This window comes from Bombus fervidus, chromosome 4, assembly GCF_041682495.2.
Source record: "Bombus fervidus isolate BK054 chromosome 4, iyBomFerv1, whole genome shotgun sequence".
Lineage (NCBI taxonomy): Eukaryota > Metazoa > Arthropoda > Insecta > Hymenoptera > Apidae > Bombus > Bombus fervidus.
This window is the reverse complement of record NC_091520.1, coordinates 5,381,451-5,453,539: the sequence shown is the minus strand read 5'-3', so window position 1 is coordinate 5,453,539 and position 72,089 is coordinate 5,381,451. Positions and strand designations below refer to the sequence as shown.

The 72,089-nt window shown below is 34.8% G+C and overlaps 2 protein-coding genes across 2 annotated transcripts; both read right to left on the bottom strand.

Moving 5' to 3' along the window:
* Window positions 1-1,085: 1,085 nt before the first annotated feature.
* LOC139986335 (odorant receptor 13a-like) lies at window positions 1,086-6,112 on the bottom strand. Its single transcript, XM_072001576.1, has 6 exons — window positions 5,849-6,112; window positions 4,857-5,202; window positions 3,002-3,232; window positions 1,790-1,903; window positions 1,538-1,693; window positions 1,086-1,272 (listed from the first exon to the last, which is right to left on the bottom strand). Exons 1-6 carry the CDS (start codon window positions 6,103-6,105, stop codon window positions 1,222-1,224), a joined length of 1,155 nt encoding a protein of 384 aa, XP_071857677.1. The 5' UTR covers window positions 6,106-6,112; the 3' UTR covers window positions 1,086-1,221.
* An 18,338-nt stretch (window positions 6,113-24,450) lies between these two features.
* LOC139986575 (uncharacterized) lies at window positions 24,451-62,700 on the bottom strand. The gene is made up of 6 exons (XM_072002002.1): window positions 62,371-62,700; window positions 25,703-26,109; window positions 25,528-25,627; window positions 25,363-25,464; window positions 24,608-24,763; window positions 24,451-24,522 (listed from the first exon to the last, which is right to left on the bottom strand). The coding sequence occupies exons 1-6, from the start codon at window positions 62,650-62,652 to the stop codon at window positions 24,451-24,453; spliced, it is 1,119 nt and encodes a 372-aa protein (XP_071858103.1). The 5' UTR covers window positions 62,653-62,700.
* Between the last annotated feature and the right edge of the window lie 9,389 nt (window positions 62,701-72,089).

The following is a 72,089-nucleotide window of genomic DNA, read 5'->3' as shown; positions in this document are numbered from 1 at the left end:
TTAAACAATTGTTATATGTACATTTCACTAGTCAATTATATTATTAATTATAACACAATAGCTCACGAAAATATTCGAACACCCTTTAAAACAGAACATTTTTTTTCAGAAAATTTCCTTAAAACCGGGTTTTGAAAAATTAGGACGATTAGTTTATGAAAATCGGTTGATGCAAAAATAAGCGAAAAACATCGAAAAATGTAAGGATCCTTAGATTTATGACAGTTTTAAGTGGTAGATAAGTGGAAAGATATGAAAAATTAAGATCTTTATCATTTTTAACCGTTTGTAACTAACCGATTTCGATGAAATTTTCAGCATGTGTAACTGGCATACTTAAATTTGCAAAACATACTATTTAAATTACAGATAAAGCGACCTTTACTATTGTAAAAATGGGAGCAGGAAAATATTCATATCAATATGTAATATTACCACCTCTTTTTTGATTGGCTTTGATTTGCACACTCTTTACGGATTGTAATAGACAGAATGCGCTGTTTATCATGGACTGCTCTATTTATACTTATCGGTTTTCGAACTTCCAGGAATGTTCGAGATCACTCCAAACACTAAAACTCTAAAACACTAAAAAATTTCAGCTTTGTGCCGACTCCTCTACTTGTTATCGCGACTCAACTATCACACCAAGAAACTTCTAATATTCGTGAAAATTCCTCCCACTATTTTCATTGTGACTCTGATCAATTGCCATTTATCAAAATATGGTTCACACGTCATATAGTAAATCTTCTAATATCTAAAAAAGTTTCAAATGATTTGTTCCAATTTTGAAAAACTTATTCCGTTTTAAGGGACGTTCGAACACTTTCGTGTACATTGTATATGGATAATCAATTGAATTATCATAATAGTCCCATTTCAGATATTTATTAATAGTATGTAAAATTAGAACAAAATAATGCAGTAACCGTAAGGGAACGATATATAAAAAAATAATTATACATAAAAAATAAATACTTAGAATATCTTTAAATTTAGATAACAATTGCAATACTACATTTTATGAAAACTATATAATGTAAATAAACTTTGAAGTAAACAAATTTTCCTGTTTACTGCACTTCATTAGTAGTATATGGTTGCTTCAATCTCCAAATTTCGAGTTGATTGTTTCATTGTAGTAAAATAAGTATTATAACAAGAGTATATTATTCCGGCGCACATCAATTTTTTACTATTGCAAATTTTCATCGTGTTTTATTCCATTGCATGTAACACCGAAACATAAGAAGCAGAGGCTTTCAACATCTATAAAACAGAATATAAGAAACATGACAATAAATCATTTTAATAATATCACTGTCTTGATTAATAATTTTAACAAGTTAAATGCAAAAAATATATTGAAGTTGACTGTATATCGAATAAAATAAGTAAAATTATTTTCATAATTGGATAACTAATATTAAAATGTATTTTGTAAACATAGTCATTTGTGCTGTGTTAAAAGATAAAAATTTATTTTCTAGAACATTTGGTTCAATTTTTTATAGAAGCGTAAAAGCATTCTTACATTAGCAAATGTCTCTAAAGAAAGATTCATAAATTTCCCAATTGTGAGATTCAGAGGCTTCTGGGAACGCAATATTAATAATAAAAGCGCGCGAGTTTCATAAATACTTAATCGATACCAGTTGGAATTGTACACAGTCCAACCGATATCCTCGCTCTGTAAAAAAAAGAATGATTTTATACAATAATAGAAAGGAAATCTTTTTACATAATCATAATAACCTTATTATAATCTTTAACATAAATATCTTACTTTTGAACTAAGATATTCGCCCGTATAACAAAGTATAAGTGCTTCAAAATTAACAGCTATGTAATAAGGAAAGCATTTTGCTATTACTGCAGGTGCTTGTCCACTGCTTAAAGACTAAAATGTGAAAGAGAAATATTTAATGATATAATCGCCAAGTAATATGAAAAGTACAGTGGCTCTCGAAAATATTCGACGCTTACCATAGAAAATTTGTATAAATATATTGCTTGCATATCACGAAACTGTTTAAAATACTTAATGTTAGTACTGTAATGAGACACGGTTATCGTGATTATAGTAGCAAAATTTGAAAACAATCCGATAATTATTGCAAATATACACTTAGTGAAAAGTTAGTATAGACTATAAATAGCAGTCTTAAACATATAATTAATGCTAAGTATGATCCCACTAGATGTTGTCGCTTATTAATATAGCGAATAATTTTATTGACTGTTCAAATACTTTTGTGATATTTGCGAAGTGTATAATATCTTGTAGCATTTATATACATTTAATACATTTTCAGATCCGTTTCAATGTTTACCAGTATAATCATGGTAGCCATATATCGTTACAGTACTGATGAGATTTCAATATGTTCTGTATAATACAATACACAAAACATTTTTTAGACCGTGAAACACAACGCGTCGTTATAGAACCACACATGCACATGCACACGACCGTTTCTTGCCCGATAACGGTCAAATGTCACGAAAGAGTTTGGACAGCTTCAAAATTTATAATCCATTTACAATCGCCGAAATAAGAATGGGTCACTTCGCATGCGTGGAGCTGCGGTAAAAATCCGAAATTCAACGAAGCTGTACTCACAGAACGACCCACAAAAAATTAACGAGATTGAGGACTAACGCGAAGCGTTTGAACGCACTCCACAACGAGATTGACACGAAATCGCAATGGCACGATAGACAGTGCCCAGGATGCGGGAGATAAGTGAGAGTAAATCGGAGTCAAGTCTATGACCAATTTCAGATCAAGAATGAGAGTTAGCGAACTTGATATGTTTAGGCCAACGATTAATAATCGAGCAATCAACGAGCAGTTCGTCGCCGATGGAGCGTGGATCTTTTTCGCGAAGTTGAGAAGTAATCCTTAACAAGACTGTTCAAATACTTTCGGGATTCACTGTAAATGAATATAAATTTTCACATTGTATTTTTCAATTTGATGACTGAATTTACTTACGGTTACAAGAAGAAAGCCCACAAAGCAGATCACTACAGTGTTAAAAAAGAATTGTAGCAAAGATATCAAAGTGAATACATTTTCGACATTTTCAAATAAACTTATAATTCTTTGATGTTTGGCTATAAGATTTTTTATGATTGTTATACGTAACTGCTTTTCATTATGACTATTTAAAATTTCTGTTAATCTATCGCAGAGTATATCGATCTGACTGGCTACATGAAGCACCTAAAAATAATGAAACACGCTTTCAGAAATTAGAATTGCCCCAAATTATTATCGTAATTTCTATGATATTTCTTATTGATAAATAATAACGAATAATATAATTATTAGCAGTAACTAATTGATAATGTAACTAATTAATCAGTAATACGTAATATAATACAGTTATATACAGGATGATTCATAAATGCATATCAATATTCCAGAAAGCGAATCTACACATTAGAATAAATAAAATGCCTCGTATGAACGTTGATGTTGGTTTTCAAGTTATGATTACACCAAACGCTCCAAGTGTCTATTTCGTACTACAATACACACTATTGCATAGCTTAGGATCGAGTTTCCCATCCGTATGAAAATATTAGATGTTCTTCGACTAATTTTAAATTCAGTTTGTATTCTTCCGCGCAGGTTGTGCATCGTTGTGCATACGTTGGGTTTGATGCACGATAGATCTTAAATGCTGTCAGAAGAAAAAACCTAATGGATTTAGATCGTTATATTCAAGCAATAATAGCCACGTGGCCTATCCATTACTATGAAAAGGAAATGAGGTGAAAATGTTAAATATAATTTCGCTTGAGTGAATGAATAAAAGTGTTAATCAGAAGACGTCAGATAGCCCACTGATCTTTATATGAAACAACTGGTAGTAAACACAAGCAAACAGAGCAACACTAATAGAGAAGAAATGTTCAAGCCTAGATCCAAATATGATACATTGCTGAGAAACTAAAATTAAAATATTTTTTAAATCAATAATTTTTTGACTCAAGTATCTTAATGCTTTCACGAAGAGAATTAAAAAAATGCATTAAATGGTGCATGAGAAATGTATAGTTTCATTTTGTAAAATGGAAGTAACCTTGAAATCTTTGAAACACTTCTACTTTCGGAGATCATCATTTAAAACCATGTAATTATTCCGAATGTTCTTATAATAATATTATTCTTTCGTTAACTTTTTTGACGTTATGGGTGAGTCCAAGTGCGTGGTATACCTTGCATGTTGTATAAAGCGTATGTGCAGCGTAACAGTTGCCACGATTTTTCAGGCACTCTCGATAATCTGACAAAAAAAATGTTTTGAATAAATATTAATTAGCTTTCGATCGGCTACAAATTGCAATATAAGAAATTTCCAAAAAAATGTTTTTTCAATAGAAAAACTTCGATTAAAGAAGTTCAAAATTCAATTCGTCCTCCCGATCATCAAGCTTGTCAGTCCCTGATTTTTTCTTTTACAGGTCCCATAAGAAGAAGGTATACGTAAACAAACTAAAGATCATTGAGCAGCTGAAGATTTCGAGGCGAAATACGAGGTTAATGGTAGATGAGTATCGAGTGAACAAAGGTTATGGAAAATATTCTTAAAAGAGTTCAGCTATGTGAGGTTGAAAATTGCGGGCATTTATGTCACACAGCTTTTGATACATAACTTAAAAAGATTCTCATAAATTATATTCTATTATTTTCGAAAGAAATACATCTTAAATCAGATATTCTTTAAATTATTAATTTTGTAAGTTCGTTAGCGACTTTCGTATCATGCTAACTGAAATGATTCAAAGAGAAGTAAATATATGAGTAATGTATGAGATTGAAGTAAAAATTAATAACTTACGAATGTTGCAATGAGAGCCATAAACATTCCTGCCATTAGAGTAAATATTGGTTGTATGACAAGTTGTATCGTCACAATGATTTCGTATATTGGTGAAAATGTTGCTTCGAAAGGAAATTCCATTCTCAATAGAAATTTCTTTTCCGTAGAATGTGATGCTTCAATGTTGTCAGGAACGAAAAAGGTGGTCACTGCATATAGAGAGATACTGCATGTAAACACTATAAGCATAACCTTCGCAATGCGATAGGATAAAATAGCTTTCTGCATCATTACTTCCATATTCCATTCAGATTTACAATTATCCCAGTCTTCGGCCATTATGATCAAAATTTTGGAAAAAGTTCTGTATAAAATAATATCCGCAGTCATATAGCTTTTATAGATGCATACACATCAATCATGCAATCATATAGGTACATCGATTGATCTGTGAAGTGGATTTTACACTCGAATCACTATCCTAGTTCAACACTTGTTTTGTATATCAGTTATTATCAATATTGTAAAAAAAATATATATATATATATTCTTTTCATACTGTTTACTTTTCTATTGCATCTTGTAGGATGCATTTTAAGCATTTCATTGAATAATACATTTAAAAATAATACTACTATTTTATGATAATAAGTTTTAAACATGCTATTTGAAAAATATTCTTTATTGTAACAGGTGTCTTTAGTCACTTGAGCTATGAAAACAAATTTTAACTTGTAAATCATTTTATCTATTATAGAATATTTCACATTATCATTTGAACATTTATTAATGAATTGAAATGATTATTTGCGTATGTAACGTTAAAATCGCGTTAAGTAAAACAGTACAATAAATTTTGGATAATGTATGATATTGAAAAATTATAGCTAAAGTGTTAATAAGTTTATTAGTAATAAGTATTAATAATAAGTAAAATAAGTTTGATGAATAGAAGCAAATATAAACTTAAAAGGAATAGATAAAATAAAAATAATCAGAAAGCATCTTACTGTTTGTGGAACCAAACGATAATAAACTTCAGAAGAAGAAGAGTATTTGAAAAAGTAACGCTTAACCCGTCTAATAAGTCTGTTAAATCGGCCGCTTTAACTTGAGTAAGACAATATGAATATTGAAATATTAAAAACGTTGACATCACTGTTGTCCATATGATATATTTGAAAATTCGACATGAAGAATTTGGCCATGCTCCAATCAAACGAAGGGTGATTTCAACTGGATAGCTAATAATGCCCTTTATAGCCATTGACGATAATATTCCCTGTAAATATGAATATTACTTCTTATTACTTACAAATTTGTATAACTCCGCAAGTTCTACTAGTGCCATATATAATCGTTTGGTGCTAATTATTGACAAACATATAAAAAACACTTAAAAGAATCTATTCAATTTGAAAATACGTGACACTATTCCTATTTAAAAAGTTACCTATTTGAAAAGTATCAAATAAATGATAATTTTACACTCTTGAGACTCGTATTAAACTAAGAAATATTTATTATCATTAGAGTGTGCATTTTAATGCAAATTCGTATTTTTGTAAACTTATTAATAAATAATAAGTATAAATATAATATAATATATAATAATATAATAAATAATAAAAATCGGCGGTCTAATTTTCCCACATACACACACCAAAATAATCTTTACATAATATTAAGAAAATGAATAAACACGTCTAAAAAGGGTGTATAAAACTAAGTGTAGAAACCATTGTAGTGTAATCCTACACTTCTGGATCGGTGGAGATCTATAAAAAAAAAAAAGCGCGCAAAATTGACCTTGAGCATAATTTTTAAGATCAACATTTTTTATAGTAACTTATTCCACTGATCACGGAGAACAAAAGTCTCAAAGGAACTATGGGTCGCAAATGACTCCTTCTCGCGGACAAAAATTTTAAAGTTTTAATAATTCTTAAATTGACTTTCTGGCACGATGATGGATTGCTTGGTGGACTGCTGCGATGTATTTACATTTATATTGGCTTTTAATGAGGAAGTACCGTGCTTTTTATAGAACAACAGAAAATTACAGATTAGCTCGTGAAATATATCAGAATACAGGAATAATGGGAGATTTCTGTGTGCAGGAGACATTTTGTGACAATGCGATTTTTAGCGGCTCCGTTTATAATGCGGTGATCAAGAATTAATATTGTAACGTCTGAATGTAAGCCAATCCGGAACCAATTGGCGTAATTAAGAACATGTTAATTGTCGCTTCCGATTGTGCTTGTCTACTAATAGTTGTACATGAAATAGTACGCGATTCTTCATTTATCCAGACATGAAAACTGAAATTAAAGCAAATTTCGAAATGTGGATCCTCGATTGTTGTCCAAGTAGTCCATGTTCGATATTCCTATATTTTTGTATTACTTATGTTTCACTTGAATATTACTATTATTACATTATTTAAGACTGGCGGAACAAAGTTTGGAAAAATGAAATAAAAACATCGTAGAAAAGTCGAGCGATATTGGGTGTTGGGTGTAGTCGATACAGAAGAAATTAACGATTACAGAACGAGCGTAGTTAAAAATTGAGAAGCGAGAGAGCTATAAAGGCTGCGAAGTCAGAAAACAACTACAACGAAAACTGCTTCCATCGCTTCGAAGCAGAACATACTGCAACTATCCCTCACAAGAAGAAATTGCAGAACCAGAGACAACACCAAATGCACAAAACGTATCGAACACTAACCATGGAAACATCAACACCTTTGGTAGCCGAAGTTATGCACAAGAAACTAATCAAGCACCACCCTTAAACAACCAAAACCAAAACAACAACAACAATGACGCTACAGAAATCAAGGAACTGCTCAAGCAATCCAACAGAAACACTGAAATACTAACAAAAATGATAGGCGAACAAAATGCAGTATTCAAACAACAAACACAACAAATTACAGTCATGCTACAACTACTTATAAACATGTTGAGTAAAAAATAGAAATGGACACGCTGAAAATAGCAGCTTAGAACTCCAATGGTCTACAACAACGGGCCCTCGAAACTAAAACATTTCTGTATAACAATAATACTGACATATTACTTGTTTAAGAAACACGTTTCACACCAAAAAGCAACACAAAAATACCATATTACACTAAAAATACCATATGATACCAAACACCCCTCAGGAAAAGCACACGGAGGGGCCGCAGTGATAATAAGTGTTCAAGTAATTACTTTAAGAAAAACTCTACATCTTTACTTTTGTATATCCGTCACCTGGACCCGCTGATACGCAGGAAATAGAATTTAGGGAAACAAAAAATATTCTAAATAAGGAGAGGTCCATATTATTGTGCACTTGAATATAAATTATGTTTTGATAATTTCCTTTGCTATAAATATATGAATGTGCTCTCTGTCGCTTCTATTGTATCGAAACACATAACACAAACAAAATAAGTTAAATGTCTAGAACTCCTCCTAGACTCACAACATACATGGAAGCAATATATTAAATCAATTATAGACAAAAAGAAGACAGATGTACTGGCTAACTAGTCGAAATCCTAAACTCAGCATAGAAAATAAACTAAAAATTTACAAAACGATAATAAAACCAATTTGGACGTACGGAATACCACTATAGGAGGTAGCAGCAATGAGCCATATAAATAAACTAGGCTCGATACAATCGAAAATACTCAGAACAATAATCAACGCCCCATGGTATGTCAGACACGAGGATATACGCAAGGACCTAAAGATACCAACGGTCAAGAAAGAAATCGGCAGAGACGCAAAAAACTATAAGGAAAGAATGGCAACACATCCTAACCAGCTGGCTACTGAAACGAGTAAAACCAATAGAAAAGGAAGACTAAAAAGAAAACATCCCACTGACATCACTAAAGAGATGAAATAAACAAACTCGAAGATGGTATCCTGTTGGGAGTAGCCATCCATATCTTATTTAGCAATAAAGTTAGAAAAATTTACCAAATGTCCAGCTGACAAATTGTAAAGTAGAAATTAAATAAAAAGAAAAAATCTTATATGTTCCTATAACTGGTAGTGTATGCTAGAGCAGAATATGGTTCTCCATAAAAAATAAGACATAAAAATTTTTCTTTATATAAGATTTCGTATTTGAAAAAAGCGATTTAGAAAATGTTCCAAGAATGCAGCATTTAATTGCTACGTTTTGCACAATATCTTATGTATTAAAAAAACAAATTCAATTTGAATAATATTTGAAACATTACATAACAGATAACTTGCAGTACATGTGTGTGCGTGTGCGTGCGTGTGTGTGTCTGTGTGCGTGAAAAAAGCTATAACTACCTTTGAAAGCTTTTATCATTCGAAAGAAGGTACCTTTTATGTATCTATATATATGAAAATATCTTCCTAGTTATTACAACAAATCACAGTCAAGCGATCACTGCATACTGAGAAACATTTTGTTGGAAGTAAAAGCAAAACTTATAAGTACTAAAACAATCTTCAGAAATGTTTATCGATCGAACGTAATTACCTACAGCGTATTATAAAGGAACTAATGCCTGCGTAATATGTAGTAATAACAGCGATTACCGGCTGAATAAGAAGAAAAGAAATACAGAGGGAACAGTCTTCTGTACATCGATTTGCCATAAACATCATTATGCACTATTTATATTAAAAATGCAAGCACTTGCCCTTCATCTTCCAATGAAAACAGATATAAACTTATTTTCTTGGAAAGAAGAAATAAAAAGTCGGAATCATATTTCTTATTGTGAATCTACAGTAATATTGAGTTTTTGTTACATTCTTATTTTTTTAGTAAATTTCATATTTATAAAAGAATTTGAGTTAATAACTATACACATTGCCATCACTTATGTTTCGCTGGAGCTTAAATTAATTTTAATTTTTAACATAAATATTTGTCAGTAACATATTAAAGATTAAACATAAAGATTTACAATTATTCTTATTTCAACATTCAGTTTAATGTTTTTCTTATTTTCATTATATTTTATATTTTATTATTACACTAAGTTGGTCTAACAAAATATAATAACATAAAATAAAAATAATGTCTCTAGTATGCAATTTTCTTGGAATGTTCTTATAATCATGTTCTATGTAGTTATGTTCATGGTATAGTTAGTGACATCTATCCGCGAGGCTTGCCGATGATATAATATTCGTAGAGAGTAGAGAAATTGAGCCCGTGTGGATAGGACGTGTATAAAGAGCAATCGTTACTCTTTTACAATTTATATTATTTCCGTTATATACTTTAATTAATAATAGATTTAGCGTTAAACAGATACTACATTTTCTTAGAAGTGGGATACAACCGCAGAATGATTACAGTGTGTACCGAATAATAACCGAGACTAAGAATTTACGATTTGCACACATGTGGCCGTTAATACGACGTCGATACACGAGAGTCGAGCTGTAACATACTCTCGAGGTGACAGTGGACGAGGTTTTGACGGATTTAACATGAATGACGATTTGAAAGGTAGCGTTTTCTGTAAAAAGGTACATGTTGCTAGTGGTGATTCGAAAATCGGCAAACGAGAAAACTTATCAAATTGTAATAAGTTGATTACCGCATTCTGATGTGGAGGAGGCGATGGTCATGGAATCGGTGGAGCGTCTCTTTCGCGATGAGTCGCAGATGTTGCCGAATCTTAACCCGATCGAAAACGATACACCGATCGAACAATGGCTGGACAAGATGGCGAAGTACGGAGAACTGTACTTATAGGACGAAATTGCTATGAAACATCATGCGTTGTGGAGGCTTACGGGCCAGAAAGTGAAGGCACAGATTGCTACGAGAGTCAGATTGCTAAGCAGTCATAGAAAGATTGGAAGAAGACACTCCAAGAAAAATTTCTATCACAAGACAGTCTCATGTTGCAGACAAAAAATGTGATCAACCATCGCCGTCGAGTTTTCTTTCGATTGCCGAAGCGTACACACGTGTGTCTAGTGCCTAGTGATATTCACAATTAGTGACGACCCTCCGTCGAATCTGAGTTGAAACAGAAATAAACCAAGTGTTTTCTAAACTTACTCGTGGAAAATCCAACACTTCTAATCTCTAATTCAAATCATAGCCTCTCGACTAGTTATTTCAATTTGAATTAACTAGCTCGAAGATAGCCCAAGTAACCAGATCAGGCCCTCACGAACAAAACTACAACCGCACCGTTCTACCTACTCCGTGGCAAAAGGATAATATATCCCACCTTTCAAACCACACCAACAGCATCAAAAAACGTAAGCTTGATTCAGTCAAAAAAAATGTAAAGATTAGTCAGAACGAACCGACAACAAGACACATTACCACTCACAACAGATTTGCAATATTAGATTCTACAGACAATTCTATGGACGTAGTTGAAACATCAACAATTCAACACACACAAAAAAATCCTCCTCCCCCACCAATCTTCATTGATGATGTTATCGGCATTCAAACAATGATAAAGACCATCGAAAAAGATATTAACAAACAGGATTATATACTAAAAATGAAAAACAATCAGGTTAAAATCCTGCCGGACAATCCAGACTCCTACAGAAAACTAACAAAGTTACTAAAAACTCTGAACGCAAACTTCAACATATATCAACTAAAACAAGAAATACCTTTTCGTGTGGTACTACGCAACATCCATCACTCAGCTAACTTAGATGAACTGAAACTTGAACTCTTAAATCATGGCCATGAAGTAACCAATATTAGCAATATAAGACATAGAATCACAAAAAACCCGCTATCCTTATTCTTTATCGACCTAAAGCAAAAACCAAATAACAAGGAAGCCTATAGTATCAATCGTTTAATAAATTCGGTAGTAAAAATTGAACCATCCTTTTATAAAGAAAAAGATAGTTCAATGCAAAAGGTGCCAAAGGTACGGCCACACGTAGAAATATCGCAACCACAATCACCGCTGCGTGGACAAGAAATTTATCCTAGGGCAGTCAGTCTTTCTTCCAAAATCTTACCGCACACGTCTTAACCGCTAACGGATAAAATCGCGAATTCATCGAACATCGATACATATCAAAATCAATCTCTCGGCGTTCTATCCATCAAATCGATCCATTTTCGGATTAATCAATTACTGTGCTTTCCGACACGACGAAGTCAAACAATTTCTGTCGACGCAATAATTATTGTAGGCTAGTGAAAATAAATATATATATATATATTCTATAACTGTGGATTCCAGTTATATTAAAAACTAATCACCCCTATTATCCTAAAAGAAATAAGGGGATCGCCCTGCTCGTGGTGTCGATTCGTACAATCGTAGCGGGAATTTACGACTCCCGTTGACGCGCTACATCAAACGATCGCGTCTCCCCGCGACTGGACGAAAATACAACTCCCTTCACCGATAAAAATTACCTGAAAATAAATAGATATAAAATAATATAACTTTTACCATACCTAACATCCCAGTTGAAAGGCCCACGTCGGTACCGGAATTATCATCAAGATCAGCATGAAACACTATGAGCTTCCATCATTCCAGAAGGATTATCTCCAAGATACAAACGTAGCAATGGAAAATTAGCATGGTCCAATCACCCCATCAGCAGTATATTGTCCTCCTAGACATTCTATTTCCACAGAAAACTTTTATAAATTCCTCGAAGACCCGGGCAATAGATTTATACCTGGAGGAGACTAAACGTGTGCTAAACATACGCAATGGAGTAGCAGACTTATCACAGTCAGAGGCAAAAACCTTTTGAAATCCATAAACGCCAACAGAGTTAACTACCTCAGTACAAACGAACCCACTTACTGGCCCACTGACACTAACAAACTATCTGACTTATTAGACTTCTTCATAACTAAAAACATCTCGCCGAGATACATCCAAATCAACTCTTCTGTGGAACTTTCTTCAGATCATTCACCCTCCATAGCAACAATTAACTCAACAATTATCGAAAATCAACCTAATGACTTAATAACACCAGCATAATAAACGCGTTCTGTTCTTCCACCCCTACTAAGTGTTTTATCAATAAACATGAATATCCCTATTACATATTAATAAAAATCGCAGAAAGACGTAGACTTAGAAGAGTATAGCAAAGTCATAGAACGCCTGAAGACAAGCGTAAGATAAATAACGCAATAAGAAAACTAACCAAAATCATTAAAAATGACAAAAATGACTGTTTTCAAAAATATCTTCCTACTCTGTCTCCCACAGCTGACTCCAACTACTCTCTATGGAAGGCATCCAGGAAACTCACTCGTCCTCCGCAAATAATCCATCCGATTCGCTGTCCGCAAGATGGATGGGCGCGTAGCCCTATACAAAATGCCAACTTGTTTGCAAACCACCTAACTAATGTCTTCAAACCGTATTCCTCCACTATTGCCGCCGAAGTAACGGAATACTTGCACTCTCCCTTCCAGATGTCTCCTTCTATTAAACTTTTTTCATCTCTGGAAGTTATAGAATTTATACGTCGCCTAAACCTCAGGAAAGCATCGGGACATGATGTTACTTATCTAAGTAACAAAGCTATCAAGGAGCTTCCAAAAAAAAGAATTGCTCTCATTACCTCTATTTTTAATGCAATCCTTCGCCTTGAATGCTATCCTGTCTTGGAAAATATCATTAATTACCCTTATCCCTAAACCTGGAAAACCAATACATGAAACTAGCTCTTATCGCCCAATTAGTCTTCTACCCACATTGTCCAAACTATTTGAGAAGATACTAACGAAACGACTCCTTCCACTCTTAGAGGAGTTGAAAACAATGCCGGATCATCAATACGGCTTTCGGAAGCAACATTCTACGATAAAGTAAATTCATCGTCTAACTCATAAAATCAGCCAAGATTTAGAAAAGAAAAAATATGGCTCTGTGGTATTTCTAGACATTCAGCGGGCGTTCGGCAAAGTATGGCATGAAGGACTTTTGTTCAAACTAAAGAAAATTCTACCACACACCTACTACTCCATCTTAAAATCTATCTCCATCTTAAAATCATATCTGATTAAATTGGCTGTTCATGATTAAGTATTTAGACGTTATAACCGTAGCATTTCGAATAGTAGCTGGCATACCCCAAGTCCTCGTCCTCTGCTGTTCACCATCTACACTTTTTTTTTTTTTTTTTTTTTTTTATACGTGGGAAAATCCTCATGGACGCCTGGCCGCCCTCTGGGGGCGGCGGGTAGTGTCGGACTCTTACCGACTAAAACCCCACGGTGGTCTTCATGACGCTTGTCATGAGTGTCCCGGTTCCTTTCTTTAGATATGCTACCACAACATTCCTTCGCCGTCGTCTCCCTTTTTTGTTGTGGGAGGCATCCTGGTTAAGTTTGGAAGCGAGGGGGCCAATTCGGACGACGATTCGGGCAACGATTTGGACAAACTGTAACAGTCTGAAATCATTTGCGAATAAGCGTGATTTAATTTTCGGAGTAGGTAAATGGTTTATCGAGTTATCGGAGTGTCGTCATCAAATCGAACATCATAACCGCAAACAAAATAAAGTAGCGGACGGGCTGGACCGGAATCGGATAGAATCAAGTGAAGATACTCCGTTAGAGGATTTACTGGTTCAGGAGAGATCCAGAAATTTTGCGTATTCGCGATGTTCTAAAGGCAGGAGATCTAAGTGTACAGCGTATATAAAAAGTAAGTGTAGAAGCCACTGTAGTTCTACACCTCCGGATCGTCGAAGATTTGTAAAAAGAAATTCATGCAAAATTGACTCCGAACATGATTTTCAAGGTCGAAATATTTTTATTGCAACGTATTCTACTTATCATACGGAACGAAAGTTTCAAAGAAACCATGACTCCTTCTTCTGGAAAAAAATATTAAAGCTTTAATAATTCTTAAATTAGCTTTATTCACAATGCATTTACATTTTGCAGTCAAATATAGGGAAAATAGCACCTACTGTTGCACATAGATACCATTTACAATTAAATTACCATATCTTTCATTCTTTTTCTGTTTCTTCCTTTTTTCTTTTTGTCTATTTAAAAAGAACTTGTATTTCTACATTTCCGCCAAGTTTTTCTCCAAGATTACACAGAGATTTTGTATGGTACACCACTTTTAACTGTATGTTGTACCTATTTAACGGATGTAATTTGTCCATTTGAACTGTAAATAGTTTCTTCTCTGAAAGGAAAAAGTACATTGCCGTCAAATTTGATGAACCAGAAAGTCGCATGTGAAGGGTACATCTGCACAATAACCGCGGTGATTGAAATTTTTCGTTTAAAAATTGGTGAACCTGTCGATTATGGTCATGTGGAGCACTATCGTAAATAAAATAGATAAAGTGATGACTTGGCATGATATAATTTCACACAATTCGCTTAGGAAACATAAGCATAAAAATCGCAAATATATATGTATATTTTTTTATTATTTAATTTGTACTTTACAGTTTGTCCAGCTGAACATTCGGTAAATAAATCGCAAATATGTTAAACTTTTTACAATATACAATACCACAGATGTAGGCAAAAAGATGGGGTCAATAATATGATTTCCAATAATTTTTCCCCATATGTTTGCGGTGAATCGTCCATGATTAAATATTTCAACCATTGCATGTTGCTTTCTGTAAGTCTAAAATTTGGTTGATTCAGAATGCTACAACTTGAAAAACTGCTTCCTTTACGTTGGATTGTTAAGATTCTTATGATCAAAGTGGAGAATTTGTTCCGGGAAATCTTTCATGGTAATTTTGTCTAATGCTTTCACGATGTCCATGAAGAGGTTCTACACTATACCTCCTTTTCTATTACTAGTAGAATTCCATTGACGAGCCTGTGCATTTGCTCTATCGTAGAGTGTTTGTTTCTGAATCCAAATTGGTAATCTGGTATTAATTTTTCTTTCTCTATTGTTGGTTTTAAGGAATCGTATATTATTTTTTCTAGTATTTTGGAAAACACAGGAAGTAGTGATGTTTTCTGTAAGATGCAGTTTGGTGTGGGTCCTTGCCTGGCTTAGGCAACATTATGATCCGTGCCAGTTTCTATAGATTAGGAAAGTATTGGATTCTTAAGCTTGCATTAAATATTATTGTCATTAATCGCATTGTTTTTGGGGGAAAGTTTTTCAACATTTTACTATTGATCAGGTCGATTCCTGATGCTTGATTGTTTTTTGTTTTCTTGATTATAATTCTAATTTCTTGTACTATTGTATTAGGTATGGTGTGGTGTTTGTTAGTTAGTGGTATTAGTAATTTGCGCATCTTCGTTTGAATGACATTTGAATTTACTGTTGTTAATATTATATGGACTAAATGTGTTACAAAGGTGATTGGAAAATTCCTCAGCTTGCACTTCGTTGCTTCTGGTCCATGTGTTGTCTGCTTTTTTTATTGCTGGGGTTAGTTTTATTGGCTTCTTTATTTTGTTCCTGGCATTCCATAGAGAGTAGTTGGCATTCTCGTGCGCAGAGAGTATCTCTATGAATTTTGAGAATTCGTTATTGTTATGATCTTTTATTTTACTTTTTATTTCCTTTGCAGGTTTCTTTAGATGTTTTTTGTTTTCACGTGTTCTATGTTTTTGCCATTTTGCTCTCGCTTTCCTTTTTTCTCTGATTTTGTCAAGGATGCCTGTTGAAATTATTTTTGTTTGCCTGTTGTTTGATTCATAATTAGTAGTTGCCCATGCTACTTCTTGTATAATTTCTGTCAATGTTGCCACTGCCTGTTCAATGTGTTCGAGTGTTTTTAGTGGAATATTGCAGTTGATTTTGCTCTCAATTAGTTCTTTAAATGTTTGCCATTTGGTGGTTTTATTACAAAGCGACTCTGGATTATTATAAAGTATTGGTTTGCTTGTGTATTCTATTATTATCGGTGTATGATCGGAGCTAAACTCAAGACTGAGTGTCATTTTTAATTTGTTTGCATTTAGAGTCCTTTTATAACTGCAAAATCAAGCAAGTCAGGAATTTTGTTTCGATCTGTCGCGCAGTATGTTGGCCTTATTGTGGATAATATGTTAAGATTACTAGTTTTAATATATTTTTCTAGTGTTCTACCTCGAGGTGTGTTAATTCTTGAACCCCATAGCATGTACTTTCCATTGAAGTATCCCGCTGCGATTTATTTGTCACCTAAGAATTGAAAATACTGTTCCCATTTTTGTAATGCCATTTTGTGTCGCGGTGGTGCATATACTATAGACATCTGGTTGAAGTAATTGTTGTTAGTTTGTATTGTAACAGTGGTTGCTTGAACGTATTCCTGACTAATTTGCCTATGTAAGTGGTGTTTGATATCGTTTCTTATATTTGAGGATGACTGATAGAAGAACGAGTGGATGAATTTGTAATAGAAAAAATACAATAGAAGCGACAGAGAGCACATTCATATATTTATAGCAAAGGAAATTATCAAAACATAATTTATATTCAAGTGCACAATAATATGGACCTCTCCTTATTTAGAATATTTTTTGTTTCCCTAAATTCTATTTCCTGCGTATCAGCGGGTCCAGGTGACGGATATACAAAAGTAAAGATGTAGAGTTTTTCTTAAAGTAATTACTTGAACACTTATTATCACTGCGGCCCCTCCGTGTGCTTTTCCTGAGGGGTGTTTGGTATCATATGGTATTTTTAGTGTAATATGGTATTTTTGTGTTGCTTTTTGGTGTGAAACGTGTTTCTTAAACAAGTAATATGTCAGTATTATTGTTATACAGAAATGTTTTAGTTTCGAGGGCCCGTTGTTGTAGACCATTGGAGTTCTAAGCTGCTATTTTCAGCGTGTCCATTTCTATTTTTTACTCAACATGTTTATAAGTAGTTGTAGCATGACTGTAATTTGTTGTGTTTGTTGTTTGAATACTGCATTTTGTTCGCCTATCATTTTTGTTAGTATTTCAGTGTTTCTGTTGGATTGCTTGAGCAGTTCCTTGATTTCTGTAGCGTCATTGTTGTTGTTGTTTTGGTTTTGGTTGTTTAAGGGTGGTGCTTGATTAGTTTCTTGTGCATAACTTCGGCTACCAAAGGTGTTGATGTTTCCATGGTTAGTGTTCGATACGTTTTGTGCATTTGGTGTTGTCTCTGGTTCTGCAATTTCTTCTTGTGAGGGATAGTTGCAGTATGTTCTGCTTCGAAGCGATGGAAGCAGTTTTCGTTGTAGTTGTTTTCTGACTTCGCAGCCTTTATAGGTGGCTGGGTGGTTTCCCTTACGGTTATAGCATTTCACTTCGCCTATTTTTCCTGCGTATGGACAGTTTGTTCTTAGATGGTTTTTTGCACATTTGACGCACGCCCGGTTTCTGTTGCAGTAGTTTTTTTGTGTGATCATATTCCTGACACCGTATGCATTGCGTTGTGTCTTTCTTATAACAAAGTTACTCAATTGTTACTATTGTGTTTAGGATTTTTTTAATGTCAAAGATGTGTTTGTTATTAGTTTTGGGTTCAAGTTCTATTAGAAACAGTGGCAATGGCCGTTTCGTATCGTATCTGGTTATATTATTTATTGTCCTTACTTGGTAACCGATTTTTGATAATTCCCCACATATATTTTTTGTGTTTGTTCTTGGGTGTAGTTCTCTAATTACTATTTGGTAGCTTTTTTCTGTTTTGAGCTAGTATATATGATACCCAAGCGTTTTTCTCCTGTAATGCCTGCATCACTTTGCTAAAGATTTCTGAAGTTTTTGTTTGTATTTTTACTTGTTCCAGTTTTAATTGCTTTATGCTGAAGTTTTCTTTTCCAGCAGTGTTGTTCAATAGTTCAATGAATCTATTATTCAATCTATTATTTGGCTATCGATGTAGATTGGTGGTAGTTTAACGATATGAGTTGTGCCTTTCCCTTTTGGGTTCGTATCTACTGCTTCTATTAGTGAACTGAACGAATTTCGGAGTGGGATGTCTTGTAGTCACTGTTGCCTTTCTGTATCTGAAATTTTCATAGCTCTTATGCCTGGTATTATTGTACGCTTTTTGTGTGCTGTTGCTACCTTCCAGTGTTCATCTTCGTTGTAGCTGTTTTCTTCTTGCTTTTGCAACGTTTCCATTTCTTTTGTACATGTAAACTTTATTTATGTAGTATGTTGTACCTTTGCTTGTTATTCTGGTTGGTGGTATTTGCTGTTGCATTTTGAAGCTTTACCATTTGACAGTGTTTGTTATCGTTTTGTTCACCTAAATTTACTGCTTGTTGCAATTTTACAGAACTCGTTGTAAATGTTACAACTTGTCAGGTGAGAATTTCCAACTTAACAAGAAGAGCAGATGTGCTGTCCGTGTCGTAAACTGAGGATCACCCAAAATCTCGAACAAATAGAATACAGCGTACTCGTAGACATATATGTAAAGTTCCCACTATCACTAATGTTAATAAAAGCGAACAAACGAAATATATAGTGGCGCAAACAACAACACTGTAAATGTATTTGCCAATAAGATAGAAGCTCCTGCAATTGCAACGACGAATCATAAAATATCAACGCGCTCAGGCAGAATCATAAAACCATCCAATTGTCTGCTAGAAGATTAAAGTCTTCAGAAGGCATCAATGTTAAAAATGAAAGAACTTTTCATTCAGAAGAGGGTTGCTATATAGTGAATATAGATCCGTAGCGGCACATGAGTCATAGGACGATTCGAATCGAGAGTGACTCATGTTGTTGTTTTGCCTCGGAGTATTAACACCGTTACGATGTACGAAATGTAATAATAAACAAACTCTGGACAAAACAATATCGCCGCTACGTGCAACCGTCAACCGGAATTAATTTCAAATTTTCCGGTTGTTTTATTCGACCAGTCGCGGGGAGATGCGATCGCGAGGAAGCGCGTCAACGGGAGTCGTAAATTTCCGTTACGATTAGGATAATTGACACCATGAACAGATCGATCCCCTTATTCCTTTTAGGATAATAGGGGTGGTTGAGTTGGTATAACACTGCGGTTAACAAGTTATAAGATATATATTTCCACCAACTTTGTACAGTAGATAGTTACGCCGTTGCGTAACGTGTAAGTGTAGTAGATAAATGATTGACGGGTGAAGACCCGGTATAGCGACGTTGACTGTTCTCAGGTTAGAGAATCAGTGTAGAGATGCTGACTGATCTATAGGCGAAATCGAGTCCGGTAGATATGTTGACTGTCCTGTCGTTAAAAAACAAGTCCAGAGTTGAGACGTTGATTGTACGAATGTCGTAGATCCAGTGCAGAGATGTTGACTGATCAGTAGTTGACTAGGCAGTGAAGTCCGGTGACGATGTTGTCGCTGAGGGAAGGCTTATTGCGATTCGCTTAATTATGTGTACACAGCTGATGGACGCCTCGACCGTAGGGAGTCACCGGACGTAACACCGGTACTTGCTTATTTATGCAGTTTGCTTGAACTTTTTAATTATCCTACGAGAAGGTAATTGTTTATAGCGAGCATGGGCATGTATGGGAACACTGAGTGCTTGAGACTAGAATGTGAATCTACAATACAGGATGTTCGGCTACTGATTTTACATTTTAATTTATTTATATTTTAAGGGGCGATTCTTGACACGAAAATAAGACGAAAATTAAGAAAAAAATAATTGTGTTTTCGGCTTTGTCTTTTAGTTATTAGAATTTTAAAATTGGCCAAAATATCCGTGTACACGAGCAAATCTCCTTACACGAACGAAAGGAAGTCAGCCTAAGCGGCGGGGCGCACAATGATTCTCAATCCGAACGACACATAAGCGATAGCCTACCTCTTACAAGTCGTAGAGAAGAAGGCTATTCAGAGACATAAATAATCCCGCGCGATGGTTTGCAAAAGAAATGGTAGATTGAAAATTAAACTTGTTTATTCATGGAAATCCATAAGAGCATATGAAAAACCGCCCTATGATATTTCTGAGTAGGGAGGATTATTGTTTCTTCTAATCCTTTGCTTCCACGAGTGTTCACAGCAAAATCACACGCTCACAACATAGAAAAGAAGCACAACTATCGCATTTATTATTTTTTTGAAGCAAATATTTTGACTATATTCGTGGAATAATACAAAATATTAATTTGATATTTTGTAGGAACTGTTGAAAAACCGACTATAAGTTTTTTAATAAATATTCATTTTTCATCACAAATTGTCAAATTAATATCTTATATTATTCCACGAATTTTCTTTTGATTTTCTCTGGTTGCCGTTGACTCGGCCTTCATTAACACTAAATCGCCTACCTTGTATTTTCTCGAAGCAAGCCGCCCCTTATCGAACTGTCGTCTTTGGAACTGTCTATTTTTTTCGAGTAACGTTACAACGTCTGCATCTGCTTCTTGTCTACTTACTGTTTCATTCAGGTCGAAAACGAATTTCTCGTGTTACTGGGCATCCAAATAACCCTATGACCTTGTGATTAAGAACGATATTGTACGGAGTTCGCCTCTTTATTCTATGCTGAGAATTATTTATCGTTCATTGCACTTGACACAATTTCTTGTTCCAATCTTCCCCGATAATTGAATCAGTTATCGCTGATAAAAAATTAAAAAATACGCTATACTTGACCATTCGCTCGTAATGCGCTTATCGCTATTTTAATATATCGAGTCTTCGCATATTTACGGAATTCTTCAAAAATATACGCCGTAAATGCTGCCCTTCTGTCCGTAATTATACGACCAGATTTGCCATAGTGAGATATCAACTCGGGCACGATTCGCAAAATGGACTGTACTCCTGTGTCCGTGACTGCTTTCAAGACTACGTGTTTGCTATAACCACAAATAATAGTTGTTACATGTCGGTTTCCTAACTCTGCAATGATTCCGGGTGGTCTATATGTACCGTGTGGAATGGTGTGTTACTCTTCTTGAGCGGATTCAGATAGCCAAGATACAGACAACAAGAATGCTTATTTTCCGACACTTCATATGCAAATAATTTATGCATCGATTGATATAATTCGTGATACAGGTTCGTATTTCCGGAAAATAATATTCCTTTTTTGCTTTATCAAGAATTTTGTCTATTTCAATGCTTGATAAGCCTTTGATCTAATACGACTTGATAACATAGATCCTCAGATACGTATAATCGGTAACGTCCATTAGCTATCCTAAAGACCATGTGCGTTATACATGATGAATTTCGAGTCGGTTTCGCTACGCTAAAATCGTGGTCGTTATAGCGTTGTCATTCAATGAGTGCTATCCTAAACTGGTAATGCCATAACATCTACTGCCTCTTTTGCTTCGACCGAACTTCTACTCAGCTCGTCCGCTACTTCGTTTCTTTCAACGTACTTGTTGTACTCAATTGCATAATTGAATTCCGTGAACCTGATAAATCATCTCTCAATATGCAGATTGAAATCTTCTTTGTTCTTTCGAACATTTCCAAACTATTACAGTCAGTACAGATTACGAAGGGAATCCCGATCAAATAAATTCTAAGTTTTTCGACTGCGTTAACTATAGCAAGAGCGTCCAACACATACAAATGATATCGTGCTTCCTTTGCCTTTGAAGTAATGCAGCGCCTAAACCCGACATGCACGTTCTGTATGGATTTCTACTTCCGTGCGATGATCGTATATTACGAAGAAGGGTTTTGATTTCGTTAAATGCTTCGGCCTGTTCCTGTCGCCAAGAGATTTTCGCATCCTTATGCAACAAATCGGTGAATGGCTGCTTTAATTGACGGAAGTAAATCACTAAACCTGAAAAGTCTTCTAAATTGTGATTGTTTATCGGCTGTGGGAAAACGTTGTCATTAACTAGCTTCCGCTTATCCGTAGATACACCGAAAAATCAACGTATCAATTGCTATAATAAATACCATGCTTAAATTTCTTTCTTTTTAACTTTTTCTACATGAAAGGAACGTTCGAAAGATTAGTATTTTATAGTGCAAGGGCGCCAACCTGTATTCGGTGTATGATCAAGTTCTTATAATATTTTTCTTGAGCAATAAATTTTGAATAAAAAGTTGGTAAGTACATATTCTTACGCTAATAAAAATTTGTAATCTTCTAAATATGGAATTCTCATAAAATAATTGTTGCATATTATTCGTTTTTAATGAATACAAGTCTTGAAACATTTTTCGATCACGTTAAATGATTCAAAACTTTTTGTGTGTCAAGTCTATTATATATTTATATACATATCATTTCATTGTAAAGATAATTTAATGTAGAATATTGTGTACTACTACTGTACTTCTCTAATTTATAGTATTATATTAGAAATACTATAATATTATTATTATTTCAAATGTAACTAACATTCCATTTTTTTAATGTAATCGATACGATAATGTAGTAAAATAAGTTTTATAATAAGTATTAAAGAAGTGAATGCGGTCCACATTATATCATGTTTTATTAATCGGAAAAATCTCACCAGTATGTTTAAAAACATTCACACAAAAACAAGTAAAATTAAAGAAATTATGACAGTATTATTAATTATTAAGCCATGAAATCTCGTCAAAGAATCACGTCGCGTGTCGCAGTGTTCGACCTCTCGCAGAAAGACACAGACGCGGTAGAGCGCGCCAACGAGAGTCGTAAATTCTCGTTACGATACGATGATGATGCCACGAATCCGCCGATCTTCTATTTCGATTAAGATAATAGGAGTGGTTGAAATGATTATAACACTGAGTTAATTGGTTAAATATACACTTTATTCCAGCAACCTTTCCTCGAAGAATAAAAAGTGAAGAGATGACCAACAACTTGAAATGTATGAAGTTATGTTTTGTTCGCGAAAGTGGTATTTATACGAAACTAGCGATACCAACGGTAGTTTGCTGGTGGAGTTTGACCGTTGAACATGGGAGAAATCCGTTTTTCCCATTTTTTACCGGATTGAATAATAACTCTAAGGAACTTCTTGACTTGAAAGATGTCTTGTAGCAATCAAGGGTCTTGACGGTAAAGTAAAAAATGTTTAATTTTATGGCCTTTCTTTAGGATTATTGCGGTCCGACTAATTATATTTGTACAAGTGTACCAACTGGTGGCCGTCTTGACCGAGGGATGGATTCTGGTTTATGTAGAGGGTAACGGGACGTAACATACCTTATGCTTGACCGGCTCCGACCAACATAACAGAGGCATAGGAATAACGTATACTTAGATATAGGCAGAATGGACAACACGAAGAGCACCCCACACTAAGTATCCTACAATCAAATTGTTAAAAATGAGCTCTTTTTATCTGAAATTTGAAATATAACATTGCTAATAAACAGTAGAATATCGATGTGACTTAATTTCATTGTTCTTCAGATTCTTAATTAGAAGATGATTAGGAAACCTTGGCAGTTGCTAAACGCCTTTTTTTCATAAAGATATTATTATCCCAACATACACTTTATACATCGCTAAATGCATTTCAAAATACGTCGTAAGTTCATAATATTAGAAATAATGAAGCGGGTCAAAGAAAATATTGCAAAACTTTTTGTTCTAACATCGATTTCTCTTGAATAAAAAGGAATTATAATCTTGATATATGTTCATCTTTGTTGATATGTTATTGGTAGCGGAATTTGCTCCTCTTTTTCAACCATGATTATTACAATAAAGGCTTCTCCATATTATTAGAAGATGATATTTATTGTGCTGAATTATTTGCTGATAATAAGATGCGCAAAGAGGTGAAGATGGAGAAAGCATTGGACAGGTACTGAAATAATACGAATTTAGTATTCGTTATCATTGAATAATTCATTCAGTATAATTATTGACATCCGAATTTTAATTTGCCTTACCGAACAATAATAACGCAAAGAAAGTTCTGGCACTAGATAAGTGATGGAAATAATCACTGGTTTTTGATATACCAATACGTTTAATAGATCCTTTTGCATTTCTAAACTCTGTTCATACCAAGTTATGTCGTACACACTCTGTGATACGTTTGCGCTCTAAATACCATGGAAGATTGACTGAGTTTACGAAAATATAACCCATAAAATACATACAGTCAGAAACGGAAGTCTACATATACCTCGAATTTTGTACATCTAACTTACTAAAAAAACTGAAAATGTACTTTGTCACAAAATTATTTGTATTTAGCTATTAATACAATCTATTATTAACTTATTTTTAAAAAGAATTTTAAAAGCCAAAACATTTAACTCATCAAAATCTTGGATTAAATCTACATCAGAAATGATAAAACTTTTAACTTTTTCAATGTCAAAGGAGACAGCGGTACATTATGGATGTTTACCTATGTCAGGTTATGATCTATTGGTCCTACAAGATATTAGTATAATATTAAGCCTATTATTATTACATGTAAATATAACAAATGTATGTAATTCTATTGTATTTTATAGGATTTTTATTTCTTCTTTCTTATTAAAGATGAAACCGAATAAAGTGTGTTACATTTTTACAATATGTTTTAATCTGTTAAAAAATTCATAAAGAACGTTTTTAGTATAATATTTTATATTTAAGGTGTATATGTAAACTTTTATCATTGACTGTATAAATGATATAGAACATGATTTACCATATCCTTCATGTGATCGGCTGGCCACGCGTACATATAAACTTCCGTGAGTACAGTGAGACATGCGGCCATGAACTGCATTTTCACAATTAATGGTGGGTTCTGCTTGTAAATTGCATTATAAATTAACTACATTGTATGTTTAATATCATAAGTATGACTTACCATGAATACTATAATACAAGACAAAGTTATAGTAAATGTTGTTACTATTGTAGTATAAAGTAGTAGGAAACGAAAAGAATTGATCACTTCGTTTGCATATCTATAATAAAAATCCATTTACGATGAATGAAAATGTACTATTTAGCCTATATGTCGCGGAAAATATTACACTAACCTCCTTAAAAGTAATTGTTTCTTTACGCAAGTGATCACCATATCAATATTTGAACTTTTTTTGAATTCCACGGCCAAACATTCGAATCTTGCAGCCGTAAACCAAAGTAAAAGCGCACCAGATATGCATAGACATATATTTGCAGCGCATTGACAGCAAACAAAAGATTGATGCAAATATACTATAGCATTTACAGGCGTATAATTAACGTTAAATGGATATTCTGCATCTAATGGAAAAGAAGTTGACAAGATTACTGGTCCTAGCAAAAAGATAGTCACAGTCACGTATGCGAATAACATGCAACTTCCGTAAAGGATGCTACATTTTGCAATATACTTGCAGAAAATTTCTCTTTCGTATTGTTGCGCCTCTTTGACATAGGTCACCATTTCTCCGATTACACGCTGTAACCCATAGTGAAAATATATACTCGTGTAATGACGAACATACAAAGTCCGTACAGAACAGGATATAACAAGAATCAGTCCGATAAAAGGAATAACACGTAAAAGCGGATACGACGTAATTCCTTATGAAAATATAAGAAAAAGATATAGAATAAAATTTTTTGTAACGTTACGTTCCTTCGACTGGCGTATAACGCGTGTCGTGTTTTTATAAATGAAATAAATGAAATTTATAAATGAAATAAATGAAATTTATAAATGAAAAAGATTCTATTTTATCAAGTACAAAATCGTTGAAAATTTTATCCTTGTTGTTGGATACATAGCTGTGCCTGTTTAATTGTCGCAATATGAACCTTTAACAACGTATTTCGTTCACAATTCCTCAAATGCCTGATTAATTGCTCATACTAACTGATCCCGACTTTCGATATCTGCACTTATTCTGTAATGTGTCTTCGCAACTAAAAGTCTAGGCGTGTTAGATGTGAAAATTTTGAAGGCCAGGCGATTGTTCCTTCGTCGCCTATTCAACAACGATAATTATTGTTTAGAAATCTTTTTAGTACATCGGTAAAGTGTGTATTAAAGCACTATCATGCTGGAAGATCAGTCGTTGTCGAATACGATGAGGCACATCGTCTAACAATGTTGACAAGTTCTCACGAAGAAAATTTCAGTAAATCTATTCCGTTAAAGAATATAGCAAAAAGTACGATCCGATTATGTGATTACCGACTATTCCAACCTAAATGTTAACACTCAACTTTGCTGGAAATGAGTTTCTCGTGTTTCATAAGGAATTGTGGAGGACCATAGATTTGTAATATGGACATTGTAGGCACTATCTTTGCAAAATTGTGGACATATGCATATGTCACTTGTCCATAAAATGTACGACATAAATTGTGGATTACAATTATGTTGTTCAAATAAACCAATGCAAAAATGCCATTCGTGGTACGTCATCACTCATGCATGCACAATGCATACACTCGTGTAGTATGATACGGATGCATTCTATTATCATGTAATATGCGACGGATGGTATTTTCACTGACGTCATAATTACAAGACGATGAAGTTACACTAATTGCAGAATTGTTGTCAATATTTTCCAAAACATTGTCTTCAATAAGTGTTCGTCGACACACACGACCGCAATCTCGACGCCAAGATGCGAAAGATTCAAGTTCTAAACGACTTCGCCATATTCTTTGAATAGTTCCTATATCAGGAACACGTTGATTAGGATATCGCTCTCTGCAATAGCGAACAGTAGTTGATAAATTACCATTACAAGTTCTTAAAGAACAGATCACGTTGACGCAATGTATTTAGTCTTGTAACTTATCATCGTGTATTTGAACAAAAAATGATTGTTCGGCATAGGTTACGTGTTATATGTCGCTCGACGGATCGTAATTTTACCATAACTTCCAAACTCGATTTTCTTGAAAACTAAGTCGAGAATAAAACAAATTTATTCTATGTTTTTTTCTGACATTTCATAAGCTTTTACATGTCATTCCGTCGGATCCTGTATATTAACGAAATTATAGATTTTGAATTTTCAACCAGTATCTTTCAATTAACTTAAATATTAAAAATATGACAGCAAATAACTTTAAAGCCATTTTTTAGGGACATAAACTTACGAATAATTATTTATTTACTTTTGAAAATCTTCTAAAATGGTCTTAAGGCCAGGAAAAACGAGTCTATATGGAAAAATATAATACAATGTAAGCGATGAAGAACACAGTAATCCCCAAATCAAGGATATTGTGGTAAATTTTTTAATGGCAATAATCAATAAACGAATCCTCAAATGCAATTTTTGGATTGTTCATTTTATGTTACACTAGCTGCTCGTCCGCGGCATCGTCCGCACAGTATTTATTTTTATAGCAATATATGTTTATTACTTTCTGTTTGAATATCATTTAGGAATTGAATTATCTCTGATGAGGAGTTCATATGTCGAATTTCACGTCCTAACTTTAGAAATTCATGGGGTATGGACATCCTTTAAAAAAAAAGCTACCCCGCTTTACCTTTTTAGGACAGGTATTTCCAAAAGTCCTGTCTCATTTTATGTCTACGTCATAGAATAAGTATGCTCTTCAAATTTCGCTTTTTTAGGTACAACGATTTGGACTGGACTTTCATGAGTGAATCAGAAACTTTTGTATTTTATATATATTTGTAGATTATAGATTATAGCGTGTATAAAAGTAATCTTTAAATTTCATGTCATCCGTTACAAAACACGCTGTAACTTTTTTAATTTCATTTTCTGGTTCAATCTATCAATCTATTTTTATACATTAATTTCCCTTACACGTGAAAATTAATTAACGATTCGTGTTATGTACTTACTTCTATTAATATTCGGATACTTCACTATCTTTATATTTGTCACTTTCTGTATGAGACGCTGATCTAAATATCATGATGCGTATTCTACGAAAATACAAACCGTGTATTGTAGCTTGCAAATATGTGAACAATTTCTTCGTAACAAAGAACATTTAATTATATAATAGACTTTTAATAAAAAATTGTCTTATTTTCATGTTATAATAATATTTGGACATCTGTTTATGTCTTCCAATGTAACGGTACTTATAATTAGAAACAGCTCGAACTGCGAAAAAAATTTATTTTGAATAATTATTTTGTATAATTAACGTCAAAGGAAGTTATTACCAGTGTTTTTATAATACGTTTAGAAATTTAAAATGTCACAAAAAGGCAAAAATTTTCGTTTTAATAAAAGAGGCAACTTGTTACTTATCATAAAGAAAAATGTAAAAGTTATCGTGGAATAGTAAATAGATATTATTGGGAGATATGAAGAAGAGACAGAGAGGATAACTTCCTTTTTGTTTAAAATCTATTAAAGGTTGTTGTTAGGGGTAAATTGTTTACGTATTTTCAAGCTGTAATAAATAATTCATATTGTCGTAGAATAAACAGCACGATATTTAAATCATCTCTTCTTACAAAAAGCAACAAATATGAAGACAGTGCTCTAAAGACTAATGTGAATAACTGTATGAGTGTGTATAAGTTTAATCTCTGAGCAATAGATTCAAATCAGGAAAAACTGTTTCTCAAGGTAGTCGGAACTTCCTAAAATAGAACTAAATATTTTTATCGCGTGATAGCTGTGGTCAGAGTGAATCCAACGATCTATGATACTACAATTTTTATATAACCTTGAATATTTAAGATTTATATAAGATAGGCAATTGAAGAAAATTGTGAAAAAGCGATGATAGGAAATGATATCCACCAACCCCAATACGTTTCTTTAAACGGTTAATGAGTGATTCCCTAATTCTCCTTATAACATGGACATTGATATTACACATACGATTATAATATGGTCTTTCACGTTTTACAGTATCGTTGGTATGTTGTTGCAAACTATTGATATTTCATTACTAACATTTAATCGTACTCTATAAAAAGAAAATCTAAATGTATAAGATCTAGAGAACGTGGTCATCGAATACATATCTGCATCACGACGAATCTAGCGTTGCAGAAATTTTTGTCCTAGTATTTGTTAGGCGATAGATGCATTGTGAGCTGGACATCCGCTGAAATCACATTCGATACTTTTAAAGTATAGAAATGTCTTCTAACAATTCAAATAGTTCATTAGTTAAACTATCTACATATATTTTTGGCCAGTTACAGCGCTATCGATGAATAAAGGGTTCAATAGTTGTTATCACAAAGGATATCATGCCATACATTAATGCTTCGTACTGAATATATATATAAGTCGGGTTGGCGTTAACACTTGGGTTTGGGGCGTGTAAAGAATCTGCGCCAGGGTCGTTCATCGTCGGTGTACAATCGATGATATCTTTTATTGTCACAAATACAAGATAAACTACTGATCTCAATACTCGAACAATAATGATAATGATCGTGGAGTCGGTATAGCGAATCCACGGCCCACGGGATAACTGATCTACTTTACTTCAAAGTCTAAGTCGAACTCGACTTACTCCTCGTGATACAAGGATCGCTTGATTAACTCTTTGTTAAGACGTAGATTATTCACTGGTCGTACAAACACACTAGGTATCTAACTAATGAGACTGTAAGAAAAGGAATGCCTTTCCGTCGCAACGACGCTGCAGGGGAAAACTATGGTGGGATGTGCCTAAGGGTACGAGGTCATCGGATTCGTCAAAGAAAGCCTCCGCTCGGAGGGAGAGGGAAATAGACGTTGCTGTTAATTGGTTAATCTCCATGTTGGCGGTTAGAAAAGGATGCTAGCCACTCTTGAGAGAGAGTTCCTAGCGGGAAGCGTCGTACGTGAGGAAAGCAGATCTCCCGTATCTTGCCGCAATAGGTGACAGATATACGGGCTGATATAATAAAGACTGTTTGCCAATCTAAAGGACTTTAGTTAACCAGATCCTAAGATTTGTAACGGTTCCTCAGGCTATCTGAACATAAACTGCGAATGATGCGTCGGCATCTAGCGATTATCTTACCCAAAGAATGGGGTCTGTGTGTAACCGCTGAAATGTTTCATTGTCAAGTGTCGGTACGGCCAATTCTTTAAAGGAAAGCTATGTAACTTCATATCTCTGTTAGGTGGAACGTTCATCCCGTGACCGTGGCTACACTCGGCGACCGGTCGTCGCCTCGAGCCCAAGCTCATTGTCTCAAGTTTCGAATGGCTGTGTTTGGGTTATTTCGTGAATGCTATTGAGGTTTTTCCAAGTAATTCCAACGGGTGACCCCGGTGTCCTTTCATCTCCGACATATATATATACTGATATGATATACATATGCTGATTTCTGATGTTGATAACAGTAAATAAATTACTTCTCTTTTAGAAACTTTACTGTGTAAGCAATAAACATTTGCTGATCTTTCAAGGTCTATATCTAACAAAAACTAATTAATCCTTTTGTTCCAGAACAGAGAATAATCGAAATGATAACATGTGTTCCGTAGCGATTCTAGAGAGTAAACGCAAAAGTGAACAGATAAACAGAGTGAGAAATCGAATATTAAATAGGTTATAAGTATTCGTATATCTAGAAGTCGCATCAACGGCGTTTATTGTCCAAAATACAACAAGGAAGTTGAGGCACGTGTCCTCCATCGATAGATACCTCCAACAGTAGCAGCGTGACTACAACTTTGCTTTCTACAACTCAATACTACTGATAGTCAGTATAGGGCAGTACAATTATCCTAATAGACAATATATGCAACATATACAAGCACCGCTATGTCAAATACTATCAACAACCGTAACATAATGGGACAGTGGTTAGTGCAAGTAGAACCTTCACTAACATAGAGGCATGAAGAGTGTCAAATGGATATGGATTCCATTCTCCCGGGAATAATGTAACAACAGATAAAAACTTGCAAAAATAATAGAAACATAGATATAGAATAAATAAAAATTCGCCAAGGAAGGAAACAATTCGTACAAGATGGAGATAACAATGATAATTATGTAGAAAATCTCAACAGATTTTCACTGCTGAGCGAAAACGGACGAACGCAAGAGATTGAAATTAACAGAAATATCAATATATGCTGGACAACATCAAAACTGTCCTTACGGAAAAAGAATACGTCTATAAAATAGCAGTAGCGGGCACTATCAATATAAATACAAAAACGCCTATTTAAAGGTAATTCATCTCATAAAACAAAACAAAATAGCATTCCACACATATTGGTCACGCCAAGAGAGGTCCTATAGAGTAGTAACCAAAAATTTATATAGATCCGTTCCAATTACGGCTATAAAAGAATAATTAGGGAAAAAAGGACTTACAATTCGAAATGTTACTAATATCCACAGCTGAAAAATCAAAGATCCATTCCCATTATTTTTTGTGAATCAAGAATCAGATTTTTTAATTTATTACTTAATAGGTAAATAAAATTTTGCTCAGTATTGATTGCAAAAGAAGAGAAATTTAACATTAGAACTACCACGTCGGTCAAAACGGATAATTTTATTTTAAAATTCCTACTTTATGTTACATTTTTTCTCCGCAATGATGTAATGACTTTTGCAGGGATAGCTAAAGGAATAATATAATAAACTTTAATTTTGTTTTATTCATTTAGAATGAAAGTAATTTTGTATCATGTATACCAGTATCGGTCAAATTGACTTGTCATTCTGTAGAGCACAGTCGTTGGAATAAGACCTGATTTCTCGTTTTATAAAACATATTTTACAAGCTTTGAAAATGTAAACAATTGGAAACATCCGAATTGTTGCAATAATTGAAAAGGATACCAATGGAATGCTCTGATATCGAGGATAGTGAATTCTCTGAGTGTGAAGGAAGCGAACCAGGGGAAAGAGAAATTGAAATTTGTAGTGATAACAGTAATAGTGACATTAGTAACAAAGAAAGTAAGTCCTCAGAAAGTGAGTCAGAGAACATTTTGAATGTACGCAAAAGAAGACATGCTCGTGTGCTTTCAAGTTCTGAAAGTGAAACTGAGAATGTACAAGCTAGTCCAATGAAATTGCTGTAAACGGAACCAGGTGGGAAACAATTCAAGAAGGGTCAGCTTTTGGGAGATTACCCTTGCACAATATATTCAAAGACACATCCGGCTCACAGGATATGCAAAAAAAGTATCATGTAAGATAAAGTAATTAGCGCAGTTTCCTTCCTGATCGACAGCCATATGTTGCAACGTATATCTTGCACCGAATCAGAAGCCTTTCGAGTTTTGGGTAAAAAATAGATCCTTACAGAAACAAAATTGAAAACATTCCTTAGAATATTGTACGGAGAGCGTACGAAGCGAAAAATTTGAAACTTTCATATTTGAAATAACTAAAAATTGTATTTGGAATACAAAATGGGGACCAAGTTTCTTTTCCAGTACAATGAGTCGGAATGAGTTTGTTGAAATATTGACATTTATTCGATTTGACCAAAAAGATGATAGAACTCAACTTTTGAAAAATGATAAATTTGCACTAATATCATCCGTATGGGATAAGTTTATTGAAAACAACCAGAATTGCTATAAATCTGATGCAAATATTACAATAGACGAGCTACTTTTCCCAACCAAAGCCAGATGCAGGTTTACGTAATATTTACCGAATAAATCCGACAAATTCGGAATTAAATTTTGGCTGGCATCTGATGTTCAAACAAAGTATGTTGTAAATGGATTTCCTTATTTAGGAAAAGCGAAAAGGGCCTACCTGAAACGGTCTAATTTTATAATAAAACAAAATTTGGGGTAGATATAGCAGACCAAATGGCAAAAAAGTATAGCGTGAAATCGGGATCAAGAAGATGGCCACTTCAAGTATTTTTTAATATTTTAGATTTAACTGGCATAATTGCCTGGATTTTATATAAGAAAACCACAGGTGAGCAGATATCCAGAAAAGATTTTGTAAATTCGGCCAGTCGCGGGGAGACGCGTTCGCGAGGAGGCGCGTCAACGGGAGTCGTAAATTTCCGTTACGATTGTATCAATCGACACCACGAGCAGGTCGATCCCCGTATTTCTTTTGGGATAATAGGGGTAGTTCAGTTGGAATAAAACTGTAGTCTACAGTTTTATTAATATATATATTTATTTCTATTTTGCATGGATACACACTCTCATACACAAGCGAAGTCGGTGAATTTGATTACTTAGACGGAACGTGGAGTTAGGATGAACGCCCGATTGTCGTACGAACAGTTGACTTGACTGTCGCGAGGGCTTGAAGAGCCAAAGGAACCCGGGAGATGTGTGGCACAGACTGGCCTAGACTCGACTCACAGTTCGTTCTTTCGCCATTTCAGGAGTGGGAGACTTTCTACCGTCTTAGGTAGTGGATGATATTGTTTTTTGGGATGAAGTCCCTTTTTTCTTTGTATACACATCCGCTCTTTCCGTATGGCAGATACCTGTTTTATTCGTGATTGTTACCAGCACGTAATAAATTCCAGGTAGTGGTGAATAGCCCGCTGTAAACGTAAAGTACTTTTTAGGACTCTACGTCCCGTAATTTTAGTGCAGACCAATTGACCCATCTATATACGTTAGACATTAAACTATCGTTAGAGTATATGGTGAGTCCTTGGGTCTGTAGAAGGTCAGAATAACGGTACGAGGGCCATTAACAGTCAGGTAATAAGGGCTGACTTGTTGGCCGCTTCATACGGCGTAACAGATTTTATGTTTCAATTAGTAGAATGTTTGCGAAAAATGCACACAGAAGAAAGTTTACGTTTGTAAGAAATGTAATTTAATCTAATGTAATGTAATCTAATAATTTAAATTATATTTGTATTTTATTTATTCTATTACGCTTATTATTATATTACTATATTATACTTCTTATATTTACCAATGGAAATTTATTTTAACATTCTTGTTACCAAAGGTTTTGGTACTGAATATTCTTCATTATTGTACTTATTGTTATTATTAAAGTTGTTATTATATAGTTTTTATGATCTCAGAACATGGAGTTCCTTTTGTAAGGATAATAATAGATCAATAAATATAAAAATATTCTATTATTACGTTTTTTTTAAAGATCAGTCATTTCGACCGGCTTTGGTAGAGATAGCTACGTCTCAAATGCCGGTAGTTCTAGTGTTAATGTATGTAATTAGTTTTTTTACAGGTGGTCGCATGAAAGATATACGAAAATCATTATTATTTTATTTAATGGAACCATCACAAATAATTTTCGTTGCATTATTATTTTTCGAGATAGATAAGTGTAGTTCACTTTTTAAGTGTAATTACATATTGCTTTTGCATCATTTGATCGTGTGTTTCAAGACGAGTTCATCGATCTTTCATGTATTTTAATTAATTTTTGAAATACTGAGCTTATAAATTTACTGGCTTTTAAGAAAAAACGCTGCTGTATAGGAAGCCCCACTTGTGGTTTTGTTAGGACCTGGAATGCTATTGAGAAGGATACTTATTTATATTTATATTATATTTGTTGTAGTTTTTACTCGGAAATGAGAACAGAAAGATAATTATAATAAGTTGTTGATACGGACTTTTCGTATTTATTTCAGGAGACAATGTTTAATAAATGGCATTTAAAACGGGAACAAGACAAGGCGTGTTTCTTATTTCAGCAGTGTTTTTTTGCAAAAACCAATAAATTTAAATGTCCCGTGTCTGGATAGTTAATTGAAGTTGATACACGGAAGGTCTACATGAAAGGTTAATGAATTCATCTTGGAGAGTACTATCGAATCGTGCGAAGAAAAATATACAGTTTCAGTTAAAATATATTCTTTGCCTTTATATACGTTTTTGTGAAAAGAGTGTGTATCAATCCTTATGTCAAAATCGTTTTTGTATCTGTAATACATCAGGAAGTAAAGGGCTGTCGATAGTTACCGGGGACACCTGCATATATTAAAAGAATATATTCTATGTATATATTGCAATCATTACATTGATATATATATTTAAAAAAGGCATTCTATGAATATATTACAAAAATAAGACATTTATTTCTAAAATAATAAAAACTGATTTCTCCAAAGACAGGATGGTATCTTTTTAATTGAAGTTTTTATGCGTTCATACCTCGTTCTACACTCCTTAGTATCACATCATAAATTAGAAATCAGTATAATCAGCTTTTAACGTGATTCAACTGATACTAAATTACCAGAATAAGAAACATGTAATTTTTTCATATTTTTATTACATCATTACGAGGCAGCTTTAATCGGATTATTGAAATTCGTACGACAAAAATGATACTAAATATGACTATATTTGTATTAACTTCTATATTAATTTTGAGGAGTAAGAAATGGCTTGATTGTGTCCATTCTATATCACTCACAGTGCTTACTTACTTCCCTTACTCTTAGCGTTTGTCTGGTACTCAGAAATTTACCTTTTTGGACACCATTGTGTTTGTTGAGTTTATCAAATGTACAAGAACACTATTTGCGTACATGTTCTTGAATATGTTCAACCGGTGGATACATACCTTAAGGAATACGTGCAAAATCAGTGTTTTCGAAAAATTTTCCCAGTGGGCAGTCCAGAAAAATCCCACCATGGGTGAATGCAATCCAAAATGACCAGAAGCTAAATAATTTAGAAGAAGTGACGACAGAGTATCCAATATACTAAGAGGAGGACTAGAATATATCGAAGCACAATTGGGAGAAATGCGAAGCAGAAGAAGACTGCTACTAGACACCGGAGCAGGAATAAATCTCATCCAGGAATCGATCCTTGAACCTGATGCACGACGAACAACTAAGACACAATTATTTCTTATAGGAAATTATGTACATACCTCATTAGACACAAAGTACTTAAATCTTCAGGATAGCCACACGAATTTACCCATACGATTGTACCCGTTGATTTTCCTTCGTAAGAATATGGAATAATTAGACGACCGTATCTTTTAAAATATCGTTACAATATCGATAATGAGACTCTGACATTGAACGATTTTAGTATTCCTCTTATTGTTAGAAACAAAATTTAGTTGCCCACAAATACTGTTACCACCGCGACAATTATGTTAACCAACTAATCGACGTCTATAAATTTCTTCAATAACAGACTCTGAGTATTAACAGTCGGCCTATGACAAACACAGATCATTAATGACACATGATCACATATTAATGACACAATGATTAAAATTATTGCAACAAAATATCTGCACGAACTACATAAAACAGCAATGCAAAGAAAATATAGAATATAATATAGAAAATAATTTTCGCTTACAGTGATATCATTACGTTATAAGACGATCTACTAGTATCTCATTATCGGATCATAAAATTAATTTGTCAAAGAAGAAAAATATTAATATGAAAGCGTATCGATCTCTAGAAAGCCTCTGTAACGAAGTCAAAAGACAAATTTCAAATTCAACGTACAATTCTTCACTTGTGAGTAAACAAAAATATCATGTCGACTTTCGAGAATTAAACTAAAAAATCAGTATATATTACACTATCAATTATAGAAGACATCGTCGATAATATTGGTAATGCAAAATTCTGTTCCGCACTCGATCTGAAGTCAGGTACTTCCATCAAGTACCCATGCATTCTAAAACCTAGAAAATTTACTGCTTTTCTCACATCTGATGATTACTTACCATATAAACACATGCCTTTCAATACATCCGTCACCTGACAACGCATGATGACAAAAGATTTCATAGGTAACCATTGGTCAGTTTACCTCAACAACGTTATTATTTTATACTATCGAGGCGGAAGTATTGAACAATATAATTATAATCTTTGGTTTTTCAACAGCCTAGCGCGATAGAACGTTCGAAGTACCTTCGCGGCCTAGAACGTGATTGAAAATCCAACTGGATAAATGTGAATATCTTAGGCCTGCGTTAGGATATTTCTGACATGGAGGAGGACGCCAGGCGGCCACACCGAGCCGTCCGCGCCGTGCTTCCCAATTGGGAGGCTTGGAGAGATCAAGGCGGGGTTCCGCTCACCTTCAGGACGACACAGATGCTCGCCGGACACGGGGTCTTCGGTGAGTACCTGCTGAAGATCGGGCGGGAGGTGACGTCCACCTGTCACCACTGCGGGGAAGAGGAGGACACGGCGCAGCACACGCTGGAGTTCTGTCCAGCGTGGGCAGAACCGCGGCGCGTCCTGCAGCTCGACATCGGCGAGAGGTTGGCTCCGGAAGCGGTCGTTGAGGCCATGCTCCGAGGGCCCCGGGAGTTTAACGCTGTCCGCGCCTACTGCGAGGAGGTTATGCAGAGAAAGGAGCGGGCAGAGAGGGACCGGAAGAGAAGAGCCGATCCCAGTAGATCGTCGCATCAACGTCGCAGGGGCTCCGTACGACGCAGGGGCGCGGCGCCGCCGTCGCTGCCTCGGGTGCGTCAGATTAGGGGACGTGGCGCTAGGAGGAGTGGTTCCCCCTAGCTTTCCAACTCAAGCCGGGACGCCTCCCTAGACAACTACAACGGCAGGGAGATAGACGACGAGGTTGCACTCGGTAGTGATTCGCAAGAGACCCCGGGTGCACCTCTGAACGTCGGGATGACCACCGTGGGGTTTTAGTCGGTAGGAGTCCGACACTACACGGTCGTTGCTACGCAGCGCCGAGTGTCCATGAGGATTTCCCCACGATAAAAAAAAAAAAAAAAAAAAAGGATATTTCTGACATGTCATGATCGTGGACGTTGTTAAACTTTCCTTTTTGGCAAAAATTATTCGAAATTTTGTAAAAATCGTGATAGCCGTAAGTTATTTAAAAGAGAAAAACAAATCTTTCGTCTGGACAGATCACGAACGAGTATTTGATACCCTGAAATTAGTCGGTATTAAAGTGTTATAGGTATGTGGCGGCACTCGACAGCAAAATACCACCACTCGATACTAACAAGTGTCGGACGACGGCAGCGCAGTGGTTAGCGCCTTAGGTTACGAACGTTCGGGACCCGGGGTTTTTCAAATCCCGGCGACCGGAGTCCGATATTTTCTTCCACGATTCTTAAATGAGAAGAAAATACAGCAGTACCCCTGCAGCAACATCTACACTCGTAGCAGAACCTGTCTCACGCTACACACTAGCAGTAGCGCACTACCACTACAAAACATATACACCTCAGGTATAATTACTTCTTTCAGGAAACTGTAAGTGAGCGTGCGAGAAATGTCTGAAGAAGCTTAATTTCTTTTCCTTTCCTTCCTTCCTTTCATTCCTTCAAGGATTATAATCATTTTCTGCAGACGATTGACCACGAACTGAATATAATATCCAACGCGACCGGCTTGTCATGGACACGAATACAACGTCACGCGTTAAGTATATTTGGTAGAGAAAAATGGCATATCAATCTTAAAGAAGTGATCGATGCAAAAAGGGACGAACGACATAAAAATATCCGATTTTTATGTACAATAATATATATTATATCTGATTTCACTAACTTCTGATTCATTCGTACGATTCGAAAAACTTCATATACATATGTGACATGTCGTCAATATGTATGTTGCGTACGAATCCACGCTCAAGATATACACACAAAACCTACAGACAACAGACTTTAACATAGATGAGAAAAAAGAAATACAGGACTGTCATAACGCGATATTTGAGAATAAAACAATTGAGAAAGTAAAGATATTGGCTCGATGAAAAAACTTAGAAAAGGATGTTATTAATTACTTAAGGAAATGAGATTAATATCAACGGTACAAACTGATCAAAATACGCGCAAAGGAACAAGTTATTGTTATCGATATACCAAGTGAATCAAACGACTAAGCCCCTTTAACAAAACAATAAATAGAAATAAATATATTCTTTATATTCAGGACTGGCTTCTAATGTATTTAAGTCTTTTTCTCTAATTTTTTCTTTAACTCTACTTTCATCCAAAACGGATTCGATTATTGATTACTCGAGCATAACATTTATACTTTTGTATCCCCAAAACATTACTACTTATTAATCTCTATAACTTACTAATCAAAGAGCAAGCCTAGTTTCATAATTAATTTATGCTTTTAAAGATGCTTTTAATATAAACACATACATTGCATTACAATACAGACTATTGCTTTCCATTCCCAAAGTCACGGTGCTCTTGACAAAACACATGCTATTGTAAAAGAGTTCATACGAAGCTTTTCACTGACAAATCAGAACAATGGGATACATTGTATTTTTTCTTCTACTTATAATTAGCAAGACTGAATCTGAACAATACCAGATGTTGATCTGAACATACGAATCAGGAAGAAATTATACAGTGGAACAATTATAGAAAAACGGTATCTATTAATAGCATTCGTAAGTATGTGCCCTGGAAAATTGAGTAAAATTGGAACAGGACACCTTCGAAGCGATTCGAAGATTTTTAATACTGCGATTATCGGTCATCACTTCGAACATTATTCAATACTTAACTCATTTGACCGGTGACATAGATGTTGAATTATAGCCTTCCCTATATAGTTACCGACGATTCGGTGTTTCAGATTACAATCAAGAAATTCACTCCGTTAGATTGCACGAAATAGTCGTTGATTATAAAACCAAATAATAAATAAACATTCCACATCCATGGACATCAATTTATCCAAAAATAAATTATAATTGAAATTGCATTTTGTTGAGTACAAACTTGTCAAAATATTCCGGTCTCGAATGTATTAAAACTCAAGGAAGTATTGGAAAATCTGAAATTTTGAATTTTGATCGAGCTTAAGTCAAATTAGTTTTTACATACAAGCAGTTCGGCTACAGATGCAAAAATATTTAAGGAACGATTCTCAAAGCCAAAATAAGATGATAATCGAGAATAAAAGAATTGTGTTTTCGATATTGTTTTTTAGTTATTAATAATTATATATCGGTTGAAATATTTCTGTGCATGAGCAAACGGATGATTGTAGGCCTCGTAAAAGCAGCAACGACAGCGATCTTTAAACCGAACGACATATGGGCAGCAGCTTATCTCGTACAAGTCGTACAGAAGAAGATTATTAAAATCGAAGAGGTAACTGATTCCGGACGTCGTTCTGTAAGAAAAATCGTAGATAAAACATTAAACCTACGGAAATCTATAACAGCATATCGAAAAGATTAATGCTTCCTGTAACCTTTTGACTTCACAAATACGTAATAAATAACAGCACATATTAACAATATTCATACAAAGTTCACACACGTACTATGATTATCCAGTTGATGGATGCCCACAGAAAAATCGTAACAAAAAGGTAATAGTTTCGTGTTACCTAAAATGTTCAATATGATTTCTGTTTTCCTGCAAACTAGATATTATGTACACAATATACACAATATACAATATGCACAATATACACACACAATACATTCAAATCACTCGCGTAGGTATTAAATAGAAAAAAAATAAAAGAGAATATAAAAATAAAGAAAATAAAACAATCAAAAATATAAAAGTTCAAAAAACTAAAAAAATAAAACAGTATAAAAGAAATTTACAGAAATAACATAACCAACGAAACTATAAGAATGCTACGTCCTCTCCGATTTCGATGATTTTTTTATATGTTGTAAAACTCAATATTTTGAACAAATATTTTCTGTACATGTAACTGTCTGTTAGTCATAGTTAACGAGATATTTGCAGAAGTTATCGATATCAAAATAGTAAATTTTGCTTATAATTTTGTATCCGTGGCAGTGTATGCGTCAATATTAGTTGCTGAGGTCGAATAAAATATCTTAGTCAAAACCTAATACCTGTTTTCTGTTTGTGTATACGAACAAGAATGTTTGTTTTGTGTGCATTACTGCTTATGAGAGATTGTATGAAATATCTGTTATAATTTAATTAAAGATGGATATCGTCAATAAATTCAGTTCTTAGTTCGGATTAGTGCTTTCAATCCGTCTGGCTCACGACAACACTTGCGTGAAACAATAACATTCTTCTATTTCGTAAAATAATATCAGTTATTCATTTGCTTATTATTTTTATAATTAATTTGTTATTATTTACGCAAGCATCCGTCTCACGACGGTTAGTTTAGGAAAAAACTAACCCAAACTCAAAATCAATAAATTGATGATATTCATATGTAATTAAGTTATAACAGAGATTTCTTATAGTCTGGCATACGCAGTCATGCATGTTTTAAACTCGGCTAACCCTGGTTTATATATACTATAAACAAAAGATAGTTTAATACCTAAACAGTTCTTTTTGAAAGCAAGGGTATGACTATTCAGAAAGCAAACACTTCGTTCACTAGATGTATTCAAAGAATATTCAAAACTGTATCGTACATTCTTCAAACTCTATGTAATCAGAAATTTGTTCACAATTCGATATATTACATAAATATTTCTCTCTTTTTCTTTCTCTGTCTACCTCTCTTTTTGTTTCTTCCTCTCCCTATCCTTCTCTCTTCCTCTCTCTCTTTCTTTTTTTCTCTTCTTCTCTCTCTCCTCTTTTTCTTCTTATCTTTCTTCCTCTTTCTCTGTCTCTCTCTCTCTCCTCTCTTTCTCCTTATCTTTCTTTCTTCCTCTTTCTCTGTCTCCCCTCTTCTCACTCTTTCGCTCTTCCTTTCACTTTCTTTCTTTCTTCCTCTGTCTGTCTGTCTGTCTGTCTCTCTCTCTCTCTCTCTCTCTCTCTCTCTCTCTGTTTCTGCAATAAAAATTGAAAGTTGTGTTTTGGTTATTTAGACAATGAACAGGCAGCCAGGTCATCCGCTGATTGAAAACTTATGCCTCAAGGATTACAATAATATTGTATACATGTTATTTACAATTCTCAGAATTTTTTTTTTTTTTTTTTTTATTTGTTTTATTAAATTTTTACAATTTGTCCAGAAGGACATTTGGTAAAATGTTATAGCTTAGAGAATAAAAGAATAAAAAATAAAAAATAAAAATAAATAGAAATAAATAAAATATAGCATGTGGATGGTTACCCCCAGCGGGGTTCCATCTTCTAGGTTTCCTATTGCATCTCTATTTCGAGGTCTGCAGGATGCTTCCTCTTCAGTCTTCTTTCTATTTTGGTTTTATTTGTTTCAGCAGCCAGCTGGTTTGGGTGTGCTGCAAGTCTTTCTTTGTACTTTTTTGCGTATCTAGCGATTTCCTCTTTGACTGTTGGAATTTTTAGATCTTTTCGTAGGTCTTCATTTCTGACGTACCATGGAGCGTTAACTATTGTCCTTAAAATTTTTGCTTGCTCTATTTCTATTTTGCTTATGTGACTCATTGCTGCCGTCCCCCATAATGGGACTCCGTATGTCCAGATTGGTTTGATTATTGTTTTGTATATATTTAGTTTATTCATTGTGCTTAATTTAGATTTTCTATTGATTAACCAGTACATCTGCTTCCTTTTTGCACTTATTCTGTTTATTATTGATTTTATATGGTGCTTCCATGTAAGGCGTGTGTCTAAATTTATTCCCAGATATTTGACTTGCTTTGATTGTGCTATGTGGGCGCCGTTCAGTTGAATATCTGGTGTTTTTCCTTTTCTAAGTGTAAATGTTATGTGATTGCACTTGCTGGTGTTCACTTTTATTTGTTTGTTTTGCAGCCATTTTTCTATTTTTGTAGTGTGTTCTTGTAGTAGTGCGGCGGCCGTTTCTAGATTTGCATGCCTCACTAGTATGGCCGTATCGTCCGCAAACGTCAGTGTTTTACTGTTGACAGTTGTTGGTATATCTGCCGTGTATAGTGTGTATAATATTGGTCCTAAGACACTTCCTTGCGGTACTCCTGCCTTGATGTCCTTAATTTCAGAGTATGCATCATTTATTTTTACTACAAAGGTTCTGTTGTTTAAGTAAGATTTGAGTAGTTTGTAGATTTGTTCTGGAAATTGCTTTTTGATTGTTTGAAGAAGTTTTTCATGGTTAACTTCGTCGAATGCTTTTTCGATATCCATAAAGAGTGCTGTGCAGTATTGTTTTGTTTCAAGCGACTGTAAGATTTCATTGACGAGTCTATGCATTTGTTCTATTGTGGAGTGTTTACTCCTGAATCCAAATTGATGGTTCGGTATTAGTTTTTCTTTTTCTATTGTTGGTTTTAAGCGGTTATATATTATTTTCTCTAATAATTTGGAAAACGCAGGTAGTAATGATATCGGCCTGTAGGATGCAGTTAGATGTGGGTTTTTGTTTGGTTTGGGTAACATCACTATCTGTGCTATTTTCCATAGTGTAGGAAAGTACTATATTCTTAGAATTGCGTTAAATATTATCGTTGTTAGTCTTATTGCCTTTGGGGGAAGGTTTTTTAAGATTTTCCCATTGATCAAGTCAAATCCTGGTGCTTTACTTGTCTTTGTTGCCTCAATTAAGTTTGTAACTTCTTGCGCTGTTATGCTGAGTATGGTGCAGCGTTTATCAGTTGTGTTGCTGGCATTTTCCACTTCTTCATTTGTTTGCCATCCAGGGATGCTGTTATTAATTTCATACGGCGAAAATATATTTTGTAGGTGCTTTGAGAATTCTTCTGCCTGTTCTTCGTTGGTTCTGGCCCATGTGTTGTCCATTTTTCTGATTGCTGGGATTGTTTTTACTGTTTTCTTAATTTTGTTAGTGACTTTCCATAGGTAGTAGTCGGTATTCTCATGCGCGGATAGTGATTCGATGAATTTTGAGAATTCGTTATTATGATGTTCCCTTATTTTATTCTTTAGTTCCTTCGCAAGTTTATTTAGGTTTTTCTTGTTTTCTCATGTTCTCTGCTTTGCCATTTTGCTTTCGCTTTTCTGTTTTCCCTGATTTTGTCTAGGATGTCCTGCGGAATAATTTTTGATTGCCTGCTATTTGTTTCATAGGTGGTGGTTGCCCACGCTGCTTCCTGTATTATTTCTGTCAAAGTTGCTACTGCCTGCTCAATGTGTTCAGGTGTTTTCAACGGGATATTGCAGTTGATTTTGTTTTCGATCAGCTCTTTGAAAGTTTGCCAGTTGGTGGTTTTATTGCAAAGCGACTCTGACTTGTTATAAAGTAGTGGTTTGCTTGTATATTCTATTATAATTGGTGTATGGTCGGAGTTAAGCTCGAGGCTGGTTGTTATTTTTAATTTGCTTACATTTAGCCCTTTTGTTACTGCAAAATCCAACAGGTCAGGTATTTTATTGGGGTCTGTCGGCCAGTACGTTGGTTTTCCTGTAGATAGTACGTTGAGGTTGCTGCTTCTAATGTATTTTTCCAATGTTCTACCTCTCGGTGTGCTAATTCTCGAACCCCATAATGTGTGCTTTGCATTAAAGTCTCCTGCCGCTATATATTTGTCGCCTAAGGATTGGAAGTACTCTTCCCATTTTTTAAGTGTCATTTTGTGTCTCGGAGGTGCATATACTGCTGACATCTGGAAGTAATTGTCATTGGTTTGTATTGTGACAGTGGTTGCTTGTAGGTGTTCTTGATTTGTTTGACTATGTAAGTGATGCTTGATGTCATTTTTTATTATTACTGCAGTTCCTCCATGTGCTTTACCTGAGGGATGTTTGGTATCGTATATGGTGTAGTACGGTATTTTCATGTAGTTTTTTAGGGTGAAATGTGTTTCTGAGACAAGTAGTATATCAATATTATTTTTATACAAAAATATTTTAGTTTCGTGGGCTCGCTGTTGCAAGCCATTGGAGTTCCAGACTGCTATTTTCAAAATGTCCATCTCTATTTTTTACTTAGCAAGTTAGTAAGTAGTTGTAACATGATTGTTGTTTGTTGTGCTTGTTGTCTTAGTATTGTGTTTAGATCACTTACCATTTTTCCTAACATTTCCATACCTTTAATGGATTGTTTGAGCATTTCTTTGATGTCTGTAACATCTTCGATGTTATTGTTTTCATTCTGATTGATTGCAAGCGTTGGTTTGCTAATGTTTTTAGTTACTTGTGCGTAGCTTCGTTTACCTTGGGGATCTATGTTTCTGCTTATAGCGTTTAGTTCCTGTTGTGCTTTCAATGTTGTTTCGTTATCCGTTATACTTTGTTGTGGTTGATGGTCATTGTGTGATCTGTTGCGAAGTGGAGGAAACAGTTTACGTTGTATTTGTTTCCTTATTTCACATCCTTTGTAGCTGGCTGGGTGGTTTCCGTTACAATTATAGCATTTAACTTGTTCTATTTTTCCTGTGTATGGGCAGTGTATTGTTAGGTGATTTTTTGCACATTTAACACATGCCGGGCTTCTGTTGCAATAATTTTTTGTGTGTCCGTATTGTTGACACCGCATGCATTGTGGTATATCTTTTTTGTAGCGTGGTGGTTCCACTGTTACAATTGTATTTAGTATTTTTTTGATTTCATAGATTTCCTTGTTATTGGTTCTGGGTTCCAGTTCTATTAAGAATAGTGGCAATGGTTGCTTCGTATCGTATCTTGTCATATTGTTTATTGCTCTTGTTTCATGGCCAATTTTTCCTAATTCTTCACTTAATTTTTTTGTGTTAGTTTTTGGATGTAAACCTCTTATAACTATTTTATAGCTCCTTTCTGTTTTGTGTTGGTACGTGTGGTATATAGCATTTTTTTCCTTTAGTTCATTTATCACTTTCCTATAAACTTCTGGGGTGTTTGTTTGAATTTTTACTTGTTCTAATTTTGTTTGTTTTATTGTGTAGTTATCCTTCCCGACTGCATTGTTTAGTCGATCAATAAGCGGGTCTATTATTTGGGCCTCAACAAATATTGGTGGTGGTTTTGATATGTAAGGTGTTTTAGTTGTGGTTTTGCTTGTCGGGTCATTGTCTATTTCTTCCGTTAGTGAGCTGAAGGAGTTTCTTAAAGGTAATTCTTGCAGCCATCGCTGCTTTCCTGTATCTGGGTTTCCTGCAGCATTTGTGTCTGGAATTATTTTACGTTTTTTGCTAGTCTTTGCTAGCTTCCAGTTTTCGTCCTGGTAACTTATTTTGTTATCGTGTCTGCACTCCTCCTGTCTCCGCTGCTCTTCCATTTCTTCTATTTCCATATCATTTTGGTTGTTATTATTTTGCTGTTGTTGCTGTAAGCCTGGTAAATCTGATGACCCTTTTATGTAATATTTTTCTCCATTGGTTGCAATCTTGATCGTTGATATCTGCTGTTGCATTGTTTGTCACTAACACTATTCGTAGCACTTCTCTGAATCACTTGACTGGAGCACACGTTTGCCTACGCACATCTGTTCGCCTCGGTTGCCCGAGCGAGTCTGTCAGACTGTGATTCTCAGAATGTAATAATTTTTTTCATTTTTGGACATCAAAGTAATTCTATAACGTAATACATTGTAAATTAGTTATTAATTATACATTATAGAGTAGTTTGAATAAGCAATGCCTAGTGATGCATAACGATCATAATAAAACATTAGAGTAATTCGCAATCGTATGCAGAAGAGAAGATATCAAAGGCACGCTGCGCATAACGAATTAAGATGTGAACCAAGGATATTATCTTAAACTTGAAGAATATATAAAAGAGATAGAAAGGTTTCCAAAACTCATCTAATAAACAGAATGTTCACTGCCTCAATTGTAGGACTGAAATATCGTGTCTATCTCAATTTCATGATAGAAATAGAAATAAGAAACTTTCAACTATCAGCCTGGCAATATTTCTACCAGTTAAAATCCTGTAAGACTTTAGTGAATGGTTAAAACTGTATTAGAAGGATAATATCATTTGGACAACGAAAACGAAAATGTAAAAAAGCTATTCAACGTGATAAATATAATTTTTAACTTGCTTATAAATTAATTTACATTATTATACATTAGTCTATAAAGAACATTTTAATTAACCCTTTAAGTATAAGTTTAAATAATCTTTTGCAGTTGCTTTTTTGTTTCTTCACTTTTTATTTTATATGTATGTATGTGCGTATATGCACAATTTTATGTGTGGAGATCGTGTAATTCATGCAAGTGTCACACACTCAAGAAAACCATCCGCTTAGTAACCAGATAGACCGAACACCCTGCATGCCGTATCTGTTGAAACAATAGACTAACGAGACCCCCTCCAAAGGGACTAGGTCCTCGGTAGAGGGACCTTCCCAAACCAGCGTAAAAACAGTCTGTCGTAGCATTTCGAAGCTACCTGTTGTAATCGTCACTCTGTTGGATTCCTGCAATAAATCTAATCTTTGCGTATCAAGTTCTATTTCCTTCACCCTATTCGTGAAAGAATCATATCGTTCGTGCCGCGGCGCGAGGACATCACCGGCGATCTGTTAATTTCGCGATCTTTTGTGTCTCCGACGTGACACAAGACAACGCATGACCACACTCAATACTCAAGAATACTTAACATGATGTTTGGGTCGGTTCAGGAAGACCCGTCTCTTAACATGCTCGGTCCTCAATATTTAAATCCCCTGAATTTTTATTTCTGAGGATACATGATAAAGTTATTGTATCCAACATCGGTGCCTGCAGCAATACAATTACAAAATTACATTCCCTTTCCATCGGGAATGATAGAGACAAGAGTTCAAAAGAAAAATTGAATTTTATTTGCAAGAAAACGGATGCTCTATTGAACATTTACTGTTATATAAAACGATTGCTATTTTTGTTATAATTTTTCTGCGGACAATCACGGTGCGTGAATGATTTTTCTGTCGACATCCACGGGCAGGTCAATCGCAGTGCGTGTGTGAACTTTGTATGAGCATCGTTAATAAGTGCTTTTGTTAATTATTTATGGAGTCAAAGGGTTAGAGGAAACACTAATCCTTTCTACACGGAAATTGCATAGATCGGTTTTTAATATGCTGTTATGGATTTTCATGAATATGCAGGTTTGATGTTTTACCTACGATTTTCCTTACAAAAGGTTGCGTAGAGTCTTGTACGTCCCTAAATATCATAGTCTACTTGTCCGAGATTCCGCCTTTTTATTTTCCCGCTTAATATTGCAGCATTTACCATCTGCTTTTGTCGACGTTGCTATGTATAATAAATTTCCAATTAAATCTTGAAAGTTCTTGACAGTTTATGATAGTGTGTGGTCTTCTAGTACCTCAGATCCTATATCTATTGGGATATCCGATTCTTTGGCGTTCTGCAGTCTATACGTGTTAATGGCATCGTCAATGAGTCGGGTGTATACAATATACCCCACTTTTGTCAATTTCTCTTTGTACTGTTGAATATTTTTCCTAATTTTTCTATATTATATGATTCTGATAGCCCTTTTTCCAAGTTAATTTTTTCTATTTCTATCTTATCTATCTATTTTTATCTTAGTTCTATTGTCTATCTTATTTTCTTCTAAACCCACGAATTTATTTGGTATTGATTTCCCTGCTATTTCTTCTAGAAACGTGACATCTCTACTTATGGTAACTTTATTTGTTTCGCCCTTCATCAATGATCTCGGCATACGCTTTACATCCGAAAATATGCACACTTTATATTTGTGATTTTCTACCATTTTATATTTTGTATGACGGGGATTCATTTGTTTTGTACGACAATCTACTTAGCAAATATTTTACGGTTATTACCGCTTTTCCCAAAAATATTTTGCCCTTCCAACGTCAATTAGCATATCACGTTATTTCCATCTAGTATTTCTGTGTCTCTGATTTATCGTTTTGCTGGAGGGAATGCGGTATTGCGAATTCGCCTGCAATACCCTATTTCTTCAAATATAAATTCATCAATTCATTATTAACGTACTCATTTTCGCGATCTGACTTCAACATCGTCGGTGGTTTACTAAATTCCTTTTCATCGTTTTTATATAATTTTTAATATGTTTGCCTGCTCCGGATTTGTATGCTATTAGGTATATTTCGGTATATCCAATGTAATCGTCGATCATCGTCAGTATATATCGTCTTTCTCCTAATGTAATCGTTTTTATGGGTTCGCAGAAGCTTTGCTTGCTTGTTCGATATCTTGGGAAATGGTTTTCTACTTAATTCTTCCTTGATGCATGGTCTCGTACATTTCTTGAATCCCATTCTTCTGTATTACTATGTCAAGCGTCATATTTTTATTGGCGAACCTGCTGATAGCATCCGGATCTCTGTATTTTAATTTTTTCTGAAAAAAGTGTGTGCACTTGTCGTTATGCTTGTTTACACTGGCATTGCCCTTTCGTCGATCTTAAGTTTGTAAAGATTTTTTGTACCATCTGCCATTGCAATTACATTCTTATCTTTTAATATGTCATATAACGATTCTTTTGAGCGCGTCAGGATTTATCTCATCTTACTGTTATTGTAACACCTGCTACGAACGTTCTTTACAGGCCTGATTTCATAACCTATTAGAATTTATTGGTTAATGGGTAAAAGAAACTTGTACTGCGATAATTAACTGTTGAATTTCAATTAGGTACATTTCACTTAACGTTTTAACGTTCGACTGATCTGAAGACGTAGCTACACAAGACTGAGAGAGAACAAAATCGCGTAAATTCGATTTATCTGTAAACCCTTTCACTGCGAAGCGCTCAGAAATGAATTGCTCTTTGAGCAGCCGGCGTAACAGTGGGAGGTCGGTCGCGCGGGTGGCACAATGCCCGGAAGAAGATACTGTAGTTGAGCGCCTACAGGTAATGTTCGTTCCAAGAGAGCGACTATGGCTAAGCGCCTATAGGCACTGTTCGCAACGAAAGGGTTAATCACTCTGTCGGTAATCTATGGGTCCAATGATACGTTCATCTCTTACAGATGGCGATATTATCATTCAGCTTTTATTGTTGCAGCACACCATAATGTTCGAATTGGAAACAATGTTCTCTTTTATAATTATTGAAGTATTCGTCGGAAAATGATCCGTTAAATGATAATATCTTTTATTATTATGGAAATTTCGTTTCTTCCATCCTAAAAATTTCCTATATGTGAAAAAGACGATATTGTCAATAACATTTAATTCCACAAAAAAACTCTTCCGAATGTTTATATTAGTGAAGAGAACTTTTTAAAAGGAAATCAGTTTTTCCAAATACTCGTGAACAGAACTAGTAAATAGCGGTGATAAGCCGTATTTACTGATTAATTTTGTTCAGTTACAGAAAAATTACAGAAACATAGCGTATTATAATTATGTAAGATCGCAGAAGATCACAAACCGCTTTTATAACTTTTATGGCAAAACATGTTTAACGACTTCATCTATATAAAATCAACGATAATAACAAAGATTGTGTTATAATGTCGAAAATTAAAATTTCAGTTTATTTGTATTTTGTAGAATTGTTTGAAGTTTATGGATGTACATGAAAATGGAGTTTATAACAAAAATTAACAATGTAATTCGATGAGATTTAGGTATTTAGTAAGAAATTACATCACATTTGAAAAAATGTAAGATAGTTACAAAATGTAATAAGATGAATTTAGAGAAACGTTACGTCCTCTCCGATTTCGATAATTTTAAAATATGGTATAGAAATCAATATTTTGAACAACTTATTCATATACATATAAATCGGTGGTCTATCTTAATTAGTTGGACCGTAATGATGATAAGGAACTGTCGTAATATTAAGCATTTCGATTTGACCGTTAAGGCCGTTTAGTGGTATAAAACACCTTCGAGTCAAAATGTTCCTTATAGTTATTGCTCTAACAGGTAAAAAGTGGGGAAACGTGGGTTTTCCTATTTTTCCTGGGATTTTCACCCGCAAGCGACTGGCGGTGGTGCGACCGACACCCAACGAGAGTTTTCCTCTGCGACAGTGTGACAACGACCATACCCAAACCCACGTCATTCCACTCTACCTGACAGTGAACAATTAGGCTTTGACCTGACCTTTGCACATGACCCAACATTACATTTTCCCCATTACGTAGGACATTCAGGATCCCCTCCAACAAACTCAACATATAAAAACTGCGAGCATTCGACCGTGACAGTAGTCTTGGGTACAGTCTTGGCCGTGATTTGAACAACTATTTTATCTTCATTGTAATATTATACTTAATCATTTTCGTAAATAAAACTCTACAAAAATATAAAAGCACAGTCAAGTTAAGCTATTGCTCAGCTATTCCTTTTTTATCACGAATTTACGTGACGACTGCATCGTCACCGAACTTTACTGGTTCTACGATTACAGATCAGTCAACATCTCTGCATTGGCTTCACTACTTTAACTCAGTCAACATCTATTCATTATCTATATATACTTTGATCATTTATCTAATTAACATATATATATATATATATATATTTTGTCTACAAGTTCTTGAAATAAAGAGTATGTACATGAGGTAACCTGTTACCTCAGCGTTATAATTAATTCAACTACCTCTATTATCCTAAACGAAGTAGGGGATCGATCAGTTTCGTGGCGTCAATTGTATATCTTAATGGGAACTTACGACTCCCGTTGACGCGCTTCTTAAGATCGCGTCTCTTCGCAAACGGTCGAATAAACACCACCATTACAAATAATTCTACATAGAATTGAGCATCTCTGGCAGTGTTTGCATCTCATTTAGTCGATAATGGCAATCTCCCTTTGTAAGGTCCGTATTTCCAAAAATCATTTCTGATTTCATGCCTACATTTTAAAGGAAGTACACTGTTTAATTTTCACGTTTTTAAGTACAGTAGGTTCAGCTAGGTATTGACGAATACATCAGTCGCTTTTGCATTATACTATATAGGGGAGAGTTATGCAGTACCGACCATTCAAAATTCTTTTTGTTATACCTTGGGCTAGAGTCGGTAAAAAGAAAAAATTCAAAAATGAGTTGTAATATAAATGAAATTTAATAAAAGGAGAGAAATTAATTTTGAGAAAATAACTTTTCTACTAATAAGTAAGTTACTAATAAGTTACTAATAAGTTACTAATAATAACACTTAACGTATCAGAACAGCGAAAACAGTGGACTAAACAATATGGCACTGAAATATGTTACACAAAATTGTTATATTTATTTATTTATTCAAGCAAAATGCTAATATCTAGTGAAAACAATCAGAACTACTTTTGGCGGTATTGCACGACTCTTTCCTATATATAGGGAACTGTATATATCCTCAAAATATAACAGACATTTCTTGCAGCCTCGCATATACAGTTCGTTTCTAAACAGAAGATAAGCAGCCTGCGGTCGTCAAAAAATACCGACGGAGAAGACAAAAATACACTGTAATGGTTCTGATAGTCTTCTTGCGAATATTATATCGGAACGAAGACCAACCGCTGGTTATGTATATAGAAAAAAATTGTTTAAAGTATTGAGCTTCATAATACATTTAAAAATCATCAAAATCGGAGGCGAGGGCATGACGTTTCTATAGGTTTGTCAAAAGTTAAACAGAAAATTAGAAAATTACATATTATTTAATAATGCCGTGAAGTATTTAGAGAATATATTTTACATGTTCTTTATATTTTGCCGATAACAATGGATGAATAAAAGTACAGCGTAATGGAGAAAACGGATATTTTCTTCTTCTCAAATGGCCGAGGATCTGCTCAATGTTTTACGTGGTAGTATACGGGGTATGCGTGTGATGCAACAAAGATCAAATTTCAAACAATCCGAGCAATAAGTACGACGTTCTTGGATCGCACAGGTATCACCTAGAATGCGGTCATTGAGAATGGTGTGTTTGTTTCGTATCGTGATAGATCGCATGGTTTGTCGGGGAATCTGCCGTCGACTACCGAAGCATGTAGACGTGTGTCTAGTGAGTACTAGTACTAGCTGAGTAGCGTCACAATACAACAAGTGACGACCCTCTGCCGAAAGTGAGTTGAAACGGAAATAAACCAAGTGCTTTCTAAACTTACTCGTGGAAAATCCAACATTTCTAAACTCTAATCCAAATCGTAGCCTCTCGACTAGTTATTTCAATTTGAATTAACTAGCTTGAAGATGGCCCAAGTAATCAGATCAGGCCCTCGCGAACAAAACTACAACCGCACCGTTCTACCTACTCCGTGGCAAAAGGATATCCCACCTTTCAAACCACACCAACAGCATCAAAAAACGTAAGCTTGATTCAGTAACAAAAATGTAAATACTAGTCAGAACGAACCGACAACAAGACACATTACCACTCACAACAGATTCGCAATATTAGAATCTACAGACAATTCTAAGGACGTAGTTGAAACATCAACAATTCAACACACACAAAAGATCCTCCTCCCCCACCAATCTTCATTGATGATGTTATCGGTATTCAAACAATGATAAAGACCATTGAAAAAGATATTAACAAAGAGGATTACATATTAAAAATTAAAAATAATCAGGTTAAAATCCTGCCGGCCAATCCAGACTCCTATAGGAAACTAACAAAATTGCTGTATTTTCTTCCAGTCGCGGGGAGACGCGATAGCGTTGAAGCGCGTCAACGAGAGTTGTAAATTCCCGTTACGATTAAACGAATCGACACCACGAGCAGGACGATCCCCTTATTTCTTATAGGATAATAGGGGTGTTTGGTTTTGAATATAACTGGAATCTACAGTTATATAATCTATATCTATTTATTTAATCAGCCTACAATACTTGTTGCGTCGACAGATAGTGTTTGACTTCGTCGTGTCGGAAAGTAAATTGATTAATCCGAAGGTTGATCGATTTGATGGATAGAGCACCGAGAACTTGACTTTTGATATTTTTCGATATTCTAAGCGACTTTGTTCGTCAGGGCTTAAGATGTGTGCGGCATGATTTCTGAAAAAAGACTAACTGTCCTAGGATAAATTCCTTGTCCTCTCGTGGAGAAGACCCCCACCGCGATCGGATCACGCCACCACTCGCGCCGATGATCATGTCACGTAAAATAATAAAAAAAAATGGAAGGGAAAATCGAAGACGTAAAATAAAAGATAAAAAACAAAAATAAAGAAATACGAAGACAGAATTTATTTCTTTACACTTGGTTTACACTTGACTTCCGAACTCTAGGAGCGACTTTTTAAGACTGAAGCTCTTACAATTCCACTTTTAAAAACTGATTTGTTTCTTTCTTTATCATCCCTCAATATTCCCACTACCCACGCGTTTGTTAGCCGTTCTCGAATATTCGGCGAAAGGGCCGTTGGGATATTGTGGGTTCATTGAGCACTTCGCCTCGCCGACATACACTGTCGCCGAGTGCGGCCGCATCTTTATTTCTATCATCAGCCCATCGGTTCCGAAGCGCGGCCCGGTCTCTGATGTAGATCGAGGTGTAGTTGATGTTACAATCACGTATGCCGACTTCTTTATGAAATTAAAGAACGGACCGAAATCAGACGACCCGGGCAATAGATTTATACCTGGAGGAGACTAAACGTACGCTAAACATACGCAATGGAGTAGCAGACTTATCACAGTCAGAGGCAAAAACCTTTTGAAATCCATAAACGCCAACAGAGTTAACTACCTCAGTACAAACGAACCCACTTACTGGCCCACTGACACTAACAAACTATCTGACTTATTAGACTTCTTCATAACTAAAAACATCTCGCCGAGATACATCCAAATCAACTCTTCTGTGGAACTTTCTTCAGATCATTCACCCTCCATAGCAACAATTAACTCAACAATTATCGAAAATCAACCTAATGACTTAATAACACCAGCATAATAAACGCGTTCTGTTCTTCCACCCCTACTAAGTGTTTTATCAATAAACATGAATATCCCTATTACATATTAATAAAAATCGCAGGAAGACGTAGACTTAGAAGAGTATAGCAAAGTCATAGAACGCCTGAAGACAAGCGTAAGATAAATAACGCAATAAGAAAACTAACCAAAATCATTAAAAATGACAAAAATGACTGTTTTCAAAAATATCTTCCTACTCTGTCTCCCACAGCTGACTCCAACTACTCTCTATGGAAGGCATCCAGGAAACTCACTCGTCCTCCGCAAATAATCCATCCGATTCGCTGTCCGCAAGATGGATGGGCGCGTAGCCCTATACAAAATGCCAACTTGTTTGCAAACCACCTAACTAATGTCTTCAAACCGTATTCCTCCACTATTGCCGCCGAAGTAACGGAATACTTGCACTCTCCCTTCCAGATGTCTCCTTCTATTAAACTTTTTTCATCTCTGGAAGTTATAGAATTTATACGTCGCCTAAACCTCAGGAAAGCATCGGGACATGATGTTACTTATCTAAGTAACAAAGCTATCAAGGAGCTTCCCAAAAAAAGAATTGCTCTCATTACCTCTATTTTTAATGCAATCCTTCGCCTTGAATACTATCCTAAGTCTTGGAAAATATCATTAATTACCCTTATCCCTAAACCTGGAAAACCAATACACGAAACTAGCTCTTATCGCCCAATTAGTCTTCTACCCACATTGTCCAAACTATTTGAGAAGATACTAACGAAACGACTCCTTCCACTCTTAGAGGAGTTGAAAACAATGCCGGATCATCAATACGGCTTTCGGAAGCAACATTCTACGATAGAGTAAATTCATCGTCTAACTCATAAAATCAGCCAAGATTTAGAAAAGAAAAAATATTGCTCTGCGGTATTTCTGGACATTCAGCAGGCGTACGACAAAGTATGGCATGATGGACTTTTGTTCAAACTAAAGAAAATTCTACCACACACCTACTACTCCATCTTAAAATTATATATGATTAATTGGCTGTTCATGATTAAATACTTAGACGCTATAACCGCAACATTTTCAATAGAAGCTGGGATACCCCAAGGCAGTATCCTCGGACCTCTGCTGTTCACCATTTACCAACCTTAACAGAGATAACCACAGCGACATTTGCTGATGACACAGCTTTATGAGCATTCCACTCAGACCCGATAATTGCATCCTCAACTGTCCAGCGCGGTCTCGACTCTATGGAAGAATGGTTCCACAAATAGCACTTCAGAATAAATGTTCACACTGCGAAAACAATCCCGCCCACAGGTGACCATAAATAATATTCCAATTCCAATGATGATTCTGGGCAGAAGAATGACATGGAAACGGTACATCGTAGATAAATCCAAGCAACTGAAATCAAAACTAAAAAAATTCTATTGACTTATTGGCAGACGCTCCAACTTAAACACGCAGAGTAAAATCACACTATACAAAGCCATATTTAAAACCTGTTTGGACCTACGGAATCCAACTGGGGAACAGCAAGTAATTCCAACATAGAAATTTTTCAACGATTCCAATCGAAAACCTTAACATCCCTAGTAGATGCACCTTGGTACGTCACCAACGAAACAATACATCGCGACTTTAAGATACCCACAGTTAAAGAAGAAATATCAAGATACAGTAACAGATATAATATAAGAGTTAACAACCACCAAAACTCATTAGTTACCCAATTACTTGACACGACGAATCAGATTGGCAGACTAAAAAGGGAATACCCTTCAGATTTAAGCATTAGATTCAACTAGAAGCAAACATACTATAAACTCTTATAATCCAAGTTACAGTACCACGCCAAAATAATTTACTTATAATTCTCAACGAGTATTGATTGTAAGTAGTCTACCAAATAAAAAAAAAAAAAAAAAAAAAAAAAAAAATGGTTTGTCGGTTACGCGACATACAGCTGGGATCTAGGCTAAGGAGGTTTATTCATGCAAAGGCATATTTTTGTCGATTTTTAATTACCAATAACTAAAAAACAAAACCAGAACACAATTTTTTATTCTAGATTTTCATCTTATTTTGATTTCAACAATCGGCCAAATTTTGTTTCATCTGTAGTCGAACACTCTGTATACTCATAAGTATACAGTATAGACCTGTATATTACACTAACTGTATACTAACTAACTGTTTGGCTATAAGTACTAAAAATTTTAAGGGGTGATTTTTTAGGGTTGATTTGAAGGTGAAAAATTGCGCCTATGGCTGTTTTTTAGTTATTGACAACGTAAGATTGGCTGAAATAACCAATTACTCATTGTATGATGTAGTAAGTATGGTGAGTAATTATAATTATTCATTGAACTCCGTAACAGCATGTCGACAACTGCCTCATGGAATTTTTAACTAGAGAAGATAGTTTTTCCTCTAAGTTTTTATTTCCATAAATACTTAATGAGCAAGAGCACATATAAATAATGTTTATACAAAGTTTACATATGCACTACGACTTTCCTGTCTGTGAATGTTCACAGAAAAATCACATACGTATTAAATATTCTTGGGGTGCTATTGAATATAGTTGTATGTTGTCTTGCATGAACTACGTACATTTTCCAACACAAATTATTGATCATTACATATTACGATATTCACATACATACATATGAATTAAAATATGAAAAGAAAAACAAAACCAAAAAAATTATTTAAACTTATGTTCGAAGGCAACAATTAAGGCATCGTTTTATGTACTAATGTGTAATAATATAAATTAATGTACAGTCACATGAAAAATTATATTTATCACATTAAATAGCTCTTTTAAGTTTTCGTTTTTGTTGTCTAAATGATACTATCCTTGCAAGTTGTAACCATCTGTAAAGACATATGATGAGTGGCCCGTTCGTTTTCTCAATAGGTATACCCAACCATGGTTTTAAAGGAAATACCTCAGATATCGTGATTGTCCTTGGCTAATTTCGAGAAAATCATACAAAGAAAATGAAAGCGTTGGCGAAAAGTATCGTAATTTTTTCTTTCTGAATGCATTCTCCACCACTTATGTTTCTACGATTCATCACGATGTTTCACTATCTTGTTATATTTCATCGATTTTAGAAATTTGGTAAGAAGGTAAAACAATTCTGGAAGGACAGAATCATTTCGACAACCAAAGAGAAACGTTAGGAGAACTGTATAAATATAAAATTGAAGTTAATTATAGTTTTAATATAGGTTTAAGTTATTCTGTTGTAGATTTCTTGAGATCTTCTTATTTTTAGTATTTTGACCTTTTTTATTTCCGTTATTTTTCTATTCTTTGTTATTTTTTTAATGTCTTTACTTAGTTCCAATGCGAGTGATTTAGGAGTGCAGTGTGTATAGTGTGTACAATGTACGTTGTATATATCGTACTTATTGTGTACTATGTTTACAAAAAAACAGAAGTTATATTCAGCATTTACTGTAATATAAAATGATTGATATTTTCGTTACGATTTCTCTGTGAACAGTCTGGACACTCGCGGTACTTGTGTAAGTGTAATTCTTCTGTGCTGTATGTATGAACATAGTATAAACATTATTAATATGGGCTTCATTTATTAATTATTTATGAAGGTAAAGGATTAGAGGAAACATTAATACCCTCTATTCGGAAATTCGATAGAGCGGTTTCCGTTATGCCATTATGGATTTCTATGCATACAGGTTTAATGTTTAATCTTTGATTGTCTTTACGAAACGTCACGTAGGCTGGTTTACATCTCTGCATGATAGTCTTCTTCTCTACGATTTGTACTGAGCTGCTGACCATGTACCGTTCGATTTGAGGATTGCTGTGCACCTTGCTGTTCGAGCTAACCTATTTTCGTTCGTGTGCGGGGGGTTGCCTGCGCACAGAGATATTTTAGCTGATTTTGAATTGTTAATAATTGAAAAGAAATACCGAAAATGCAACTCTTTTATTCTTGATTTTTGTTTTATTTTAACTTTTCGTCCCTCAAATATTTTTGTGGCTGTAATCGAACTGCCTGTATATACATTAATATACAATATTAGATACTCATCTAAGTTTCAAGACTTTGAAATCTATCATGGCTTTCAGAATTTATTGAAACTTTAAAGACCTAAACCTAGCAAAATTACATATATAGAATTGTCCACTTAAGTCAGAACTTGTTACATGTACCCTTAGTACTAGAATCAAATGTCGCGAGTTATGAGCTATTGCTAGAAGTATAATTAGGCGAGAACACAGAGCAGTTTGGTTTTCGCCGAAGAACTTCAAATTTTACGCCACAATAAGGAGAAGACAAACGCTAAGAAAGCGATCCTCGCGGTTTCGCCCGACAATTTCATGTTACTGCACGCTCCCGAAGCTTAGAAGCTAGCAAGCACACTCGATTCTGTTACCACACGTAGCTCAATTTTATTTTTTAAGTAACTGATATTTTGAATTATGATTACCTAAAATGTAATTACAATGTAATTTGTTTTATTTAAAATCGCATTAAACTGCCAGAGTTCTATGCGAATTACAATGAAATCGTTCGGTAGATTTCATTTTTAACGTATCATACATTTTCTTCTACATCGTACATAAAAATTTGTTAACATGCATTTTCTACAAATTGATCGCTGTTACCTAATTTTAGATCGCTTTGTCGTAAATAAGTCGAGTGTAAGGATGGGAAATAAAGAAAGCAATTAAGATACCAGACACTTCGTAGAATTCATATTTAGGAATACCAGTTAAAAAAATAGAAATTAGTTTAACCTTCGCACCGCAGTGCTCAGGGTCTGTTCGGACTTGTCGGCAAACGTCGGAAGTTGTCCATCTTAGAACAATAAGAAGCTGAACGTATCTTCAAATGATAGAACTAACATCAGTATTCAATGTAATCTCAAAATATTGTGTCCGAACGAACATAAATATCGTCTCCCGGACCGTCTGTCTTTCGAGGGTGTGTCATGTTCAATATTATCTAGATTGTAAGAATTTCAACAATTCAACTAAAACAATCTTATAACAATAAAATAAAAAATGTGAAAACTTTATTCTTTTTATTTCGGCGATTTATGGATAATTGCGTCATCGCCAGGCAAGTTATGTCGGCAACTGCTTCGAGCGATCAGTTTCACTTCTAACATAAACAACCTAAGCACTGTAGTGCGAGGGTTAAGTGTATTTTTACTTTTTAACGATCCTAAATCAGGTAGTTCTTTTTTTTTTGTTATTTAATTTGTACTTTACAATTTGTCCAGCTGGACATTTGATAAATAAATCAGATAGTAATAGTCAATTTGTACAAAAAAATCACGCCGGCGCGTACCTTTGGTGGCTCACAGATGAACCACGAAAAATGTAGTTCATTCAGTAACTAGAAAAAATTTCCATATGGTTGAAAATTTAAATAATGGAAATTTAGCGCATATTAATCGAAGAAAAAAATGCGAAGTTTTATTTTGCGAGTCTTATCTTAACAAAATAAGTACAATGTTTGAATAACTAATAGTAGCGCCGCCAGATAAAGTAAAGCATGAATACGAGCGCCGCCCCACGGCGAGAAACACAAATAGCAGTGCCGGCGTGAAGATGTTAATACCCTGAAAATGCGAATTACCGAACGAGATAGGAAAAAGGCTTTAATGTTTGTAGGAGTGCGAATAATTTCAGATAAACACGCGGACCTTGCTTTTTCAATGATCGTCTTTTCCTTATTATAATGTCAAATTTGAAGTTTTTCGGCTTCAATCAAGCCGTTGTGTGATCTCACCCAATTATATTTCGAACAATAGTTTATAGATGGAGAGCGACATTTGGTTGTAATACCAAGAGTATATATTATACTGTCGCCGTTCTTAATGGTTGCTCGAGCGCAGATTCCGAGTTAAGTGAATAACCTTGTATACATTGTAGTATATAAAAGTATTGAATACCCGCTTATTGTTTATAGTTTTACATTTTATGAAGAGCTTCAAAATTTCCAAAATTTATGAAATTTTGGAAACTCAAGGTTTATGAAATTTCAAGATTTACACTTATTAGATGTCAAAGAGTTTTAAACTGATGTCGAATCATATTTGAAGTGATTCGAATTTTTCGCTTTGCATTCGGAGCGTTTCGAAGGTTTTCAGGGCGCATCAGTTCCTATAATATAAGAGTAAAAGTTATATCAATAATACTTTTGAAATATAAAAACTGTGATAAATCAGATTATAATGATGTAGAATCAAATGTAATAAAGATTAAGTTATAATTGTTGACATCTTAAGAAAAATAATGAAAATACGTATATTCGTAACCTGCAGAATATATAAGAAAGGAGTGAGCGCTTTAAATCCGAATATCCTAATAACAGGTTTCCAGTACAATTGCCTTGAGAGATTATTTGCTGTTACGAAGGAAATCGTTTGGTGATAATTTAAAAACTGAAGTGTTGTTTTATAAAAACATTGTTGTTCGTAGAACAACAATGCATACAAAAGTCAATAATATAAAAACAATGCAAATAGTCGAAGAAGATCTAATACATTAATTTCCTTCTAATAATTAGGTAATTAATAATTATAATAATTAATAATTTATTTATAACTTTTCTGTGTAAGGTAGGTAGAAAGTTATTTCACTTTTTATGTTCAGTTCCTTTTTATCCATTGTATGTACAATGCCTTATGAAAGTATTTGGACACTTGCAATAGAAAATTTTTATGTGTTATGTATAATATTTATGTACTATCTGTGTTATATAAAACATTTTGAAATTTTATTAGCACTCTACTATCATGGTTATATAGATAAAATTTGAAACCAATTTGGAAATAGATATAGATATTATAACGTATTTATTATAAATGTATATTTAGCAATAAATTAATATACAGCATGAATAGTCATTATAACAGTATAGTTAGTGTTCAATATAATCCTACTGAATAGTGAACTTTATTAATATAACGCATAAATGCTTTTAAGATCTTTGTGGAATAACCGCGCTACATATCTTGTAATTGCAATATCATTGTTTTAAGTTTGTTTCGAACTATACCGATATAATCACAATACACAAAATGTTTTGTATAACAGACATAATATATTCATGAAAAGATTGTACAAATGTACGAATACACTTGTGAGCAACTGTATCTGCGTCGTTGTATTGTCTTATATTGAATATTAAGAGAAAATGAATAAGAACTTACTTGAAAAGAGTCGTGCTTGATGAAACATGTGAAAGTGTGAACAGCAATTTGACTCACACTCGTTACCGCGGAGAAAGATTTAGAAACAATGACCATATCGTCCAAATGTAAATAAATCGAATACATCAAAGGTAGAAGCATCATAATGGCACTAATAACGGTAGCAATTTGTAGAATTTTGAAACCAAAGACTTTATTCCTGCTGCTACCGACAGGAAGTGGCCAAGAGAAACACAAAGCTACGCTAAGCCAAGTAATGTAGATGACTTTCTCTGGTGTCATTCCTTTGCTTTATGAATTGAATGAAATAAATAGAATCTAACTGATAGAATAGAACGATATAGAGTAGATTCTTGGAAGTCAATTACACTGCTCTAAAAGCATCTATATAATCACAGACGTTAGTTGCATACGATTGTTTTGTATCCACGAGAAGTTTAATAAATTATACTTAGCCAGCGTAGTACTTCGTGCCAATGTGTCGGTTAATAACTTCCCTCGATGTAATTATTGTGTTGCTAGCTGACTTGCAGACGGTAATTATTGGTTGCATTATATATTGGCCTGACATATAGTATTGGACGGATGCAAAGGGAAGTTATCACGCAATAGGACTATAGTCAATCCAACGAAACGATGCAGTAAATATAAATAAGTGCACGTGGTCGACGCATGAGTAGAATAGTATCGATTCACAGGTGCCAGATCCTTGTGTATTAGAAAATAAGAAGGTACTTTTGTTAAAGCTATTTATGTTTTCTTCATACGTGCTTTACTTGATAATTTTATAATATTTTCCTGTTCAAAATCAGAATTATTCGCAAATATTTTTATATGAGTTAATTACCTACTAGAAAGAACCATGGAATAAAGGTACCAGATCGCCCCTGAATATCGACGAGTGACAATCGATTGGTAGCCACACGTGAACGTTTTGTCTCGTCCTGTTGAATCTACAATAGTCAGTAGAACCCGCCATAGGACTAGATTATAAACGTAATAACTTCAAAAAGGAATGTTGCAATGTTGCGTATGTATATTAAGTTACCTATTCAGTTACATAAGAAAAACGTGTCAGTTTACATGCGTAAAATTTTTATAAATGCAGTAAAATTTCCTGTATGTCTCATTGATGTTGTTTAACTACGTGAAGAGATATGAGGCGGCCTTTTTCTATATTGTCATAAAGAAAGCTTGTTGCAGACGAAATTGAGATATATGTACTCGATCAGAAGTAAGTACAGCGATACAACAAATAAAATTTGTTGATTTTTCGAGTCATGGTTGATATGATAGGGTCACATATTATGTAATGATAAATCACTTTTTCTGTTTTCTTCTAAATACGTCTGGTCGGTTTACTATAAATTAAATGAAATATAAAACACCTAGTAAAATTACGTATTTAAAGTCTTTTCAAAAGTGCACGATATAATATTTTATGTGCAATAATGTGCATTTGCTTTACACATTATAAACTACATACATTGTACCGAAACAAATTAGTGTCATCATTTAAATATTAGTATATCGAACCCACAAATGATTGAATTTTCCAAAAAGACTACGATTCAGGGTACTGCAATCGTATTCATACAGATCATTGAAATCATCATGTGCAAATCGTGTTGGAAATACATTTATAATGAGAAAAAATCTATCCGAAAGACTAAAATGTTAATCTATTATATTTGGAAATTTTTATTTACAGCATATGTTGAAGAATTAGTCGAACAAGTACTAAAATGTTGCTACACCATAATCACCACAAGTGAGATTAAATTATTTATTACCGTTTTACTTAACTTCCACATCTTTGCTTACCTAAAATTAAAAAAGGAAAATAATCCATGAAAGTTAAATAGTTTTATGGAGGTCGCTGTACGGTAATGATTTCACGTTGTTGAAAAGAATTAATTAGATAAGCAGATCACAAATCAAGGTTTGTTCTTTAAAATAAGCGCCATGCTTTATTTATCTTGTCATTGAAATAACACTGACTTTTCTTTTATAATATTTTACTAAAACAGTCAGTTAAAATTATACTGGATTTCGACAGTGTTAGAAATTTTACAAAGTCGATTTTACATAATAGTCCGTGCATACGCAAAAAATGAGGAACTAATTGTTTTAGGTGGCATATAAAAACCCTTTTATACTGTGGTCTTTCCACAAGGTAAGGATGCACTTAAGAGAAGAATTTCTGATAGTAGATCAGAAGATGGGTCAGACGCATTAATATTGATGAAAACGAAGATTGTATCGGTGAGGCATATAAAAATTTTGGAAGTGAACTGAGAACCTCCGGTCTTCACCCGCACCCTTCACATTCCTTGAACAGCACATAAGAAACAGAAACATCTTTATTCTAAACATTTATCTAAGCAATAAAGTGGCATATCTGCGATTGTTCGTGATAGATCTCCTTCTCGGAAATCTTAAAGGATGACTTTTTCCATATGCATAAAATAAATTTTTAATCTATCCCTATCGTAGAATTTTAGGATTTTATTTTAACTGAATACCGAATGTGTAACTTTGTAACCTTGGGTCGCATTCGTTAATGTTGAAGTGATCGCCACTTCTAAGAAAACTCTACATCTGGTCTCGGTTTTCTCAAGCGCTGAGGTCATCGATAGCGCTTAGACAAAGAAATGCGTCGATGATAGACCCTAAGCGGTACACGTGCGACGTTGGCTTCGGCGTTCTTTTAGTCTCAAGGTCACTTTGCTAGCGTGCGGATCTGGGCCAGCTTACATTGTATTCCACAAATTGTACTTCATATTCACAATACATATACACTTTCAATACCTTACAATTTACCCACGCGTTTCTTTAATTCCACATACATCGAATAACCTTAACAGTTAAGAACTCGTATAGTAAGATAGATTTAAGTTCTCTTTCGATTAAACCGTTAACCTTGCAGAATTCGCGAGTAGGCATAAATCCTGTTCGGCATTACTTTGAAACTACTCTTAGTCACCGCATTTCCAGTGTGTAAAAGACTGTGAATTTTATTTATACAATACGTAACAATGCTTAAGGAAACATATTTGTTTATTAAATAGCATATTAAACATATTGCAACCTTTTCGGAGGATACGAAAAAATAAAAATTTTCTTCTGTTAAAAGGTCTAATTCTTTTAATTCTTCTATTAGTGCTTACGTACTAATAATGTACAGATTCGTGCAGTTACGTATGTGACACGTCAGTTTTGTGGCTAACTCCTGATACAGTCGTTACAATTACGGGTGTGATGTAATAGTAAGTAAAAATAGAGTGTGATATCTTTAAAGTTTCATATCTTTCCTAGTTTAAAGGTTTACTTTACTGATATCAAATCATAAGCGACGTTATTTTTCATGTGAGTGTCGAATTTTAAATTTTGTTTTGCCTTCAAAAAGGTTGCGATATATCCTATATGCTATTTAATTTTTTTACTAATTTCATATTTATATGTATTTATTATTTATATAGTATTTACAAATAGTTATATAGTACAAATAGTTATAGAGTGTCGTGTGTTTCAGGTACCTTAAGCCACAGGTACTCCAAAAGTCATATGAATGTTGATACTTACAGTAGTATTGTTTATATGATGAGAGTAAAATTAAATTGTGGAAATTATATGAAATCTAAAGAGTGTTTTTGTTTCATTTTTGTAATTGTACAGGTGTAACAATTTATCACTACCGGAGTTACATGAGATTTTTTACTCTGCCTTTATATTTGTTAGGAAATCGTTTGATTTCTTCTAGGATATAGAGGATGTGCAGTGCTTTGCGACTATCGTCGTTTCTCACGTGTATGACGTGTATGACTCTTTAAGCAGTAACTGGTGTAGTAGTATCATTAGTGGGTCCATTATTTGGACGTCAGTAAATATCGGTGGCGGTTTGTTTATTTTTGTAAATGTCAGTGGTCCGTTATCGTGATTTAATACTTCAAATCTATGTGATATTGATGTTTGTGTGGGGTCCTCTAACCATTTAGTTATCCTTTGTGTTTTATTGTCTTTTTTAACTGGGCTGTTAACTATTCTCTTCCTCTTGCTATTTTTAATTCTTTGCTATTCGTTTTGATGTTTATGTGAAGTTGAATCTGATTCAGTGAAACCGAGATTTTTTCTTAGTTCTATAGAGTGTATTAACCATGAGTTTGTTTGAAAATCTAATAGCTGTTAGATTTGAATTTAAGAGGTTATAACGGTTACTCGTTGAAGTTCTGACCCAAGCAATCGGCTAACCCGTTCTGTTATGCCATAAAGCTTTGACATTGTGCTTTCTGATTTAATTTTATTTGTTCACTCGTCTAAGTACTTCTAAGTACATTACGTGTTTTGTGGTGAAAGAAATGTGAACTGACTGCTCAGGATTTTAAGTTGTCCTAAGGTTTATGATACGGACAACATATCTGCTAGTTTTTAGAAAGCTGGAATTTCCTCCAGTGCACATTATGGGGTCTACAACTCGAACTACGTCGAGAGGTTAAGTGGTATTCTAAGCGCTCGACAGGTCCGCTCCACAATAAACCACGTGTCATAAATCTCGACACCCAATAAGTTTCAGTAATAGACCAAGGACGGTGTCATCAATGGGAGGTTATGCCACGCAACTTCGACCATGTACGCACAAGATGCACCACACACAGAACGACCACGACAGTTTGACAATCATAGGACTAGACAGAAGCAAATTCCCACTTCGCAGGAAACGTTGACGAAAGTACACGTCCTACACGGACAACCTACTCCGATTTTAACCTACCTCCACCTCCATCGTTCAAGGTTCGTGATCTTAATGATTTCGCGACAGTTGCAAGCTGACTGATCGTCACCTATTTCATAGGTCGCTACACTGACTTTTTCGCGTTAATTTTAATTTTCCATTTCTTGGTCTATTAGACTGTGTGGCGGCATTTGACGACAGAACTTTCCGACGGCTTCGCGACATGAAGTATCACCGAAACGTGAGGCCGATATGCTTATTGAGCCATCAATATCCTAACGGTCCTTCCGCCGAATGTTCGAGAAGAAGGCGTGCGTGAAAACGGTCGCGGACGCCTAACAAACGCGTGAGTAGTGTAGATATTGCAAGATGTGCAGATGCACACATACACAGTGTGTTGTGCACAGGCCAGCGATCTCGAGCGCCGTCATGTGCTGCTTCTTATTCCCAACGCTACCATTGGTGGGTCTTGTTTCGAAACTCGACAGGCGACCGCAATTTCTGTGCCGAGCCCGGGCACTTTGCCTTCTATGATGTATGGTTCTTGCACCAGGAGGATTACGTTACCATCAGCACTCATCTGCGCCCTGATTTCGTGGGGATCGATTTTCGATCTCTGCATGTTGTGCTGCAGGATCCTTATTCCCCGTTGACTCCCGAGTCCGCTTCCTGTTCTCTTGTGCATCTTACTCATAGGATGTTCTGGCTACTCTTAACTCCAGTCTCGCTCGGGCAACCGAGGCGAACAGATGTGCGTAGGCAAACGTGTGCTCCAGTCAAGTGATTCAGAGAAGTGCTACGAATAGTGTTAGTGACAAACAATGCAACAGCAGATATCAACGATCAAGATTGCAACCAATGGAGAAAAATATTACATAAAAGGGTCATCAGATTTACCAGGCTTACAGCAACAACAGCAAAATAATAACAACCAAAATGATATGGAAATAGAAGAAATGGAAGAGCAGCGGAGACAGGAGGAGTGCAGACACGATAACAAAATAAGTTACCAGGACGAAAACTGGAAGCTAGCAAAGACTAGCAAAAAACGTAAAATAATTCCAGACACAAATGCTGCAGGAAACCCAGATACAGGAAAGCAGCGATGGCTGCAAGAATTACCTTTAAGAAACTCCTTCAGCTCACTAACGGAAGAAATAGACAATGACCCGACAAGCAAAACCACAACTAAAACACCTTACATATCAAAACCACCACCAATATTTGTTGAGGCCCAAATAATAGACCCGCTTATTGATCGACTAAACAATGCAGTCGGGAAGGATAACTACACAATAAAACAAACAAAATTAGAACAAGTAAAAATTCAAACAAACACCCCAGAAGTTTATAGGAAAGTGATAAATGAACTAAAGGAAAAAAATGCTATATACCACACGTACCAACACAAAACAGAAAGGAGCTATAAAATAGTTATAAGAGGTTTACATCCAAAAACTAACACAAAAAAATTAAGTGAAGAATTAGGAAAAATTGGCCATGAAACAAGAGCAATAAACAATATGACAAGATACGATACGAAGCAACCATTGCCACTATTCTTAATAGAACTGGAACCCAGAACCAATAACAAGGAAATCTATGAAATCAAAAAAATACTAAATACAATTGTAACAGTGGAACCACCACGCTACAAAAAAGATATACCACAATGCATGCGGTGTCAACAATACGGACACACAAAAAATTATTGCAACAGAAGCCCGGCATGTGTTAAATGTGCAAAAAATCACCTAACAATACACTGCCCATACACAGGAAAAATAGAACAAGTTAAATGCTATAATTGTAACGGAAACCACCCAGCCAGCTACAAAGGATGTGAAATAAGGAAACAAATACAACGTAAACTGTTTCCTCCACTTCGCAACAGATCACACAATGACCATCAACCACAACAAAGTATAACGGATAACGAAACAACATTGAAAGCACAACAGGAACTAAACGCTATAAGCAGAAACATAGATCCCCAAGGTAAACGAAGCTACGCACAAGTAACTAAAAACATTAGCAAACCAACGCTTGCAATCAATCAGAATGAAAACAATAACATCGAAGATGTTACAGACATCAAAGAAATGCTCAAACAATCCATTAAAGGTATGGAAATGTTAGGAAAAATGGTAAGTGATCTAAACACAATACTAAGACAACAAGCACAACAAACAACAATCATGTTACAACTACTTACTAACTTGCTAAGTAAAAAATAGAGATGGACATTTTGAAAATAGCAGTCTGGAACTCCAATGGCTTGCAACAGCGAGCCCACGAAACTAAAATATTTTTGTATAAAAATAATATTGATATACTACTTGTCTCAGAAACACATTTCACCCTAAAAAACTACATGAAAATACCGTACTACACCATATACGATACCAAACATCCCTCAGGTAAAGCACATGGAGGAACTGCAGTAATAATAAAAAATGACATCAAGCATCACTTACATAGTCAAACAAATCAAGAACACCTACAAGCAACCACTGTCACAATACAAACCAATGACAATTACTTCCAGATGTCAGCAGTATATGCACCTCCGAGACACAAAATGACACTTAAAAAATGGGAAGAGTACTTCCAATCCTTAGGCGACAAATATATAGCGGCAGGAGACTTTAATGCAAAGCACACATTATGGGGTTCGAGAATTAGCACACCGAGAGGTAGAACATTGGAAAAATACATTAGAAGCAGCAACCTCAACGTACTATCTACAGGAAAACCAACGTACTGGCCGACAGACCCCAATAAAATACCTGACCTGTTGGATTTTGCAGTAACAAAAGGGCTAAATGTAAGCAAATTAAAAATAACAACCAGCCTCGAGCTTAACTCCGACCATACACCAATTATAATAGAATATACAAGCAAACCACTACTTTATAACAAGTCAGAGTCGCTTTGCAATAAAACCACCAACTGGCAAACTTTCAAAGAACTGATCGAAAACAAAATCAACTGCAATATCCCGTTGAAAACACCTGAACACATTGAGCAGGCAGTAGCAACTTTGACAGAAATAATACAGGAAGCAGCGTGGGCAACCACCACCTATGAAACAAATAGCAGGCAATCAAAAATTATTCCGCAGGACATCCTAGACAAAATCAGGGAAAAAAGAAAAGCGAAAGCAAAATGGCAAAAACAGAGAACACGAGAAAACAAGAAAAACCTAAATAAACTTGCAAAGGAACTAAAGAATAAAATAAGGGAACATCATAATAACGAATTCTCAAAATTCATCGAATCACTATCCGCGCATGAGAATACCGACTACTCCCTATGGAAAGTCACTAACAAAATTAAGAAAACAGTAAAAACAATCCCAGCAATCAGAAAAATGGACAACACATGGGCCAGAACCAACGAAGAACAGGCAGAAGAATTCTCAAAGCACCTACAAAATATATTTTCGCCGTATGAAATTAATAACAGCATCCCTGGATGGCAAACAAATGAAGAAGTGGAAAATGCCAGCAACACAACTGATAAACGCTGCACCATACTCAGCATAACAGCGCAAGAAGTTACAAACTTAATTGAGGCAACAAAGACAAGTAAAGCACCAGGATTTGACTTGATCAATGGGAAAATCTTAAAAAACCTTCCCCCAAAGGCAATAAGACTAACAACGATAATATTTAACGCAATTCTAAGAATACAGTACTTTCCTACACTATGGAAAATAGCACAGATAGTGATGTTACCCAAACCAAACAAAAACCCACATTTAACTGCATCCTACAGGCCGATATCATTACTACCTGCGTTTTCCAAATTACTAGAGAAAATAATATATAACCGCTTAAAACCAACAATAGAAAAAGAAAAACTAATACCGAACCATCAATTTGGATTCAGGAATAAACACTCCACAATAGAACAAATGCATAGACTCGTCAATGAAATCTTACAGTCGCTTGAAACAAAACAATACTGCACAGCACTCTTTATGGATATCGAAAAAGCATTCGACAAAGTTAACCATGAAAAACTTCTTCAAACAATCAAAAAGCAATTTCCAGAACAAATCTACAAACTACTCAAATCCTACTTAAACAACAGAACCTTTGTAGTAAAAATAAATGATGCATACTCTGAAATTAAGGACATCAAGGCAGGAGTACCGCAAGGAAGTGTCTTAGGACCAATATTATACACACTATACACGGCAGATATACCAACAACTGTCAACAGTAAAACACTGACGTTTGCGGACGATACGGCCATACTAGTGAGGCATGCAAATCTAGAAACGGCCGCCGCACTACTACAAGAACACACTACAAAAATAGAAAAATGGCTGCAAAACAAACAAATAAAAGTGAACACCAGCAAGTGCAATCACATAACATTTACACTTAGAAAAGGAAAAACACCAGATATTCAACTGAACGGCGCCCACATAGCACAATCAAAGCAAGTCAAATATCTGGGAATAAATTTAGACACACGCCTTACATGGAAGCACCATATAAAATCAATAATAAACAGAATAAGTGCAAAAAGGAAGCAGATGTACTGGTTAATCAATAGAAAATCTAAATTAAGCACAATGAATAAACTAAATATATACAAAACAATAATCAAACCAATCTGGACATACGGAGTCCCATTATGGGGGACGGCAGCAATGAGTCACATAAGCAAAATAGAAATAGAGCAAGCAAAAATCTTAAGGACAATAGTTAACGCTCCATGGTACGTCAGAAATGAAGACCTACGAAAAGATCTAAAAATTCCAACAGTCAAAGAGGAAATCGCTAGATACGCAAAAAAGTACAAAGAAAGACTTGCAGCACACCCAAACCAGCTGGCTGCTGAAACAAATAAAACCAAAATAGAAAGAAGACTGAAGAGGAAGCATCCCGCAGACCTCGAAATAGAGATGCAATAGGAAACCTAGAAGATGGAACCCCGCTGGGGGTAACCATCCACATGCTATATTTTATTT

What these genes read in the sequence shown, in the direction of transcription:
- LOC139986335 (XM_072001576.1), bottom strand. Translation starts at nt 6,105, where the DNA reads ATGGCTATAAAGGGCATTATTAGCTATCCAGTTGAAATCACCCTTCGT. An exon ending in TGGCTCTCATTGCAACATTC is followed by an intron (nt 3,233 to 4,856) that starts GTAAGTTATTAA and finishes CATTATTTTTAG; the next exon opens with GTGCTTCATGTAGCCAGTCA. An exon ending in TGGGCTTTCTTCTTGTAACC is followed by an intron (nt 1,904 to 3,001) that starts GTAAGTAAATTC and finishes TTCACATTTTAG; the next exon opens with TCTTTAAGCAGTGGACAAGC.
- LOC139986575 (XM_072002002.1), bottom strand. Translation starts at nt 62,652, where the DNA reads ATGACACCAGAGAAAGTCATCTACATTACTTGGCTTAGCGTAGCTTTG. An exon ending in TCAAGCACGACTCTTTTCAA is followed by an intron (nt 26,110 to 62,370) that starts GTAAGTTCTTAT and finishes TATGGGTTACAG; the next exon opens with CGTGTAATCGGAGAAATGGT. An exon ending in CCGATCACATGAAGGATATG is followed by an intron (nt 24,764 to 25,362) that starts GTAAATCATGTT and finishes CATGGTATTTAG; the next exon opens with AGCGCAAACGTATCACAGAG.